Source organism: Erythranthe guttata, chromosome 1 (genome assembly GCF_056151865.1).
Source record: "Erythranthe guttata isolate IM_541 chromosome 1, IM_541, whole genome shotgun sequence".
Taxonomy (NCBI): domain Eukaryota; kingdom Viridiplantae; phylum Streptophyta; class Magnoliopsida; order Lamiales; family Phrymaceae; genus Erythranthe; species Erythranthe guttata.
In genome coordinates, this window is record NC_142533.1 from 7,610,014 (window position 1) to 7,682,102 (window position 72,089).

The following is a 72,089-nucleotide window of genomic DNA, read 5'->3' on the forward strand; positions in this document are numbered from 1 at the left end:
AGTATGGGGTCAAAACTGCAATTTTGGCGAAAATATGGGTCAAAAGTGAAAATATCAAAATTCTGAAGAAACAAGGCTCGGACCCCCGTCCCAGTTTTAGTGCAAATTATGGGACCCCCGTCCCATACCCCGAAGTTGCGCAGTAAAGGGATTTTAATTGCACAAGGAAATTGCCTTCTTCCCTAAGTTCTTCACCCTATATAAGACCAATCCAAGCACACAATTAGGGATCTTTTGGACGCAATTTGGAGAGCAACAAAGCAATAACGAAGACGAAGAATTCGAAGACTCTAAGCATAGATTTATCGTTTATGACTTATTTTATTTGTGTTTTTCCTTTAATCATGAGTAGCTAATTTTCCTATTTCTAGGATTTTATTGGAACCCTATGTGGGATTTATGAACCCTTTTCTATGATTTTATGCAAGTTTTAATTCCGGATTATTTCTTCTTCTTGTTTTATTAAGTTCATGAAACTGGCCACTTTATGCGCTTTTATGTTATTGTTAATCGCATGAATCGGAAGATCGGGTTAATAATTAGAACTGTGGTAGAAGAGCCTTTGTGGTATTAACATAGGAATATAGTTAATCTCTTAGGTAGCCATTATTGAGATTTGTGCTTAATGCTGTGTTCTAGAATTAATTGCATAGGAATATAGTAATTGAATCTAGAGTATTAGAATCGTAATACACGCGGAAGCGGGTTATGATTATTTTAGCATCTCAGGTTAATAATCCGGGTTAATTGCTTGCATAATTGAAGGAATTGGGGGAATAATAATCACATATGGGGAAGAATAAAATCCTAGGCTTGTCTACTTTGATTAATCTTCGTATTTTTAATTGCTTTTTTGTTTTTGTGTTTTTAATTGCTTTAGCTTAATTTAGTTTATTAATCCTTTTTCGACTGTGTAGGGTGGGCTTGATAATAATTGGTAGATTTTAGCGTCTAGGATTAGATAATTAAATATTCCCTGTGGGTTCGATATCCGGACTTTTAGTCCACTATATTACTTGTACGATACGTGCACTTGCGTGTAGGTTTTCGACCAACAAGCGTGTGTCGGAGGGGCGTGAATGCGTATTGGTGCATAGTGCGATCAAGTTGTCGCGATGTAAGTTAATTAAGTCGTCGGTTTTGTCCCGCGACGATGTAGTAGCGATTATCTCTTCGTGGGAGTTGTCTCGCTGCGGGGTAATAATGTTGATCGAGTTATCTCCTCGTGGGAGTTGTCTCACGATAATGTAGTAGCACGGAGCTAGTATTCTCCTCATGGGAGTTGTTATTTTTCGACATTGTCAATGTTTTGACGCGTTGCTTATATGTGTTTACATATAGCCTTGTGCGTGATGTACTTGAGGAGGGGATCAGACTCTCAAGATTTTTTTATGGGGGTCGTGCCCCTTGTTAGACCTCGTGGGTCTTAAGTATGTTTGGACCGTGGCCACGTTTTAATGAATGACCCATCGAAAACAAGTAGATGAATTTGAGTAATCAAGCTGGCCAGGCTATATAGATTCTCATAATATCTCTAAGTGTTTCTAGGGTTGTAATCGTGCTAACTTGAGCTTGCGCTTATGTAATGCATTGCGAGCGAGTTGTCTCTTCGAGAGAGTTGTCTTGCAGCGAAGTTGTAGGAGCATTGGATGACGCGCGATTGTTGTTTCGCAGCGAGTCTTATTATCGAGCGAGGTGGTTGCACGTGGGAGTTGCCTTGCAACGGATTTGTAGTATCGAGCGAGTTGGCTCCTCGTGGGAGTTGTCTCGATGTGGGTGGTGGTACCGAGCGAGTTCGCTCCTCGTGGGAGTTGCCTCGCAACGGGTTATATGACTGAGCAAGTTATCTCCTCGTGGGAGTTGTCTTGCTGCCGGTTGTAGTACCGATGGAGTTGGCTTCTCGTGGGAGTTGCATCGCAACGAGTTTGTAGGATCGAACGAGTTTGCTTCTCGTGAGAGTTGTGTTGCAAGCCCCCCACTCTCGAGATGATGTGGGAGCCAAGTCGGAAAGGATACCGGATCGTGTCGAGAGTAGATCGGTGCTGTGGTGTACCATTAATTGTTGACGTGGTGTAGAGAAATAATAAACTTATTTATCCGGGAGAGAGCGTGCGCGATTTGGTAAAGCGCACTGGAGAGCTCGCGCAATTTGGTGGAGCGCGTTGAAATTCTCGTGCGATTTGGTGAAGCGAGTCAAAATCTACGCGCAATTCGGTAGAGGGTAGTCAAAGTTTTGCGTGCGATTAAATAGGTGGAGGTGAGCCGCGCGCGCGCGAATAGGTGGGGTACGAAAATTCGCGCGCGCGATTTGATGGTATAGGGGGGGCGCGCGTACAGTGATGTTAGGTGACGAATGATGCCATGATGTGATGGTTAGCAGCTAGTCTCACGTGCTGCTTTTTCTTTAATTACCTTTTTCTTTTTTTTTTTTTTTTTTTTTTTTTTTGACGCAGCGCGCGCGCCAGCCCATGGGCGCGTGGCAGTCACGCGCGCGTGCTGTGCACGCGCTCATCCAGTTTTTTTTTTTTTTTTTTTTTTTTTCTGACACGCGTCAGCTGAGGCGCGCGGCGCCCCACGCGCGCGTGTCTTGCACGCGCTGGCAGCTTTTTCCTTTTTTTTTTTTTTTTTTTTTTTTTTCTTCTTCTTTCTTCTTCTCTTTTTTCATTCTCTTCTTTTTTCTTCTATTTTTTCATCGTCATCTTTTTTCTTTTTCTTTTTTATTTGGTTGATATTCACCCCCTTGGGGATGTTTTATTTTTTGAATAGGGATATTACCCTCGTTCCATGAGATGGGATGTGTACCCCCTTGGGGATGTTCTATTTTTTGTGTAGGGAGATTATCCTCGTTCCTTGAGATGGGATGTGCACCCCCTTGGGGATGTTCTATTTTTTGAGTATGGAGATTAAACTCGTCTCTTGAGATGTGATGTGAACCCACTTAGGGTTGAAAGGTAAGGGTGATGTCCAACCTTATGATGGGGATAACTGCCCACTGTAGGATGAGGCGCTCGAGACCTAAGGTTTGAGGTGGATGCGCACGGTTGTGCTATTGGTTCGCGCGTGCCCGTCAGACCCTTTTTTTCTGTTTTTTAAGTAGGGACGTGAAACACTTGATGGGATGTGAAACCCCTTGGGGTTGAAAGGTAAGTGGATGTACCACCCTTGAGATGAGATGCCCAACTTTAGGATGGGATAGCCCCCTATTTAGGACGAGGCGATCACGAACCACTGGGGTGGCGTTCCCAACCTTGGCAATATATGGTGCCACTGATTCAGTGGCAGCACAAGTTGAATCTTCTGTGATCATGCGCTGAAGGTCTTCTTCGGTTATCTGAACCGTTCGAGATGTAAGTAGAAATTGATCATGTTGAGGACCCAGTGGGGCCTCCCGAGGAGGAGCGTTGGCTCCTGCTATGACGAATGAAATGTTTTGGGGGCGATGTGAACCCCCAGGGAGTCGATAACCCTTGTCGAACGAAATATTTTGGGGGCAGATGTAAGCCCCCAAGGAGTCGATAACCCTTGGCGAACGAAATATTTTGGCGATGTAAGCCCCCAGGGAGTCGATAACCCTTGGCGAACGAAATATTTTGGGGGCAGATGTAAGCCCCCAGGGAGTCGATAACCCTTGGCGAGCGAAATATTTTGGGGGCAGATGTAAGGCCCCAGGGGGTCGTTGGCGGTGGTGCCATAGGTGGCTCCACATGTGGAGCAGGTGCTGGTATCGCGTTGGGAGCATCTGCTCCCATCGTGGCGATATATTGGGTCACGGCCTCTGTGGCATCGCGAGTTGAAGCTTCTGCTATCATGCGTTGAAGCACATCCTCGGTTATTTGAACCATTCGAGGAGCAGGGAGTGGTGGATCGGCGAGTGGTGGGTCCCGATGGGGGATCACCTAAACCTCGCGAGGCGGATCCATGGGATGTGGAGGAGGTGGCAAGCTAGATCCTCCACGAGGTGGGAGGTCGTTAGCTGTGTCATTTTCTCTCCGAGCAGACGCCTCAGGAGGATCTTGTTGGCTACGTGATCTGGTTTGCATCGTTCCCACAGACGGCGCCAAAATGATGATGCTAAAATATAGCTCACCTAGGGTGGTGTAGAAAATGAACTGGGAGAGCAAAGCAGATCAGTAGCTTGACAACTTGATGATCCTGAGGTACCTGCGATCATAGAACACATGAACTAAGCCGGGGGTTGATCCGGCGGAAACCCCTCCGACGCTCAAGTCAGACGTGCTGATCATAGAAATAGTCCTGAGAATACAATTAAAAGTATTGCTCAGATAATAGGACGTATCTTAAGGAATGAGTTCAAACCTTTATTTATAGCTTAGTTGAGATTGTCGGGCCCAAGCCTTACTTGAAAGTGATTGGGCCTCGGTGATAGTGGTCTTCGACATTGGGCTCGTGGCCCATTAGATAAAGAAATTATAGGCCCATTGGGTTGGCCCAATTAGGCATATCATATTTATATATCAGATAAATTTCTCCTATTATCGCGTATTCTCACAACGCCCAAAATATATTAGATCAATATTTGAAATGTTTTAAAATATAGCTACTTTAATAGAGGCGTTTATGAAAACTAGACAGGTGCACGTGCGTTGCACGTGTCTAGTTAATTCTTTATTTCTTATATTGAATTTTGTATATTTATCCTAATATGCTATTAAAATTTTAAAATATCTTAAGTAAATAGTGTAAATTCAACACGACATTTTTAGTTTAAAAAATCCAGATTTTAGATTTCATGCTATGACTATTAACCACCTGAAAAATGAAATGAATCAAAGTTTCCATTTCAAATCTCATGCCATAGCCTGAGAAAATATTTTAGAACATGCTATCTTGCAATTCAAAACTTTTTAAAATTCTTGTGGGACATATATTATAATTATATTTAATATAGTACATATCAGAGGCGGAATTAGGATCAAAATGTAGGGGGGGCTAATTAAAACTTTAGGGTTCGGGGCACCGCCCCGAAAAATATTTTAGGTGCACAAAACATTGCAAAAAATAAGTTTATATAACTAATTTTTAATTAAAATATCTAATATATATATATATATATATATATATATATATATATATATATATATATATATATATATATATATATATATATATATATATATATATTAATCATCACAAAAAATTCTAAATTAATTCAAATTATTCTAATAATATACTGCACCTAATATTTCGGAGATTCATGGCACAATCTCATCTTTTTTTTAAGGCATTGGATAAACAAAATTCAAAAATAAGTAATATTCATAAATTTTATTTAAAATAATACAAGTTTTAACCATCTTATTTTATATTTTATTTTAAATATGATATATTTATTTATAATTTATATAAGATTTTGGAGAAAAAACAAAGAAAATTAATGGGTCAAGATAATATTTACAAAAACTTTGGGGGGCCAGGGCCAAAATTAATATTCAAAAAATTTAGTACCAAATATCCTAAAAAAAAATCTTGGGGGGTCAACGGCCCCCCCATGCCCCCATCAAAGTTCCGCCAGTGGTACATATCAAAGATGTTAAGAAATGATCAATTTTCTAAACACCCCCGCGCAGTAATATCTTTTCAAATCAAGACAATCATATTTTCGAATTTTGCTAAAGTCCATCAGGTAGCTTAGTTAGAGGAATTAGACAGAAAATAGTTATTTTAGACTATAAATACATTATCATCCTCAAACTCACCTGTCCTCAAAACCACATTCACTAAAAAATTGCATTTCTTCCACTCTTCCGCCTCTCCTTACTGGCCCTGGCAGCCGACCACTTATATTCCGCCACAACATCATTGGAAAAATGTTATTTTCACATAAGGTGTCTATTTTCATTACAAATTTTCCAACTAAAATGTCCCTTTTTCAGCCTAAAATATCTATTTTCAGTCTAAACTCAACAACTAAGTTGTCTATTTTCAGTCTAAGTTGTCCGACTAAGCTGCCTCGAAGGACTTTTAGAAAATTCAAAATATTCGGGCGGATTGTTAGCTATACAAAATATTTGAGGGATTTTTAGTCAATTTTCTCATGAAGAAAACATTAACTTTAAATCCCAGAATCTAATTTACACAAATAAAATATTTCTATTTACATGAATGATCCAACGATTATGTACATTAAACTACTAAGAAAAATATTATTGTCGATCAAACCATTGAATGTTAGTTTATTGTTAAAATATAAATATATATAGCCTACTTATTTTCATGAAAAAATATATTTTTTAAGGGTCAATATCGTCTATAAAGTTTTAATTATTATGGACTAATAATTAATTTCAAGTGCATATTGTCTCAACAAAGTTATAGTCATACTATACCACTAAATATTCTGTTATTATCAACAATTTATTACTTTGTAAAGTAAATATATTTGATAAATTGTCCCTCTCTACAGTTATTGCATAAAATAACTTTAATTTTCTTTTTAATTGAGTACGTACTTTAATAATTCAAAATATACAAAAATGAATGTATACATAACTTTAAATATAAAAGTACAAATAATTTGAACATTCTTAATATAGTGAATAATGTATGGACCTCAATGCACACAAGTTAATTGATTTCATATATGTATCTAGCTAGATAAAAAGTACTTAAATTTGCTAAAGTAGCTAAAGATTCGATGGATCTCTAGACAGTGCCAACTGCCAACTATGGAAATAGTAACAATTAATTGTTCTAGCAGGTACTCTAGCAGGTACTGACACCAACGTTTCTCTGAGGCTTGTGTACTGAAATATGTAACGTAAATAAGTTCATACGGAATAACATCTCAAAATATGGATTTAGTCATGATATGTCTAGTGCTCGAGTTTCTCGAGAGTCGATGACTGAAAAAATTCAATATTTTAAAGGCGAATACATGATTTTTTTTACAGGAAATCAGTAAATCAATGCCATTAAAACTTCTCTGTTATAATACTGAAGTATAGGATGACATAAAGATGACGATCACGAATCACGATCACGCACCTAAATTACCTTAGCACCTCTGCAAAGATTCCTACTTTGACTGTAAGGTTTTTTAGGTTTTCGTCATTTTAGATCATTAAATTCTAATTTCAGCATATCAAAACATAAGAATGATCTGTAGTCATGTTTGGTACTATTAAATAATGAGTAAATTTTACATGCAAAAGGTAAAAAAACAAATAGCATACTGCATACCTGGATTTTTGGTGAGCACACTTCACTGAAGAATGTATATATCATAAATATTTTTTTTGCTTATCGAATCCATTTATGTAGCACTGATGCAGCAAATGTCTATGTAGCAACTGAGCATTTTTTTTTATTTTCTTTTATTAGTATACAATCTGATTGTAGAAACGCGAATGTTAGCGTACAACTGAGTGTTTGTAGCCCGTACAAAATGGAGAGCCATCTTTTTTTGCCCTGGCCAGAATAAGAAAGGTTTATACTGATGCATAATATATTTGATAAAAGATGGTATTGAAACGTTGCATTGAAATGAATAGGGAAGAATTGTATCGGTTACAAATAAACATTAGTGTTTAGAAATTATTATCATTAGTTTTTTTAATAATTATTACTATACTATTTAATAATAATAATAATAATAATAATAATAATAATAATAATAATAATAATAATAATAATAATAATAATAATAATAATAATAATAATAATAATAATAATAATAATAATAATAATCTTCTATATATAATATAAAAAGAGGATCTATGCCCTCAATGATTGACATGTGGCAAATGATGATGTCATTTGTCAAAATTGCTTAGTTGGAGTTCAATTGATTAGGTGGATTCTTCAATTGATTAGGTGGCATTTTTATTTATGGATGCTTTTAAGTTTTTTCCTATTTTACATTTACACAATCATTTAATAATTGGGGCTCTTTGACATAACCCCCTCATTACTTTTTTTAATGGGGATAGGCCCAAAATATTTTAGACCATTTGAGAAAAGTCCATATTCCAATTTCAGCCATTATGTTTCCAGCTTTAGCCCGGTGGGTCGCTCCGCGCTTTTTTTTTTTTTTTTTTTTTTTTTTTTTTCCGATTTTTTAATCGACTATGAAGCATAGTCGATTAGTCTTAAATCGACTATGCTTCATAGTCGATTAAGGAAATTCTTTATTTTTAATTTTTTTTTTGTTTTTTAATTTTTTTTTATATCAGGTTTTAAAATTGACTATGATGAAGCATAGTCGATTAAGAATCTGCTACTAAACATAACAAATTACAACTGCAAAAAATGCAAAATCAACTATATTTTACAAAAAAACAAAAAATATACAAACATTATAATTGATTTATATACTTGGAATCAATAAACAAAACAATCGATTAACACTTAATCGACTACCATAGCGTAGTCGATTAACTTAATCGACTATAAAAAAACGTAGTCGACTAACTTAATCGACTAAACATAGTCGATTAACCTCCACGGACATTCTCTGCACTCATCATCTTCCGTCTAATCTATCCAAAAAATCATAAATCAGCTCCTCATCCTCACCACGCCGCCGCGGCACCACACCATCACCACTTTCGTATGACAAAATCTTCACTTTTACCGTCACAATGGGAAAGTGTAAGAGCATCTACCTTTCATGTGGTTGTGTGTCTCTAGAATAATTAAAGTGGTCATAATAATAACTTGACTTATTAAAATATTAGAATAAACACTTGCTGTTAGTTTGTTCTTTGTTCCCAGGCCTTGGTACAACGAAACTACTTGGCCTGTGGATACTGCTTCCCACAATACATCCCAAATATTCCTGCCCAAGCAAATCAATTTCAAATTATATATATATAAACACATATTCCCCAAAATTCACACAAAAAAAACTGAAAATTGAACACACACAGACAAAATTAGGAGAAATAACCTGTATTTTGTGTGGTGGAGGAATGTCCAGCCAGTTCAGCCTCCCCTAATCTCTTCCGCCAATTCTCTTTGCCGGATCACCGGCGCCTACTCTAGCACTGTCGCCATATTCATCTTCCCTTCCCCATTGGAGCAGCTTCTGTAACCACCGCGTCTTCTCGCCTAACTTCTACGGCTGATGACGAGTCGCTTCCCCCTCTGCTTTTTGTACGATGCCACGATTTTTTTGATCTACAGAAAGAGGCAGGACGATAAGAAATAATGACTAGGGTTAGGGGAAGTTATAATCAAATAAGGGCAATATTGGTATTATGCTGCTATTAATATGTCAAATTATTTACTAAAGGGGTTTTCTCTAATTATTTTTGGGAGGGGGTGTTTTCTTAACTCATTTTCCTTGATGAGGGGGTTCTTGCTAATTATCCCTTAATAATTACCACATGTATATATATTATTTCCAAAGTTAATATTTTATAAATTCGAAATAAATAAATCTTATTTATATTTTCAGTATTTCAAAATATATTTATTCAAATAAATTCATGAAACTCAATTGTTTTACGAATATTCAAATAATTTTCATAAAAAAAATATTTTTTTAAGTACTAAAATATTAAAATAAAGGAATATGTTGTTGGTTTTTTTTTTTTTTTTTTTTTAATTTTCAATATTTTAGAATATTCGAATATCCATTCCATTAAAAATAATAATGAAAAAATGTTTTAGTTTTTAATTGAAGTATTTAATAAATATACACTATTTCTTTATATAATTTTTATTATACCATATTTCAAATTAAAAATAATTTTATTATTTAATAAATATGCAATGCACGGTGGATTAATTCTAAATGCATTAGTTGGTTGTATATTTGAAAAACACAATTTAATATATAATAATATGATCCGAATTATAGAACGAATTATGTATTATATTTATTAATAAGGAAACATAAATAGGATCACAAGTCCATAAATAGATCTTATTCATAGTACATCAACAATATACTCGATAGATACAGATACACATACATACAACTATAACCCTGCACGAACGAAGCGGATGTAAACCCCCACATTCGGCTGGGTTATTTATTTAAACTTTAACTAATAAAATATTAAATCACTAATATAAAGGAATCTTTCCTTCATATCATCTTTGATTGATTTGATTTATACTTTAATTCAAAATTGAATGGTAAAAAAAAAAATCGTATCTTCATATTTAATGTTTTTATATTGCAAGATTTTTTTTCCACAAGTTTTTTTTTTTGGGTTGTTTCCTTTATTTGTTTGATTTGATTTCATTTACTAATATATAAATCTTTTGAATTTTTAAATTTTCCATAGAATTAAGTTCATTTTCAATACTATATAAACCCCTCAATGTTCATTTCATTTTTTTTACCACCATTCGATTATAAAGTCACAATGTTCGTTTTATACAGTTTCATATTACATTTTTTTTTTATCATTTCTTATAAATTATTATAAGTATATATGCATAGTTTTATATTCATAATTATTTTTATATATACATATTAGTACTATTTGTATTTCTTTCTCTTGGGTTTTAATTTTAATATACTTTTTTTTATTATTTTCATGCAGTTTATTAAATAAAGTCGTGCATACTTTATGAAGATCAAAAAAAATGTTTGCGCTCAGTCCAAACAATGTGTTCTTTGCAACACGTATTTTGATCCTAATTTCGATCCATGTATGTGCGTCTCATGTAGGGAATCAATCAAAGTCGTTCCACGCTCTGGATCTTGCATTGTATGTGGGATGACTGAAATGGAAGATTTCAAATCTTTCTTTTGTTATGGGTTATGCGATGAAACTTTTATACATGAACGATGTATTCCTACAAATCAGTGTTGGACCAATGAATCTACATGGAGGTGTGATTCATGTGATTGGTTATTTAATATGTGTATGTACCAACCATTTGCAATTCAAGAGAATCTCAATATTGATGATGTTGAAGCGGTGGATAATTGCTCGATATGTTATTTTACAAAAATATTTACACGTTATGATATTCAAAAACTGGTACGTTATTTATTATATATATTTTTCTTATTCAAAAGATGCGTTTTAATGTGATTATACTTTTATTAACAATTTTCATTTTAATTATGTTGTAGTACCTGCGCAAAACTTTCACCGAAACTTCTGGATTGGTTGCCAAGAAATATATCCATGTTGAATACGAAGAGGGTTCGTTGAATAAAATTAGTTACTATGAAGCAAAAAATAAATCACGCGCGGTATACCTCACAATTGGTTGGAATTCGTTTTGTACATCGAATCATCTTATTATTGGCAATACTTATTCGTTATCGTTCGACCCCATAAGAAATATAATAAAAGTTACGAACATAGAATAGTTTTTTACATTTTGCAATTATGTTTGTTAGTTATTCTTAGGGGTGCAAGTTGGAACGGAATTTCCAATTTCCGCCGGTTCCGATCCGAAAAGTTCCGATTTTGGAATAACATTTTTCATTCCAACTTCCGAAATTCCGATTTCCGATTTTTTCCGATTTTTTTGGATTGGAATTAGAATTATATAAAATAAATTTGGAATTTCCGATTTCCGATCCGATTTAATTCCGAAAAATTCCGATTTTTTTTCCGAAAAATACACCTACAAAATAATAACTATTATAAAATACTCATTTTTCCAAAAAAATACACCTATAAGTTTTGTTTTATGATTTTGACATAATGAATTGTTGTTAGAAGTCTTATTGGATATTATGTTGTTTTTATTTTTATTTATTTTTTTGAATTGAAATTTAGTAGTTATTAATTTTAATTTTATTGACGTCGATGTTCTTATTTACGAAAAATTATGAACATTTAGAAAATTTCGGCGAAAGTTTTAAAATTTTAAAGGTTATTTGATTTCCGATTTTTTTCCGAAATTCCGAAATTTCCGGGCCTTTTGGAATTGGAATGAATTTTTAGATTCCGAAAATTTTGGAATTGGAATTGGAATTGATTTTGTACTTCCGATTTTTTTTGGAAATTTTCCGAAAAAGCTAACTCCGATCCGATCCATCCGACTTTCACCCCTAGTTATTCTAATATTTTTATTTTCTATGTATTCATATCTTTATGGAGTATCCTAAATATAAATATTTTGATTTTGGTGCGATAATATATATTTTTATTAATTTTTTGATACATCTATATATATTTGTTTTATGTTTATAGATTGTTCCAACTGTATTTTATCAATTATTTATTATAACTCAATGTGAATTATCGTATACAATATGCAATTAATATTCTCGAGAAACATTATTTATAATTAATAATATACATATATATTAATGTGCATCAACAAGACCTATCTATATACATATATGATTGTACGGATTAATTGCCAATCACCCGGATATATGACTGACGTCATTACTCCACCCATTAGTGAAGCAGTATATGTATATTAATAATAATAATAATAATAATAATAATAATAATAATAATAATAATAATAATAATAATAATAATAATAATAATAATAATAATAATAATAATAATAATAATAATAGTAATAATAATAATAATATTAATTATTATTACTATAATAATAATAATAATAATAATAATAATAATAATAATAATAATAATAATAATAATAATAATAATAATAATAATAATAATAGTAATAATAATAATAATAATAATACTAATAATAATAATAATAATAATAATAATAATAATAATAATAATAATAATAATAATAATAATAATAATAATAATAATAATAATAATAATAAACTATACGTGAAAAGAAATAACGCCATCTATTATTTTTTTTTAGACTGTGAGAAAGCGTGTAGATTGTAGAATGATTGGTTACTATTTTTTAGGGTTGTAACTCGACGTAATAACAGATAATGAGATAAATAGGGAGGGAATTAGGAAGAACTTAGAGCCAAAAAAATTAAAGGTATATATGGTATAACTATAAAAGAAAATTAAAAAATAAATAAAAACTATAAATAATCTTTATTATCTTAAATAAAAAATCATAAATACGAACTAAAAATTCTTCAGTAAAAAGATTCAGCGGATAAAACATGACTAATGAGTAATAAAATCTTTGCTTGTCATAGTAATTCTAATTGACCAACTTGACCTCGGTGACATGTCTGGTACGAATATACCGAAACGAATATTTTTTCCCAACAACCATCTCATGGTCCTTGAAAAATTGTCGCCACCCTGTAATCAATTCAAAGCGTACAGTTTCATGATTCTTTTCTCGGACTAGGTGACTCAATTAGTTGTCAATCAAAATTAATTATTTCCAAATTAACTTAATACATATTTATTAACTACCATGATTAACTATTTCCAAATCAATTCAAATCAAATCAAATCATTTCATTATATAATCAATGATTTCAAAATTTTAAATTGCCGCTCATTTTAAAATTCAAATTTAGAAATTTTAAAATATTTCCAAAATTACATAATAATTCATGCTATATAATCTCCTACAACAATGTGATTTTCAACACTCGATCCAACTACTTCATATTATCATATCCAATTATGTTTCCGTTTTAATATTTATATATTATTTGCAGCACTTGATCCAACTACGTCATATGATGATCTACTTCATATTATCATATGTAATTGACTTTTTGTGTTAATAATTATATGTAATTTTCAGCACTCGATCCTCCACCTTCTTTTGTTCCAATTTTTTTTTCCTCAACACGTAATCGATCCAAATACATATCATTAATATTCCTCACGTCTCTTTTAAAATTTTAATGTTTTTTTTTATTGAAATGGGATTTATAGTTGTAGGATCCGATATTTTATAAAATTAGATCCCCTTTCAAGCTTAATTTAAATAAAATATTAAAACATCAAGTAAAACTTTTTTTTAGTACGCATTTTCAACTTTTGGCACTACGTATTTTAATAGTTGGATATATATCCCTCAATTTTATGCAATTGGTTTTTATATATGAAATTAATTACTAAAATTTTGGATAGCTTTATGCCCTAATTTTAATTACTCCTTATAATCTTCATTCAAATTACTCCCATCAAACTAAATCAATAATGTTTTCAACTATACTTTTTATAGTTTCTTAGATTATTCCAAAATCTAAAGGGGTAGAAAATTTTATTATTGGTAATAATTGGTAGATGGTTTAATATTGTTTTTGTAATGATTTTTTGTTTAATAATTTCCATATAACTACTTTTTATTTACCCTTCATTTTCGGTCATAATTATGTTAGTATCATTATTTGAGTTGCATCAGTATTAGTAGTAACATTACCATTAGAAGTAGCAGTAGAATTAGTATTATAATCAACATTAGTATATTAAGATTAGAATTAGTATATTAGGATTAACATTAGCATTAGTATATTAGGATTAACATTAGTATATTAGGATTAACATTAGTATTAGTATTGGCATTAGCATTAGCATATAAGTATTAGTTCAGTATTATTATTAATATTAATATTTGTATTAGCATTAGGATTAAGATTATGATTAACATTAGCATTAGCATTACCGTTAGCATATTACAATTAATATTAGTATGAATATCAGTATGCATATTACTATGAATATTAGCATTATGATTAAGGTGCATATTAGTATTAGCATTATGATTAGAATTATTATTGAAAATTAGCATTAACATTAGCATTAGCATTAGCATTGCCCTTAGCATTAGCATATTAGGAATAATATTAAAATTAGTGTTAGCATTAGCATATTTGCATTTCTATAATGATTAGAATTATGATTCGTATTATTATCATAATTAGGATTATAATTAGAATTAATATTAGAATCAAGATTTGCATTACCATTAGGATTAGGATTAGGATTAGGATTATGATTGAAATTATGATTGAAATCAATATTAGGATTACAATTAGGGTTAGTATTAGTATTAGGGTTAGTATTAGTATTATTGCTAGGATTATGATTAATGTTAGTATACTATGATTAGGATTATCATTAGAATTACTAATAGTTATAGTATTATTATCAAATTAGTCTTAATATTATTATATTACTATTAGTATTAGTAATGGTAATGGTAATGGTAATTGTAAATGTAGTGGTAATGGTAATGATTGATATTGGTATCAATATTGATATTGGTCCTATAATATTGATATTGATCATGGCATTGATGTTATTATTGGTAATGGTAATGGTAGTGGTAATGATAATGGTAATGGTAATGGTAATGCTAATGATATTAGTATTGGTGATGGCCGGTAATGGCAATGGTAACAGTAATGATAACGATAATTGTCATGATAATGGTAATGGTAATGGTAATGGTAATGGTAATGGTAATGGTAATGGTAATGGTAATGGTAATGGTAATGATAATGGTATTGATAATGGTATTGATAATGGTATTGATAATGGTATTGATAATGGTATTGTTATTGATATTAGTATCGGTAATGTTATTGGAATTGGTAATTTTATTGATATTGGTATTGGTATTGATATTGATATTGGTATATATTGGTATTGATAATTGTACTGATATTGGTATTGGCATATATTGGTATTGATAATTGTACTGATATTGGTATTAGTATTGGTATTGGTATTGGTATTGATATTGGTATTGGTATTGGTATTGGTACTGGTATTGGTATTGGTATTGGTATTGGTATTGGTATTGGTATTGGTACGTATTTGTATTGGTATATTAGTAATGGTAATAGTATATTAGTAATAGTATTAATATTAGTATATTAGTATCAGTATTAATTATTATTAGTATGTTAGTGTATTAGTATTAGTACATTAGTATTAGTATTAGTATCTTAATATTAATATTAGTATTAGTATTAGTATAAGTGTTACTTAGTATTATGATTAAGATTAAAATAGTATTAGCATATTAAAATTCATATTAGTATTCAGATAAGCATTATAATTAGAATTAGTATTAATATCAGCATTATGATTAGAATTATAATTAGAATTATAATTAGAATTAGGATTTGCATTACCATTAGCATTAGCATATAAAGATTGATATTAAGATTACCGTTAGCATTAGTATATTTGCATTTCTATAAGGATTGGAATTATGATTCGTATTATTATTAGGATTAAGATTATGATTAGAATTAATATTAAGATTAAGATTAGCATTACCATTAGGATAACAATTTGGATTAGAACAATGATTGAGATTAGTATTAGAATTAAGATTAGAGTTAATACCAGGATTAGAATTAGCAATAACATTAGGATTACTAACACTAATAGTAATATAGTATTATTATTATATTAGTATTAGTATTATCATTAGTAATGGTAATTGTAATGATTGGTATTGATAATGATAATGGCAATGATAATGGTATTGGTATTGGTGACGATAACTGCAATGGTAATGGTCATGGTAATGGTATTGATATTGGTGATGGTAATGGTAGCGGTAATGGTATTGGTATTTGTATTCATATTGGTACTGGTACTCGTATTCATTACTTACACAATACAAAATATATTTTTTATTTTCTTTTACTTTTCTACTAATGTATTGCATATCATTGTTCTTTATATTCATGTTCATTTTTTACCTGGTCTTATACAAATGCAGATATAAAGCACTATGGACGAGCGAATTGATGTTACAAATGTATGTTTATGTGTTTTTTGTTTATCGAATATTTTTTGTTCTCATGTTATATATATTTTTGTCTCATTCTCCCATTTTGTTTAATGGTATCATTGTTTGTTTGTTTATTTATTTAGTGCAGTGTTTACTGGTTGATTGACTGGTTGATTGACGAGTGGTAGTACCTACATTTGACACATGCTTTATGTATCTTCTTTTAATTTGTTTCAAATAATAATAATTTTATTCAACTAACAGTAAACAAATAATCACTAATTTCACTATGCGGAAATTACTAAATTTAAACTTTTAATTTATAATTATGTCAACATTACTTATGTATGAGTATTAGTCTTAGTATCAGTTTCAGTATCAGTGTCAGTATCAATATCAGTATCAATATTAGTATTAGTATTAGTATTAGTATTAATATTAGTATTAGTATTAGTATTAGTATTAGTAACAATATCAATATCAATATTAGTATCAGTATTAATAACAGTATCAATATCTCTATGAGTATGAATATGAATATGAGTATGAGTATGAGTATGAGTATGAGTATGAGTATTAATATGAGTATGTGTATGAATATGAGTATAAGTATAAGTATGGGTATAAATATCAGTATCAGTATCAGTATAAGTACCAGTATAATATCAGTATTAGTATCATTAATAGTATCATTATCAATATCAATATCAGTATCAATATCAGTATCAGTATTAATATTAATATTAGTATTAATATTAGTATTAATATTAGTATTAGTATTAGTATTAATATTAGTAATAGTATTAGTATTAGTATTAGTATTAATATTAGTATTAGTATTAGTATTAATATTAGTATTAGTATGAGCATCAATATTAGTATCATTATCAGCATCAGTATTAGTATTAGTATTAGTATTAATATCAGTATCAATATTAGTATCAGTAGTAGTATCAATATTAATATTAGTATTAATATTAGTATTAGTTTTAGTATTGTATTAGTATTAGTATTAGTATTAGTATTAGTATTAGTATTAGTATTAGTATTAGTATTAGTATTAGTATTAGTATTAGTATTAGTATTAGTATTAGTATTAGTAATAGTATTAATATAAATATTAGTATTAGTATTAGTATTAGTATTAATATTAGTATTAGTATTAGTATGATATTAGTATTAGTATTAGTATTAGTATCAATATTAGTATCAATATCAGTATTAGTATCAGTATCACTACCAGTATTAGTATCATTATCAATAACAACATCAGTATCAGTATTAGTATCATTATCAATAACAACATCAGTATCAGTATCAGTATCAGTATCAGTATCAGTATCAATATATGTATCAATATCTGAATGAGTATTATTATGAGTATTGGTATGACTATTGGTATGAATATTAATATTGATATTAGTTTTAATAATAGTTTTATTATGAATATTAGTATCAGTATCAATATCAATATCAGTATCAGTATCAGTATCAATATCAGTATCAATATGTGTATGTGTATTAATATTAATATCAATATTAATATCAGTATCAGTATCAATATCAATATTAGTATTATTATCATTATTAGTATTATTATTAGCATTCGAATTCATATTAGTCTTGACGTATTAGCATTAATATTAGCATTAACATTAGTATTAGTATTAGTATTAGTATTAGTATTAGTATTATTGTTCGTATTAGTATTGGCGTATTAGTTTAAACATTAAATATTCGTATTAGAATTGGCGTATTATTATTAATATTAGTGTTGATACTAATAATAGTATTAATCATCGTATTAATATTAGTATTATTAGTGTTGGTTTTAGTATTAATATTAGTATTGGTATTAGTATTATCACTGTTGGTTTTAGTATTAGAAGTAGGAGTTGTTAGTGTAATATTAGTGTTAATATTAGGGTCACATAGGCAATTGTACGCCGCAATGTCCAGAGTTAAAAGTAGATTTGAGATAAATATATTTATCATCTCAGAATCGGGCGATATAACTAAAGTTACGAGCAATGTTGTGTGCACAAAAGATTTTCAGCGAATATGAAGGTAAATCACAAACAAATGTATATTTTGATTCATTAAAACATTTTTTTTTTGGTATTATTTACAATTGTACCCTACATCCACGAGAATCTGTAAGAACGAATATTCACTATCTTAGTTTTACAAGCACAATATTAGAACTTAAACAATAATCTAAAGACTCTCTTTATCTTGACGTCGTTCTTGTGCAATACTCAAAACTAGTAACTCTGATTACTCTTGCCTACTCTCCGCTCGGTTGAACTTCCTTTAACGTCGAATCCCTTAAGTCGGAGGATCGATTTCCTCCGGAGACCGAAAAGCCGATCTTCTTTTTGTATAGAAGAAGCAAACTTGTTATAGCTCTTGATACTTCATCTTGAAGTCGATATATTTTCTATGAAAATAATTTTGCTCACGAAGTTAGAGGAATATAAAAACGAGAGCATAAACACTTTCTTGGAAAATTTCGCTCCATAAAGGCACAAACAAATATAATGCCAAAGTTGCTCTCTTTACACTCCTACGTAAATTAGTTTCCCGCTGAACAAAAATAATCGTATTAGAATTGGGAATCATTAGATACCTAGAATTTAGAAACATAGATGTATTCAAGATATGGAAAATCTCTTTTATTTTTCCTCATACATACTATCAATTAATGAAAATTAAAGAATTCAAAATAAACAAGAAAACTTCACATTTGTTTATGCATGATACATGTTGACTTGTTTCACAAGTCTTACTCTTTCCGTGTGGATTAGAATCAAAATATTATCTAACACTATCAAACAAACTTGTAACCATTTACATTTTGATAGTGAAATTCAGACATTCAATACGTAAAAATACAAGTATGTGAGAGATGATCTTAATAAAATATGCTTAAGGCGTCCGAGTTGACTTGCCTTCCTGAGTCGACGGGCCGCCCCTCTGCCTCAGACTATGTGATGTCACACATACATAAAGCTAGAAACTCCCACAGTTATGATATTTCCAATTTTTCGACTTCCTAACCCAAGATTACTTTAATGGATTCATCGCTCAACTCGTCGAATAATTTCCATCCCGACATTAACATTTTTCACATAGTGCCTCAATTTTTCGACAAGAGAATCTCAAGGAAAATATTTATGCAAAAACAGAGGACAAGGAAAATATCTACCACTGTTTCAGACGAGAAACTACAAGATATTATTGAGATTCTTGCAATTCCAATACCTGTTGGATATCCTAGCACATGTGATTAACTGAAGCAATTTATATCTGCGGAATATCCTTCAAAAAGTTATTCAAATTTCTTGAGCACAATTCCAAGAATTTAGAGTTTGCAAGAAAAAAATGAGAACTCTACAACTCAATGCCATTGTTTATAAATTTCTCCCAAGCACGCCGCCCATGGCCGAACTCGGGAGTAGGACGCTTAATCGTACTTTCAGCCCCAAGACCAAATAAACTCAATTAAGAATAAAAAACCAATTATCACCTAAAACTAGAACTCTACGAAAATCCATAGGATTTTGTTAAGAATTCATTATCTCACATCGGATTTCTATCTATTTCATCATCTATACATGTGTGATAACTCAAGTAAGGAGGGACGTGCTAATTTGCAATTAATTAAGCTATTTGGTTATTTGGTGATAGTTTTTTGACTTGAGCGTCAAGAACAATCGTCAGGTCACCTTCGTCGTATCACCCAATATTTTTCAATTGTATTATAGATTAACGAGTGGATAGATCTTTTCGACTATCTCAAACACGTGGCAACAACTCACAACATTCTCTACTCTGCTAGTCTCAAAGACTCTTGGGTTGTCTAATCGACACTTGAGCAATATCATATATTATAACTAGAATTAGCTTTAGCTTTAAATACTTAGTCATTAGTATTAAATCAGAAGTAGCTTTAAATTAAAGCATACATAAGTTTTTACATGTATTAATAAAAGAATAGTTATGCTATATAGTTTGACAGAAAAAGGAAAACATGGGGCGGAATTTACAAAATTATTTAGAATCTTAGGATGTATTGTACCAATTATGTAATTCCATGGTGCATTATGCAAAAACTGTACATTTTCAGGGGTTGCCTAAAGGTCAATTACAAGTGTGTACTTTCATAGTTAATTTTGCACAACAATGTGTAGTTGGGATATATTCATTTGATGTCTATTCTCGACTAACTAATACAAAATGTGTAGTTACACTAGTAAATTTCTAAACCTTACATTAAAATTGTATCTATTAATAAAATCAATATCATGTTTACTTAAATTATTTTAATAGTAATGTCAATTCATTTCCCCCTTTTTGTTTTTCTTTTTCTAAACTAAAGTATCAAAACCCTATATGTTTCAATAGACATATTTCACTAATACAATATTCTATGGAGTTCATTAATTAATTTGTATCAATGGGACCACCACTAACAAATAATTGTTTCTACTTTATATGTATTACTCCCTCTGTTCCACAATAACTGGCTTTTTTTTAAAATATTTTTGTTCCATATTAATATTATCTGTCACTTTAGATTTTCAATACTGCATGAAATGCATTTTTCCTGTTTTAACCTTATTAATTCAACTATAAGTATTAATTATCTGTTATCACATTATTAAATAATCAAGATCATTTTAGTCTTTCTAATATATTTTACCTAAAATCAAGACACATTTATTGAGTTTCTTAATCTTTGTGCAAAGCCAAAAATGACACTTAATAGGGAACGGAGGGAATATTTTCTAATAATATTATTTTGAATTGGATGTTACGAATAAACTATAGAGATAAGTACGTTTTGAAATTGACTGTATAATTTGTCGCTGACACCTTCCCCAACTACAAAATGTAGCAAAACGACCATGTCATCTACCATATGTTTTTATTGCCGACATAGCAAATTGACTTATTAGTTTTAGTAGTTTTTACCTTCTTGACAATTTTACCCTTCCATTGTCTTAAACTATTTGTTCTTGTCAGCAAATTCATTTTTTCTATCAACAAGTTTCAGGCATGTTAGCAAACAACTCGGGCACACTTGCCAGTCCTCAGAATCAACATCGGCATCCTCATCTAAGTGACACACATGCCGATGAAACTCGAACATTGTCTCAAATCAGATTTGGCCACAACCTTTGAAGAAGACGAGTGAGAGCACAAATAGGTTGGACAACTTCAACACTTTTCGGTCCAAATTTGTACACATAAGGAGCTGAGAATTGACTCTTTTTTTCTTCCATGAGTCAAAAGATGAAATCAACACCCTTATGTCAGACTGGGTTAAAAACGAAAAACTCTTGCGGACATACATGTAATTGGATAACGAAAAACAACAACTCGCGACTAGAGGTAATAATGCGAGCAAGAGGAAGTGAAGTCTATTTGGTGTCGGATTTTATTTGAAGTGTTGAACGGAATAAAGTTAGCACCATAAATAATTTGTCAGAACTCTTGAGGGCATAAATGTAATTGGATAAGTTTTTTAACATTTGACCAAAATTAGAGGGATTCTTCTGGTACGTTTTGCAGTTTAGGGGGTGTTTGCAACAAACTCCGCAATTTGATTAATGTATTATTTGATTAAATTCCATGTTGCTTGAAATCAGTAGTCTCTTACTTATATGTATTATTTGATTAAATTCCATCATCTAAATCAAATTCTCAATAGGACCCATCACTTTCAAATTAATTAGTTGATATGCCAATAATAAAATGAGGACAAAAGCTTTTGTAGCCATTGAAAAGTTTTGCACAATTGAATGATGTAGTTACTCAAGTAATTAATTTCCTTTGAATAATTGGTGTGTAGTTAGTTATTCTCAAATAATTACATTCTACCCTTCTTGGAGATACTCAAGTACTTTCCTCCAAAAATAAAATAAAATAAAAAGAAAAAGACAAATTTTGAAAGCATCAATTAAATTCTAAAAGAAAAAGATGGTGACCTCATACTTAGCTCATCATGCTATCAAGTCCTCCGTATGCATTAGTTGATATAAAACTTGGTAGGTAGGATCTTGGGTTTTAGAAGTTGTTAGGATTTAGGAATAAAGCATATTTAGAAGTAGTAACAAAATGGAGGGACAAAAAATAGAGGAAAAATAATTTCACACTGAAGAACAATTCCGGGAAGAAACCTCGAACATTAGAGATTTATCATATTATCAATAAAAAACGACTTAAATTGGACTGTGTTGGATATTTTGCGGAAATATGTGAACAAATTTGGCAAGAAAATAATTGTGGAGTGTGCATCTCCTCAATATTTTACTCTCGCTGAAACTTGTTTAATTACAAATGCAATCTCAATACAAATTTATACTAGTCTGGGCATAAGTAATACATGTACGACATTAAATAAGATTCATCGTGAATACTAGATAAACATGAATCTAACCATTCATGTATTTGCCTTTTCATTTATCCTATACATCATACATGCATTTGGATAATTCTAGAAAGTGCATTATATTTCAACGGAAGAACCAGTTGTGGTTTCAAAAAGAGACAATGTGACTATTTTTTCTTTTACCTAACGGGTAAAGGGAAAACGAATACCAGTTTCTCACCAAAACGAGATTGTGGTGTCGATGGAAACAGCGTCTCGGGAAGGGAATTGGATTTTAAGAAAGAGAAAAAAAGTAAAACTAACATGAAGCAAAATGGCAAATCAAGGTATCGAAAAACCTACTACTTTGCTTCACCAACTCCAAATGGGTGGGTGACCCAGATCCATTGCCATCCTTACTTATCGAATCAGTGTAAACCATCAACTAAAATTCTTGATTGAGCAATATACATCCGTCACCAACATTATAGCTAAGTTATATATACATTCGAGACATAAAAGCAAGTACACACTTAGGTTGTTTTTTTAACTGATGCACAAGTCTTGCTACCATTAAAATAATTTGAAAAAAAAAAAGAAGAAAAGACGAGGTTTCTGATGCCTACACAGTAATCGGTTGATGTTTGAAATCATCCCTAACCACAAACTTATTACGAAAAAAAAAACCCTAACAAATAAAAAAGTTATATATAAACTTACCGAAACCACTCTAAATGCCTACCACCCACCATCTTCTATTAACACGAGAGATCTCCACATCACGATAAACATGTTTTATTATTATTAATTCAATTAAACGGCATGAATTGGATTGTGACTAGAATTGATGCCCGAATTACCAGGAGCTGGATTAGCCTGAAAAGCCGACGGCCTTGTAGTGGATCCTTCGTTCAGCTTAAGCGACAGTGTCGATGGTCCGCTATCACCCAAAGATTCCCCTAAGCTTAGTTGTTTCGACATTCCGACTAATTCATCCACGTTAATCGGGGTTTTGGAATGGACAGCTGTCGGTTTCACCACTTCATGTGCTTCTTCTTTAGCGGGCTCCGTTTCATATCCGGGCCAGAACTGGACGGGGAATGGATAGAGTGGGGCCGCCACGTAGGCGGGGTACATGAGAGGGTATGGATATTGTGGGGCCACGGCCCCCTCTTGCATCTGCTGAGGTGGCAGAACCTCGCCATCGTTGGAATTTGCAGACTCCATAGATTCGCATTCCTCGTCCGGTACGTGTGTGCTGCTTTGTGCCTCAGTTTGTGGAATGTTCACGGGGAAGAAATCACTTGTCATCACTGTAGTATCGACTGACTGAAGTATGAAAAACAAAAATTATTATTATGATTAAATTAGATTCATAATCAAGAAATATCACATAGAGCCCGTTTGGCTAATCTTATTTTAAACAACTGATAAGTTGTTATCTGATGAATTGTTAGTTGTTTTAAAAGCTGATAAGTTATGTTTATTTTTAGAATTAATTTTTGAAGTGGTTGGATAATAAGCTTATAAGTTATGTTTATTGTTTCTAAAATCTTGAAAAAATAATGGTATAAGTAGTTTGTAAGAACAATCTTGTAAGCTACGCTTTCCAGCAGCTTATTTTTTGAATTTTTCAGATCTTTTTGAAAAAAATTACTAAACAATATGAAAGAGCTTATAAGCTCTGAAACATCTTATAAGTTGTTTTTGACAGCTTATAAACTTAGCGCAACACCCTCATAATAGTTAGAAAAAGGATAATGAATAAAAAATGCTTACTTCATCTGCGACAATATCGAATAAGCTCGAGCGTCTTTTTCTTCGAGAGACATTACTTTGCCTAATGAAGTATTTCTGGGCATGGCTAGCAACTTGAGTAGGTGTTCTAGACATTACGTAATTACGTGCAATTCCACGCCAGTCACCTTTACCAAGCTTCTGCAAACCAACCAGAAACAACCTATGTTCTTCTTCGGTCCATGGCACACCTGCGTAAATAAAAATAATACCATTTTAAATTCACATCAACACAAAAAAATTTGAAAATTAAAGTTTAAACATAATATAGTTGAAGTGATGAACAAGAACAGATTACCAGGATGTTGAATAGCTATGCTTAATTCAAACTAAAGAATCTATGAAATGGCAAACAGTCAAACGTACAAATCTACGGTAGTAAAAGTTTCATTGCTTCCAATTCATGTTTTCACTATGTATAACATTTCAAGCAGTCAGTCAGCTCATGGCATACTAAAAGTTAAAAACAAAATTTGCAGGATAGGTTGGGAAATTAAATCAAATAACAAACAATATAAACACATCGGAACATTTGCATGCACATCTAGACAACATCCTATTATACTTCCGAAAAAGAAACTCCTAAAACAATAATCACATGTACAACAAGAGAAATAGCCATGGTTCGTAGTGATTAAATCAAGTGACCGATGAGTTTTTCTTTTCATTTCGTATACTGTTTGAAAGTATAAAGACCAGTTTCATTCTTTTCAAGCATTTATATCAAGATTCCCAAATGTGACAATCAAAAAGTTCCGATTCCCAAATGTGACCATCAAAAAGTTTCAAAGGTGCAGTAAAAAACAACTTGTTCAGTTGTTCATCAAAATCAACTTTACATATTCAAATAAATATTCAAGAAACACATCAATAGCAGATACATACATGCTGCAAACAGATTGATGGGCATTTCGAGAAATATATGTGCAAGAAATTATACAACGGGTCGCATAATTATCGAAATTCCTCATATAAATTATATAAAACATAAAATTAAGGCAGATAAACGGACATTATCAACCACAAGCGAACAAATTTTCCTATGGGAGTGATACATATGATACATAGATTAAAATAGATTAAAATGACTCTTATCCAAAATCTCAAACAATTCATATTAGAATTCACAGGCGAATTCTCATTCAGTTCATCAATCATAAATCAATTTTGTTTTTTTTTTTTTCTAAAAATCCTGATCCGAATTAGATCCAAACACCAAATTTTACAACACAAATTAGTCCTTAATAAACACAGCATACGCATTAAACACAATTAATTTAAATTAAAAGCAAAATACTAAATTAAAATAAAATAAAAAAGACCTTTCTTCCTCTCACGGCTGGAGGAGGAGCCGGCGACAAAGTCTTCAGAAGCATAACCATCAGCGGCGGCAGAGCCAGCAGAAGGATGGTCGGGGGTGCCACCAGGAGAGTCATGTGCGAGGCCATTTTGAGGGGTTGCGTTTCCACTACCACCACCGCCGCCGCCCATATAATGGGTCAAGTTACCCATACTAGCACTCTTCCGGATCGACCCATCAGTCAATCGGACCCCAAAAAGCTTCACACCTCGATTAGGGCACGTCCGAGAATTATGCCCGTTATTGCTGCAATGCGAGCACCTCCTCGTCATTGCCCCCGATTCAAATTGAAAATTCAACACACCCAAATTGGTCGGATTGCCACGAATCGGATCCTTTCTACAAGATCCGAGATGACATGGATTTTTTTTATATATTATATTGGGGTTCGCTTTGTTGTGTTGTGTTTCTCGTGTTGTTTTTTTTGCCTAAAACGAAGCTGCTGTGTGTTTGGGTAGATAGATATATACAGATATAGATACAGAGAGAGAGAGAGAGAGAGAGAGAGAGAGAGAATAGGGAGATAGGAGAGAGAGAGGAGAGAGACACGGAGATGAAAGGAAAAGAAGATGTGGGCGAATTTGTGTGTAGTGTAATATAATATATGGGTGAGGTTTGTTGAGTGAAGAAACAAAGAAATAAATGTAGGTTTTCCGTAGCTAAGGCCGAGGAGATAATATAATTACCAAATCTTCAATTCAATGTGGACTCTCCTCCCCTACACGGTCTAGTTTTTGCTTTATCCAATTAATTACATTTAGGGTAAATTACGCTGCTCTTCTGAAATAAGGTTAAATTACGAAAATACCCCTCTTGTTTGGTTAATTATAACCACCTCTCGACTTTGATTATTCTTATATGTTCATCCCTGCGGTGTCAAATTTAGTAGAATCTTCTACATTATGTAGAATGTTCTCCAATTTGTACCTGTTTTACCTCATTCAGCTCCACATTCTGAAACAAAATGATCCTAAACTGTGTCTCTTGGCTTGTAAATATCTGATTGTGGTGCACTTAAAACTGCATTTTTCCACAAAACGAGTACAAACTAGAGAATACAGAATTTAGAAGATTCAATTAAATTTGACACGATAAGGGTGGACGTGTAATTATCCAAACACGGGGTATTTTTGTAATTTCATATTACCTCATAATTAACATCACAAAACACCTAATCCTCGTTGATACCATGTATATCTATAGATTTAGGTATAATGATTGATGATATTATTTCAATCATTTAATGCTTATTGCTCATTTGTTTAAATGGTTATTAAAATCGGAGTCATTGAAATCGGATCGAATTTTTGGATCTTCACAAATTAGCTACTAAATTAAGAACCTTTTTTTATTTGTTTAAATAACTAAAAATGGTATCATATTAAAATCAAATCGGAACGTTGGATCCTTACGAAACAACTATTAAATCGCGAGTTTTATGTTTTAATTTCAATGTGACTGAATTGATGTACAAAATTTATACGCCACTATGTATTTCTTTTTTACCGAATTAATCTAATACCCTATAAATTTCAAAATGTTTTTCTTTTTAGGATGAATTTCGAAAAATTTAAACTGAATGGTAATGGTAGAATATTGTACCTTAAAAAAAACAAATTGTATATAGCGATGGTACTTAATATCAATATATTTTTTTTATTGTCCTAATGTACCGAAATATTATTAATAGACAAATATAGTTATGTTTTCATGAAGTTCATTGTATTATTTAGTATGTAAAACATATATTAGGTGTGATCACTACTAATGATGTAATTCGTGCAAATAGTTATTATAAATTTAATTTAGAATTAATTTATATTAGGTGAGTTAATTTTTTAATATTAATTAAGAATATTTATCTCTTGAATGATAATATTTTACATGTAAAAAGTATATTTATGCCTTCAACTGAAAAAAAAAAACATAAAATTCAATTTCATTCAAATAGAATTATTTAAGTGAAAGTTGTCTTAATATATATTAGAACGATTCCTAAAAATATCGAGATCCACACAGAAAAATGTTCCGTCAAAGATCGTGTTGTGTGAATGGAAGAATCCCACCAAAATGAATATTTTAATGGGTATAAACATTTTAAGAAGATTAAAGCAATTCCAGTGGTACACATTCAAATAGAGTATCAAACATCCAATTGATACATAATATACTACTTTGATATTTTCAGAAAAAAAATTTATGTCCCAACGTTCCATAGATATCAAATACATTATTACTGCCCATATGGGTATAGATCAACTAGTTTCAAAGCGGTAAGTTGATACAAAGTTCTAGGATGAGGGCGAGAGATTTCACTTTTTGATAAAAATACATTATTACTTAAATTAAAAACAGATTAAAATAAAATTGAATTAATAAAATTAATAGATATATGCAATCTCTGTTATGTAGGAATTTTTTGAGATTTTAATTTTTGTCCGATTGAAATTACGGTTCCTACAAATATTAAGAAACATTTGATTCTTTTTTTCTAGATGATTATTTTTTTCTAGAGTGCATTTTTGCATCTCAATGACGTGAAATATTGAAAAAACTACTCCTTTTATACCCTTATTGGAGAGGGATTTTGTATACTGAAGTATCAAAATGATAGTTTTATTATTTGATACTTGTTGGGGCTAAATACCTAACACGCAAGTGCACGTATCGCAAACAAGTAGTAAAAGTAGACTCGTGAGAGTCGGATGTCGATCCCACAGGGAATACTCAAATTATCTAATCCTAAGTACCAAATTCTAACAATTATGATTTTTATCCAGCCTACGCAAGGTTGTCAAATTTAATAAACTAAATAATTAAACTAATTATGAAAGCAAATAAACACGAGAAAATATCAATAAACCCCCTATGCAAGAATTGCTCACCCAAAATCCCTCAATTATGAAATATATGATTCATGATTATTAACCCGAGACACTAATTTACTCATAACCTGCTGTCGCGTGTATTATGAGTCTATTATTCATAAACGGTTCAATATATGTCTATGCAAACAAATTATGAATAAAGCATTAACTAACAAGTCTCGTAAATGGCTACCTAAGGTGATATCTGTATGTCTACGACACCACATGCAATTGACACACTCATCCGGTGAAAACTACTCGAAGGTTCTTATACTTACCGTCTAATTATCAAAATAGCTCTGTCGAGTCAATCCCAATAATCACAGATAAAGCACATAAATTGATCAAGTTCATGCACTAACAATCATAACAAGTATAAGAAATAATCATAAAATCATAATTGCATAATCTCAAGAAAACGAGTTCACCATCCCCACATAGGGTTCCAACAAAATCCTAGATTAAAAACTTAGCTACTCATGTTCTCTACTAAAAACATAATAGAAATATAAAAAGACATAGATTAATTAGACAAAAGAAGAATTGTGATGAAGATTTGTCAATTCTCCGTCTTCGATTTTTCGTTCTCTCGCTCCAAGGTTGTGTCAAAAGTCCTTTAATTCGTGCTTGGTTTGCCCTTAAATAGATGTCCCAACTTGGTAGATGATTCTAGGTTTTCTTGTGTGATTAAAAGTCCAAAATTGTCTCCAGCGTGTTTTGGCGCGGCCGCGCGAAAATCAGTCAAAATCTCACACAGCCGCACGAGAATCGCCGAAACCTTCTGCCCAACTTCTGCAGTTGGCACGGCCGTGCCAAAAATAGGCTAAATTTGGCACGGCCGCGCGGGCATTTTTCAGCCAATTTTCAGCATATTTTATTTTCTTCCGTTTTTGCCCGTTTTTGACCTTTTTTGGATTGTTTCGTCCTTGGAACTTCCAAATCGTCAAGTTGTACCTAAAATACAATAAACCACTCATTAAGCATCATTAAATTAATAAAAGTATACAAAAATTCTCGTAAGAAAGTATACATTGAGTGTAAAATATACACTCAACAATACTCCATTTAGTCCCACCTTCATTGGAAATGATCTAAACATTACCATTGTAACACATAAACATTACAAAGTATTTAAATAAAACTTTAAAATAAGAGTCATTATATCAAAGGGTAATTTGCCATAGGCCCCTCTATATTATAAATTATAATTTAAGTCTATAAATCCAAGTCAAAATCCGCATATTTTAATAAATTAATTATATTCATTGTAGCTAAAATACCTTTAATTAAATCCCCAAAAAAATTCTTTATCAAAATAAATTTCCCCAAACATCTCTCTTCCAAACTTAACTAAAAAACAAAATTAATTCGTAAAAAAAAGAATACTTTATTACACAAACTCATACTCTAAAAAAACCACCGTCGCATCGCCACCGCCGTTGACTCTCTGAACTGCAAATAGCAAAATAAAATTAGAATTTGAATATATAATTGCAAACAACAAACTACCTATGATTTCGGCAAATACAAACAGTAAACTGAATAAAAAAAATATCTAAAATTTATATTATTGAATTGCAAACAACAAACTACCTGGATTTCGTCATGCAAACAACAAACTAAAGAAAAAAATTAATAGAATTTGCATTATTGAATTGCAAACAACAAACTAGCAAAACAAAAAATTGAAGAAAAAAATCAACATCATTAAAAACATCAACAACAAAATTGTATATGGAACACTTTGCAAACAAACAAAAATAGCAAAAAAATGTTTGCAAAATGTAACTTAAAACATACATTGCAAATTGTAAACCACGGCGATCAAATCTCAACACCAAAAACAATCATTCAAACAACAAACGAAGTGAACCCAACCTAAAAAGGAAAATTGATAACAACAAATGATGGGAAGGTTCTACATACGGAACACGCAATGCGAATTTTGGCTAGGATTTTGAATTTCTAAAATTCGTTTTTTTTTTCTTCTTTGGGAGGGGCTTGGAGGGTGATATTTGTTCTCCGCTCTTAACTCTTTCACCAAGAAATCACATCTCATAAAATAAAAAGCTCTCATAATTATTCATCTCCATAATATTTCTTCAACAAAAAAAAATGGAATTCAAAAGAAAAGAAAAAAAAATTAAAAAGAAAACGAGACATGGGAGAGAGAGAGAGAGAGAGAGAGAGAGAGAGAGAGAGAGAGAGAGAGAGAGAGAGAGAGAGAGAGAAAGAGACGAGATACACATGGAGGAAGGGGGAGAGAACTAGAGAAATGGGAGATTAAATATATGGAGAAAAATACATGAGATTGGAGAGAGATGAAAATTGATATGTGAGATTTGTGTTCGTATTAAATGGGGTGTTTATGTTTATATACTAATTATTTTATTTTATTTTTATTATTTTTTTGGGTCAAAGGATCTATGCCTATATTCATCTAACTATTAGGATCTTCACCTATATAAGTCGAGGTGTCTAGCAAATTCCCCCTTATATAAATGCCCCTATAAAAGAGTTTATTAGTGAGAACTCCCGCACACATTTGGATGTATAGTTAAACCTCTATAGATTATTACAGTTCAGACAATCAAAATCCTATTAATTTAGCAGAATATTAACTTATCGATAAATTAATAAGTATTAATTTATACATTAATTAATAACTTATCAATTTATATATGAAATTATTGTTATTATTATTTTCTTTAAATAATTTTTATTTTATTTTTTTACATATATATTAGTTATTGTACCATTAGTTCACTGTATTTTAGATTCAATGTATACCATTTATGCAATTATTTTAGTGTGCAATGTATTTCATTTATTCAATGTAGTTGATAATTCAATGTCAACGCACATCTTATCCCAATTTATGAATATACATTAATGAAACTCTATTTAAACACAAAAGTTTATGGGAATAAATATTGCATCACAGAAATATACATTAATGAAACTCTATTTAAACACAAAAGTTTGTGGGAATAAATATTGCATCACAGAAATACGCCGGATGTGCTTACCGTAGCTAGAAAAGTGACGAACGGAATCAAAGGTGATGTGAACTTCAACAAGAAACAAGCAGCAATTAAATTGTATTTCATTAAACCTTCATAGATTTATCGTGAATATTTGTACTATGCATTATTTTAAGATTTATTTGTATACATTATTAATTTATGTATTAGATGGGCATATTAAAAAAAAAAAAAATTTGAGTAAATTCAAGTCATTAATGTTCTACTCTATTAGGATGGGTGTATGACCCCAATTTACATTTTAGTGAAAACCCCCTCTTTCATATTTTAATTTAGTATAAACCCAAATATGAAGTGGTGTAATTTAGTATAAACCCAAATATGAAGTAGTGTAAAAAACCCCTCACCTTTTAGCTTATTTTGATGAAATAACTTGAGTGTCCTATTAAGTTGAATTTGGGTAAGAAAAATAAGGGTGAAATATCAAATATCTTTTGTACCTAAAGTGTTTTAAAAACAATATTTTGGTTAATAGTTTTTGTTCTACTCGGAATAATTGTTTTATTGGTTGCAAATCTAGATTTTCTTTTAAAATATCTAATAATAAGCAATTTTAAGCTATAAACTGAGGATCACTTGGTACTACTTCTCTAATTCAAAGCACTTATGCAACGAACTGAAAAAGGTATTTGGCGTTTTCACTTTTATTTTTTTTAATCCAAATTTTACTTATTAGGAAATTTAGGAATTTTATTTTTAACAAAGATATTTCATTAAAATAAACTAAATATGAAATTTCATCTACAAATACATCAATTGCCATAAATACTTAAAGTTGACCCTTTCTCTCCCCGTTATTTGCAAACACTCACAATGTTTTGAAATAAATAATTATTTCAAACTCTGCTCATAATCACCAACTACTCTTACAAATACTAAGGTGGTGTTTGGAAATTTTTCTGAAAGATGATTCCAAGGTTTTTTTGGTCAAAATCATTTTTTAAAGGTTTGCCTACTATCTTCATCTTCTGCTTCTACTTTTCTTAAAATAAGTTGTTTTAAGCTAGATCAACTTCTATTACAATAAGTTGCTAATGCTTATATTTGATTTCTCATGAAATTTGCATACCCCCAAACTTTTAAACATACACAATTAACATTAACTTAACTCATAATAGCAACTTCTAACTTTTTAAAAGTTTTTGCAATGAGCATCCTAGTATTTGTTAGTTGAAAATTAAACCCAATATTTTTATTTCATAAACAAATTAATGTTTGATGAATTTACTTGATAGCTGTATTGTTTTTCTTCTTTCTAAAGTTTATGTTTTTACATCGTAATTTGAAGGCTTAATTTCACTTTGCCCCCTTCAAATATAGCATTTCGCACTTTTCACTTTTGTAAAAAATTAATAGCATTTTACATCCTTGAAACACAATAAATCACTCACAATACACCATGCCTTGAATATTTAAAACATAATAAGGTAAATCTCATTTTTTTCTTGGTTTTCATATCTACGGTGAAAATAAAAAAATAAATGGTTAGTTTTCTTCTACTTCCAAGCTAATTTCAAATGTGAAAAGTGGGAAAAATAAGATCTCACTGAATTACTGCAAAAATTATATTTTCTTACAAAAAAAGAATAATAATCTGCTCTCACTAAACTATTCGATTGATGGATCTTTTATTGTAATTGGTGAAAATTTGGTAGAAATATGGGAAGAAATATAATTTTCAAATAAGTTGATAACAAAATAACTGAAGGTTTTTTTGTTCTTTTTATTTATTTTGTAAAATGTATTTTTGTGATAAAGATTATAATTTTTAATATATTGATGAGATTTTTTTTGTTGCACTTCGTAGTTTCGAAATGATCGATAAATATAAAAATATTGATTTGACATTTGTCTCCTAAAAAAATACACTTAGAATATTAAATTACCTTCATTAGTTTTAAAAATTCATTCGGGATGCATTATGCTTGATTTATAGTGTTCTGAGGATCCAAGGTGCGATTAATTTTTTTTTGAAATTATAAAGTGCCAACATGATATATTTCAAGGGCGCGAAATGAGATTAAGCCGTAATTTTAATTCAGTTTTCTCTATTTGTTTATTATACAATATGAATGATTGATAGATTGAATTAAATTTCTATGTACACGTTTAATGATAATGTTTAATTACGAATGTACTTTTTCAATGTATACTTATGAATCATTAAAATATAAAATTCGAGTAAACCTAGTCGTTTAGAAAAAACCTAGTTGAACTAGTTCAAATGTCCAACTATAACCTAATTCACTCTTCATCTTCATTCTACATTAAATTTCAAAAACCACAAGTAAAGATGACGGTGGAGCGAGTATCTTCGAAAAAAAATAATATCAGAACAATTACAATTTAAAATAGCTCAAATCAAAACTATACCAAACTTATTTAAAAAATTTATCGGAATATCAAGACCATTATCATCAATATCCGAATATCCACTACACTGGCGGAACTAGGGGTGGGCAGGCACGGGCCCATGACCCCCAAGATTTTGCTTATGTACTAATTATTAATATATTATTTTAATTATATGTTGTTATTTATTACTCACCTTAAGAAATAATATTTTTATTATAATTTTCTTTCAAATTTGATTTTGGATTCTACATTTCTAATCAATATTTGATTTTTTATTATATTTTTAAATAATATCACACATTCACGTAATTCATCTACAAATATAATATCCTTAGAAAAAATCGACTACAATACGTACCCTCGAGTAAGTTGCGCCCCTACAAATTTTTAGTACACCATATAAAATTTCGGCCCCCCCAATTATATATACCTGGTTCCGCCACTGATCCACTAGTATCCATTTATAATTTAAATTATGGTAATAGGAAATAATTTGGGGCCAATAATTTCAAGTACCTCTCAGAAGAGGAGAAAAAAAAACTTGTAAGTCAATTATATAAAATGAAATAAGACACTTTACAAATATTGATGTTCTAAGGCAATAAAATGGTGATTAAAATAACAATATTAATTACATGATATTGAAAATATATTTTGAAGTATGAAATTTACGATACATAATTGACTGGAATGATACGAAATTTTTTATATACTTGAGTGTTTTATTAAATAGTAAAGTTATATTATCCCTAAGTTATTTGCTTTAGTTAACACTTTTCAAAAAAAAAATTTATTCATATTGTGCTGAATTAAAAATAATATATGTTTTAAATATAATTATATATTAAATGGTGAAATATCCGTAACCTAAAAACAAACCAGACTTATACTAAAACGATTTGCGTTTCTTTTATCAAAATTATTAAACACTACTCCCTTCTTCCCTCAATAGTTGTCACTTTTGTTAGTTGCACACATATTAAGAAACTCAATAAATATGCATAGATAATAACAAAAGGTATAGTAAATCACTAAAATGCCCATGCCATTAATTGATTTTTAAATAATTATATTTTAATTAATTATGAGTGAGAAAGAGCAAAATTGAAAAAATACAATTAATTATTCATTGGAATGATAAAATGGCAAATAATTTGAAATATGAAAAAATGGGAAAAGTGATAAATATTAAAAGAAGGAGGGAGTATTAATTACGACGGACTTTAAACAGAACAGATACTCATAAATAGCTAGTGGAGCAGATTTTTATTCATCCCTAGCCACAAGTCAAAAAACAAAAAAGTTAGTACTAGTAAATTTCTCTCAAGTCAACATAAATTGAGTTTGAGAAAAAAAAAAAAAAAAAAAAAAAAAAGGGCACACGCACAAATTGAGTAGCTCAATAAAATTGGCAATTCTTGAGAAGGTTGCAATTGTTTGACTTTTCGTTTTGTTTTTCTTGTTCCATTTGATAAGTATGCCTTGTTATTTGTGAACACAATAATAGAGGGTTTTGAAATTTGACCACCACGAATCCTACTAGTGAAGGGATATTCCCACGTGACAAATTCTTTTAAGATTTGACAATAATATATATTTGGATAAATTGCATTTCTACCCTTAGAAATTTGAAAGATTTGCACTTTCCTCTCTAAAAATAAAAAAAGAGACGTCCCCTTTGCAGAATATATTAATGTTGCACATTGCCACAAAGTCAAACTTCTGATGCATTTTTTGTCGGAATTGACAAAACTCTGCATTCAAAGGGTATTGACATCATTTCAATGTATATATGTATTTTGTCATGTCCAAACTCAAATCCTCATTCATATATCGCTAATTACACATTAGAATTGAAATAATAGGATTTTTCTCTCCAAAATTACAATTCTTCTCTCCCAATGCAAAAGAGCTTTAACAGAGGCAAGATCTTTGTGCGTTTCCTGATGCATTTGTATTCTAACAATTGCATACACATTGTTCGGAGTGAAACTACACATTACCCGTGTCTTAATTTGTGTTTCTACTGTCATGATTTTTGAATTCTTGTGTCGGGAACACCAGAATAACTTTCTACTAAAAAATAAAATGAAAGTTTCTCACAATTTTCGGACTACAATATGCACATTTCGCCTTGAGAGAAAAATCCCTACTTTTGTGCTATGAAATTGTTTGGTAACGAGAGTGGAGTTTTTTACGGCTGTTGTGCAAAACAAAATGATATTAGGGCTTAGATTTGGTGAAAAATGTGTTAATGACAGCAATACCCTTTGAGTTGATAGAATTTTGTCAATTCTGGTAAGAAATACACCGGAAGTTTGACTTTGGGATAAAGTTCAACATAAACATATTTTGTAAGGTGGATATTTAATTTTTGAATTTCTAGAAAGGAAAATGCAAATTCTTAAATTTATAGGGGGCGAAGTGCAATCTATCCTATATATTTACCCAACATATTTGGATCTAGCCTTTGATAAATCAATAATTATTTCTTTTGCAAGACCTATATTGGACCTAGATTTAGAAATAAAAAATGAGATCTTTGAATTTGTTCCCAAAAAAGAAATATGCTATATATAAATATGCTCAGGAAATAATAACCATCTCTGAGGTAAAGTTAAATTACAAAAAACCTTCTCATATTTGGGTAATTATAATATATACTCAACTATGAATTTTGTTACACGTCCACCCTTAAGGTGTCAGATTTAACATAATCTTCTAGATTCCGTAGAATGTTCTCTAGTTTGTACTCATTTTGTGTAAAAATACAGTTTCTGATGCGCCGCAATATGATATATACATGCCAAAAAACACATCTTATGATCATCTTGCTTCAAAATGTGGAGGTCGAATGTGATAAAACGGGTACAAACTTGAGAATATTCCATATAATCTAGAAGATTCCGCTAAATTTGACACCATAAAGGTGGACGTGTAAGAAAATTCATAGTTGAGGGAGTGGTTATAATTACCTAAACATAAGGGTTTTTTTTTTTTAAATTTAACCTTACCTCAGAGGTGACCTAATTTACCAAAGATTAATAAAAGGTGAGAAATAAATTTTGTTCTACATCATGCCAAAATGTCTAAGTTAAATATTTCGATCTAATGTGCACATAGAAACCTAGGGGCAGTAAACGAGTCGAGCCGATTTGTAAGCTTGGTGAACCGGCTTGAAAATATCTCGAACTCAAATTCGAGGTTTTCGAGCTCAAGTTCGAGCTCGCGATATCGAGCTGTATGACGAGTCGAGCTCAAGCGTTTTCTTGGTTGTCGCCGCCAACTCACGAGTTGGCTCGCGAGCTTTTTTTTTTGTTTCTTTTTTATATATACTATTTTTTATTTAAATGATAGATAATATAAAATATTATAATAATAGCATAAAAAGAACATATAAAAATTAAATGGGTAAATTACACCCACACCCTTGTGGTATGCTTAAATAATTTTAAGGTCTTTATGGTATCAATAATTACACTCACCCCCTGAAACGTAGTTCGAAACTCTAACGGGATAATGCATTGGATACATTATTCCGATAGTGTTCTAATGGACTATTACTTGTAGCCAGTGGTGGAGATAACATAGAGTTATGGGGAGTTATGGGGTGACATGGCTCCCCCAATATTTCTTAAATCACCCATAACTCTTTGTTGTCTCCACCACTTCTTGAAACCAATAGTCCGTTAGAACTCTATCGTAATAATGTATCCAATGCATTATCCCATTAGAGTTTATAACTACGTTTCAAGGGGGTGAGTGTAATTATCGATACCACATGGACCTTAAAGTTATTTTAGCATACCTCAGGGGTGTGGGTGTAATTTACCCAAATAAAAAATATATAATTACATTTTGTTATATATTTTGCAATTTTTTTTAATTAAATATAAATAATTTTTATTAATTAACAAAAAAAGCCAAAATAAGATTTGGCTCGAGTCGTCAAAATCGGCCCAAGCTTGAGCCAAAAGAAAATACTCGAAGAGCTCGAGCTCAATAAAATAGACTCGAGCTCAAACATGCTAAAATAATCGAACTCGACTCGTTCACACCCATAGACCACGATTACATCCAATTTTTATTCATGTACAAACTATGGTGGAGTTGTTTCTCCACATTCCTAAAAACGAGTCCGATGAAATTTAATTACCTAAATTATGAAAGAATAATAATTAGTATTATGCAATCTAGTTTAACTAATGTTATAAAATCACAATATTAATACATCTGCGATTCGACAGATTATAAAAGGGGGCAATTTGCTATAGGTCCTTCTATAAGAGATTATATGTGTTAAAATCCATATAATAAACTCTAATTTCCAGCAAATTTTTTATTTATAATTTGTCACAAGTACCCCTATCAATATCTCTATCAATATACGGTAAAATAAATCTTCAAAATCAAATCCCCTATTTTTCTCCCTATTATACTGCAAATCCGAAAATTAGAATTGCAAAAATCTGGAAATCTATTTCTTCCCTGTTTCTTCAAAGCGAAGATCTCTCCACAAATTTTGAATCCTTCCATAGGTTTGGGTGTTCGATCGTTTGCAATTTTACCAGGTCGTTTGCAGTTTTACCAGGTCGTTTGCATTTTGTCTTCGTTCGATTTGTTGTTTCCCTATTTGCCTTCGTTTCGTTTCGTTTGCTGTTTACAAATTGCTTGTTGTTTGGAAACAACGGCTGGTGTTTAGGGTTTGTTGTTTGAGCAAGGGCCTTCGGGTTGTTTTGAAATCTTCAAATTTCGTTTGCTGTTTGTGATGTGGTGATTACTTGCTCGTTCTCGTTTGCTATTTTGGAGACACCGCTTGCTATTTTGGGATTTTTTCGTTCCAGCTTTGTTTAGTGTTTGCGATTTTCACTCCTCCCGCAAATAATGGTTTAGACACGTACGAGTCTCGGTAAGCAACAAAAGTAAAAGTCTGGGTATGTAATTACCTTTTTTGCATTTCTCTCATTTGTTTTTAGATGCTTTAATGATGATTTAATAATAGATGTTATAGATTTTTTTTTTATCTCAGGAATGTTTTTTGCTGATACATGAGTATCAATCTCGTTTATTATCCACACATTCCAAAGGTTTCGATTTACATATTTTGTACATTTATTAACCGTACTTTTTATATTGTTGTTTGTATTTTTTAATTTTTTTTTGCAGTTGTTTGTTGACAGTTATCGTTATTTGTATTGCATCGTATGAAATTTGCATTACATTGTGCATTATTGAACATTTATATTTACGTTTATTAGTTATTCTTATGACAGTCTCCGTTTTGTTGTTCTCGAGGTCTGCTATTTATTGTTATTCATTTGGTTTGCAATTTGCAGTTTGCTGTTTGTTTATAGTTGAACCAACATATTCTTGTTAGCAGTTTTTGTTTGCAATTACAAGTCTCTTGTTTGCAATTTCGTGTTTGATATTCATTGTTTGTAATTTCTTGTTACTTTTGAAGTTATTGTTTACAATTGCATTTCTTGTTTGTAATTTGCTATTTCATGTTTATTTTTGCAATCGAAAATCTTATTGATATTTTTTTTGTGCCTGCTCAAACAATTACGTCAAAAAAAGGGACGAAAAATTACAGGACTCCTCAATGTCTTCCCGAAAGGCAAAAACAAGAGCAAATCAGACTGCAAACGAAGCCCTGAAAAAACGACGACTTTCGTAGAGAACATTGTAGGATCATTAGTTCCGTATTATTATTGTGTAAAGGCATTTGTAGAATAACATTTTAAATAGAACTTAGTTTGTTTTCATATTCTCTTTGTTATGCTATTTATTTTTTTGTTGCAAATTGCAGTTTTTTTATCCTTTCTTTTGTATTTTTCGCTTGATTGTTGCAATTTGCTGTTATAACTTCAAAAGATATAAACTTGGTGGATAAAAAATAATGTCGAAAAATTATGAAAATAAATGTATGAAATCCTACCAAAAAATGTAACAAGTAAATACAACGACTTTGTGACGTTAAATATGCGTTCAAATTATTTTGTTTGATGAAGCACAATTAATTAGAAAATGCAAATAGATATGGAGAAAGAGAAAGAGTGGAGAGTGATTTACGTGAGATTGGGGGGGGGGGGGGGGGGGGGGGTGTGTGATAAGAAAATGAGTGATATGTGGGATTTGTTTCCTTATTTGCCATAATTAATTATTTTCATATAAATATTAATTAAGGGTGTTTATGTCTATATACAATTAATTTAAATTATTTTTTTGGATTAAAGGACCTATACCTATATTCATCTAACAACTTGGATCTCTACCTATATAAGTGTGGATTAAGGGGTGTCTAGCCAATTTCCCCGATTATAAAGTGGTGATTAATGTTTATTTGATTTGTTGTGAATCTAATGGTTGGTGAGATTTCAAACTTCAGAAAAGGACAAATTCCACGTGGAGCATTGTGAAAGGTTCAAAGAATATTCTGCAGTATAAATCGTTATTTATTAATTATTATTCATTATAAGTTTTTGTACTTGCAAATGGTATTATTTAAACCTTATCTCCACATCTTATCCACATCTGAAGCTCTGTATATATATCCACTTGGTCAAGTCAAATTAAGTAAAAATCTTTCACCACTTTTACTTTTATACATGGATATTTTTTTTTCTTTCAAATATTCCCTGTGCGATATTTAGATTAACTCTTGTGACAAAATCTCTCATTATCATCTCCAGGCCCCCCATCATCTGATTCGATCCATTTTTTATTAAAGAATGTTAACTCTTATAAATATATGTTGTTTATTAGTTTTTTTTTCTTCTAATTATTTGTTTTAAATTACTTGAGAAAGCAAATATAATTCTAAAGTTTAATTAACGTAATACAAGCATATATCATCATTGAAAACTCCTTAAATTCAAAAAATTATTCATTATAAGTAGGTATTTATATTTTTTAGGCGGGACAAATAGACTCAAATATATAAATAAAAATAAAAATAAAATCATTTTTTTTAGGGGCGGCTGCCTTTCCTTGGGGTGCCTTATTTACGCCCCCGTAGATCCATACATAACAAACAAACAATAAAAATTCAAGCATGGATTACAGCCACGGATGAAGAACTCAAAGCCTTCGAACACAATAACGTAACACCGGGACTATAGTTCATCCTCCACAACATAAACACGCAGTACGTTGTAAATGTGTGTATTAAGAAAACAAGATGGCACGGTAGAATGGTATAAGGCAAAATAGGTAACCGGAGGCTTTACGCAATAGGACATTTATAATGGACTTCATTGATACTTTCTTCTCAATTGCCAAAATGGGCTTCATTTACAATCAAGATTTTATTGGCTATGGCTGCAGTCCAACACAAAACTTCACCAATTAAATGTTAATAATGCATTTATGAATGGTGACCTTAATAAATAGGTGTTTATGGATCTTCCCCAACTCTACAATGACAATTATTCTTTGTCAAATACTCCTACCAGTTTGAAGTTGGCATGTAAATTGAACAAGCCACTTTATGGTTTAAGACATACAACAAGAAATAAAAAGTCTGCAAAGGCTGTTAGGTCAACTGATTTTTTCCAATCTAAATCAGATTACTCCCTTTTCACTAAAGGTTGAGATTCTACATTTATTGCATTAATTGTTTATCTCGAGGACATAATATTTGCGGGCCTTTCTCAGCAGACATAACCAAAGTTAAAGATCAACTACAAGGAATTTGAGTTATACAAGAGAGATGCGAATTCCTTTCGATAATTAATTTTCACCGTAAATTCTTATCGTCTCTACCCAACGCATTGGGGCTCATTTGACTTAATATATTAATCTCTCCCATTTTGAATCAAAGTAGATATTATATCACCAATCAAATGTGCACATTAATTATCTAGGGATTAAGGGGTTGAGTAATTTTTTTTTTGAAGAAAACGTGGAGCTTTTATTTAGGCAGAAGCCGGACCATGCGGAAGGAAAAAACCTTCTCTACAAACCGAACCAAGTTTAGTGGCAATGTCATGTGCCAATTGGTTCCCACTTCGCTTCATAAATTGAAAATTACAACGAACAAAACTCTTAGCAATCGATAAAACTTCTTCTAGGAAAGCACCAAACGACGACAAAAGAGGATCGCCGGAGTTTAACGCTTGAATAACCTGTAGACAATCGCCCTCCAATATGATCGAGGTCCACCCTTGAGTTTTGGGAGTGTTGATGGCTTCAAGGGCCGCATGCGCCTCACAATCAACCGCTATGTCGAACCGCCCACCAACGACACCCTCTTCTCTATCGCGCGCAATCATTGAAACTGAGTAAAAACTTTCTCCTGGAGGAACCGCCGCATCAAAGTTGATCTTAATAAAACCGTCCGGAGGAGGATGCCATTGAGTCTGAAAATTTTCGCCTATAGCCGGTAATCTTGGGATTCGGGCCTGTTGAAATTCGTAGAGATACAAATTGCACCAGGTAACTAGCTCTTTCGTTTTAAGACAATCTTCGCCATGGATCTCCTTGTTTTGTATCTCCCACGCCTTCCACCATATGATCACGGCCAATAGAAATAGCTCATCGCTCAGCTTATTGCGCAAATGTTCCAACCATTTCCACATTGAGATGCCTGGATCGAATGTCAAAAGGAGAAATGGGTGTGCTCGCCAGATAGCACCCATTCCGCTGCAAATTTGGAACACGTGCATTGTTGACTCCCTGGCAGCGCCGCACCTAAAGCAAATTGGGGCTGGTGCTATTTTCCATCTAAATAATTCCGCATTCATGGGTAAAATTCCTGAACACGCCCACCACAAAAAGTGGCGAATCTTCGGTGGAATGGGCAGTCACCATATATGTTTCCAGTAATGTTTCGTCTTGCCGTTACTCGATACACTAACATCTCCACGATTCCCACCAACCGTCAGATCTTGTGCTATGATATTGTGATAGCACGACCGGACGGTAAATAAACAAGTATGAGTCTAAATCCACCTATCGCGTACCGAACTGCTATCAATTGGGGTTCTCAAAACTCTCTCCTTATCCACTGGCCAGAAAACCTCCTCAACTAATCCCATCTTCCATAATTGTGAGTCCGAGTCGATAAGATCCGCTACAGTATTAGGATAGCTCGCCGAGAACGGTCTCTTTGTCAAAACTTTAAAGTTACCATCATCACCGAGCCACGGGTCCCCCCATATGGCCGTATCTTTACCATCTCCGATTCTTCGTCGGAGCCCAGAGATGAGGTGAGGGCGTGATTTGAGGAGACTTCTCCACGTGGCAGATGGTCGTGTGCCAGTTGTAGCCCGAAAGATATCGCTATTCGGAAAATAGCGGGCCTTGATAATCTTTGCAAGAAGTGTGTCCGGCTGGGTAAGAATCCGCCAAAGTTGTTTTGCTAAGAGAGCATAGTTGAAGCTCCTCAAATCCCGAAAGCCCATTCCCCCACTTGATTTAGGCTAACAAAGTTTCTTCCAAGTAACCCATGCCATCTTACGCTGCGATCCACCGCCCCACCAAAACCTTTGAATAACTGATTCTAATTCATTGAGTAAGCCGATCGGAAGTGCAAAGCAACTCATCATGTACGAGGGTATGGCTTGTAGCACAACCTTAATCATCACTTCTTTGCCCGCTTGAGACAACTGTTTCGCCCCCCATCCTTTAATCATGGCCCATAGACGATCCCTAAGAAAGCGGAAAATTTCTTTTTTGGATCTGCCCAGAGATGCTGGCAACCCCAAATACTTCTCTTGACTATCAACCACCTGAAATCCCAGCAAGTCGTGAATGGTCTCCTTAGTCGTCGGGGAGGTACATGGACTGAAACACATGGTAGTCTTCCCAAAATTTATCTCCTGGCCCGAGACTCGTGCATACTGATCAAGAGAGGTGCGTGACAAAGAAGAGGCTAAAAGAGCAAATTTATTAGAAAATTCAAACATAGTCTAGTTAAAGCTTGTGTGGAGTCACGGTCAGAATGGCAATGAGAGTGTTTTGGAAGGCCTCCAAGCCCACGTAAATTTAAAGAGCTTAAACATTTGTGGATTTCCAGGAAGAAATCTGCCATCATGGTGTTCAATGATGTCGGAGCTTAATAATTTGATGGAGATAGGGCTTCGGAATTGCAAAGAATGCGAACAAATTCCAATGCTAGGGCACTTGCGACATTTGAAGAATCTTTATCTACATGGTATGGAGAATGTGAAATCCATAGGTTCGTCATTCTACGGAATAGACAAGTGTAGCAGATCAGGTAATACAATTACTATATTTCCGGCACTTGAAAGGCTCGAGTTGGTTTGTATGTGGAAGCTGACAGAGTGGTTAGAAGCAGAGTTGATGTCAAATGCAACGGACAATCGACGACTATCTCAACTTGTGGTGGTATTTCCTCGCCTCGAGTACCTAAAGATTATAATGAGCATGCAATTGGAGAGTGCTCCAAGTCATTTTCCATGCCTAAAAGAATTGGAGATTTCTCAAGTCAACAGTAAATTACCTTTGGTGAGCATATGTGGGATCAAATTAATCTCGCTTACAAAACTCCGAATTAATTCAATTGACGGATTGGTGTGTCTCCCAGATTGGTTATTACGTAAAAATCAAAATCTCTCGGAGTTGAAGATAATTTATTGTCCCAACTTAACACATCTAGTGCCCTGCTTCCAGAGTGGCTACGCTTCTCTACTAAAAAAGTTGGAGATATGATATTGTCCGAATTTTAGAGAGTTACCATATCCACACGAATCACATGATGAACAACAATTATTACTATTAGGATTGAGTTGCCTTCATGAATTGAGTATTCGTACATGCCCCGGGTTGACCGATTTGCCGAGTGAAATGATGGAGTCATGTGCGGAGTCACTCGAGAAGTTGGAATTGCTTGAATTGAGCAACTTCAGGATGAATGTGGGAATGGTGACGGGCTGTTTGCAGAAAATGCATCGTCTCTCGGAGTTAAGGATTGCTGATATTCCAACCACCAATTCCTCGAAGATTGGGTTGTCGTCTAATGACTGCAGCTTGCGGGGTACTTTAAGCACGAGTACAAGTTACGGTGAGTCCTCACATTCCTCGGTTTTCGATGCCATCTTGAAAGGTTCAGCAAAATCTCTTTGTACATTATACTTGTACGGGACGAAGCAGAGTTGGGATCTACCAGAGCAGCTTCAACATCTCACTGCTCCTTTAGAGATATACTTACATGATTTCGAAGAGATTGAAGAATTGCCTGATTGGGTAATTGGGAACAACAACAACAACAACAACAACAACTTGTCTTAATAACTGCAACAAGTTGCGGCGTCTACCGTCTAAGGAAGCCATGCTACGTCTCACCAACTTAATGCTTTTACTAATTTACCACTCTCCGATGTTAAATCTAACAAGGCGACCAGACGGAGATTCTGAGTGGCCCAAGATTTCCCATATTCCCCGCGTAATTTTGGATGGAGTAGTAGTTCCAACTAACGTCGTCTAAATTTGTCGCATAAATTGAATAGGTCGCTCAAGTCAAAAGTACATATACAGATGTTGTATCTGCAAAAATTTCAGAAGCCCAAATAATTAATTTAGATTTTCGGTACAACTTTCTTAATCAATTCGAGAAGAACATCATCTTTGTTTGATCCTTGCAGGCGACTAATTAACATGGAAGAAGTAGCTGTATCCGCTGAGAATCCCCTCTCGTGCATTTCCTCTAAGAATGGGATTGCCTTGTAAACCTCTTTCTTCTTTAGCAAACCCTGGACAATGTAGTTGTACGTCACGCTATTCGGTGCACAACCACTTCTCTCCATTTTCACAATCAAATCTTTTGCCTCGTCTACACACCCTTTTCGGCAAAGTGAACCGAGAATAACGGTATATATTTTAATATTAGGTTTCAATCCTTTGGAAGGAAGTTCGTTTAAAATCATTTTTGCGTCGTCAAGTTTCCCATCTTTGCACAAACCATTAATCAGGATACCGTATGTGCTTATATCAGGATTTAAACCTTTATTTTCCATCACCCGTAGAAACGAAAGTGCTTCGGCAATCTGATGAGTCCTGCACAAGACATCCATTAAAATATTGTAAGTGAATAAACCGGGATGTACTTGCCGAGCTTCCATATCGTTGAAAAGTTTCCATCCATCTGCAAATCTGCCTTCACTAAATAATCCATGTATCATGGTATTATAAGTAACCGTTGTGTGTTCTAAGCCTTTCGAAGAAACTTCGAGAAAAAGACGCAAAGCTTCATCCACTTTTCCGTTCTTGCAATATCCGTTGATTAAAGAGTTATAGCTGATAATGCATGGCTTAAGGCCGCTGCTCGTTATGGAATCAAATACTTCTTTCGCTTTATCCATTTTCCTTTGCAAACAATACCCATCTATCAGTGCATTGTACGTGACAATATTAGGACAAATATTTTGTTGCTTCATAATTTCCAAGATATCTTCAGCTTCTTTAACATTTCCTTCCTTGCAAAATGCGTCCACCAATATACTAAAAGTAACAACAGTTAAAGAAATCTTGCGATTGACCATTTCATTTAGTAAGTTTTTGACTTCTCTCCATCTACCAAAATCGCACAAGCCCTGAATCATCGAGTTATATGTGACAACGTCAAGTGAAATGCCCTTTTCAATCATTCTAGACTTCAGCTCGAGTGCATTATCCACCATTCCGGTCTTGCATAAGCCATTAATTACCGCGTTATAAGCCTTAACATCGGGTTTATAGATAGTATTTTCCAACAACAAAAGCAAATCACGGGCAGTATGAACACGTCCAGCTTTGCAGAGCCCATCAATCGCAGTAAGAATCGTAACATCGTCTGGCTCACAAAGATTCAAAGTCAAAATCTTCTTGAACAATTTCTCTGCCTCGGCCACATTACCATCTAAAAAGAATCCTTTTAGGAGAGTGTTGAATGTCGTAACATCTGGCTCGTAACCGTGTTTAAGGAAGACGCCGAAGATAGCAAAACCAACGCCTATGCGTTTCAAAAGGCAACAGCAATTAATCAAGATGTTCATGGTGTACTCGTTCATAGGGGCAGCTGATTGACGCATTTCGTTGAACAGTTTAAGGGCAACCGAATATTGCTTCATCTTGAAAATAACTTGCAGTAGTTTGGTGAATTCAATAACGGGAGGCTGTGGCTGCATTCTAATCATTTGACGAAACAAGAAAAAAACATCATCTAATTCATTTATACGACTCAAATCTATTCTGGGTTTAGGTGAAAAGGATCGATCTTTGTGACCCACACTATGAAAATTTGAACAGAAGAAAGAAAAGGGATAAGCAAAAATAGCGAAATGGTGGGTAGATTTAGCAAATAATGCTCTACGAATCAGTATTTCAGTTCCTCTCATCTTTTTCAGCAATTTTATGAAGATAATTTCAATGAAGAATGAACTGGTACCTATAGAAGAAGGCTCGGAGACTACCGATTTTTTATTTATTTATTTATTTTTTGTTTTTTGTTTTTTTTTTTCTTTTTAATGTTATTTTAAGGGCAAATTGCATTTGATCCCAATAATTTTCTAATTTCCGCACTTTCCCCGTCAAAGTTAAAAAAACAAAGGGCAAATTGCATATCACCACCTGCAAATTTCTAATTTTCGCACTTTACCCCCTCAAAAATTTTAAAACTGAATGTCCCCCTTCAAAATGTTATTCTTGTTGCACATTGCCCCGATAGCAAAATCTTGATGGATTATTCATCGGAATTGAGTATTTTTGTTGCACATTTCCCCTTAACAACACTATTTTTTTTGCATGTTGTCCATTAAAAATGTTATTTTTGTTGCACAATGCCCTCCAAAAATTGGGTTTTGGGCAAAGCGCGACCAAAATAATATTCGAAGGGGGAGTATACTTTTTTTTTTATTTTTTTTTATTTTTAATTTTTAGCGGGGAAAGTGCCAAAATGATAAATTTATAGGGGGTGCAGTGCATTTTGTCCAAAAACAAAATCTTTCAGAGCCATATTGTCTCTGTCAGGGCCTACAAAAGCAAATTATATTACTCTTTTAGTTTACCGATAATGGCCTATGACGTTTTTTTAGCACAATCTCTAAATTGTGCGATTTTTAGGGAGTAGTTTTGCTAATAAAATTGTCCAGACTGTCCGGTATGATTTTTCCCGTCATACATCTTGTTCATTGCTCTTGGAAGATCCCCACCAGAGAAATAAATACCATCGCTCCTCGCTTCGAATTAACATATACCGTCAGTACACGAGTCGTCCTTCAAATGGGATGTAAATGCATCAAAAGATACTTCCACATTACACCACGAAAGATGACAAAAGTATAAAGTATTTCCAGTAATATTCTCGCAAAATTTCCAATTAAAATCATAATTTGGATCAAAGTAGTAAGTTCCTAAATCATTATCTTAGATGTGCAATGCGATTTTATTGTGGGCAATGGCATTTTATTGACCACGTGAACCTCGTATTGCTCAGAAATAAGGCAAAACCATATTTGTTGATTAAAAAAAGGGTAAATAGCATTTGACCTCCTATGGTTACAAGCTTCTGCAGAGGACCCCTCACTCTCGTAATATCAGCACATAACCCTCTTATGGTTGATAGGGGTAGCTTCCGTTAGTTTTTTCGTTAAAAAAAACTGCGCGTGTCAAACGTGAAAGTACTATATTTTGCAGATAACTCTCTTGTGCTTACACTTTCACTTTATTTTTGCAGATAACCCCTTTGAAGTTTGACACAAGCTAACAGACGCTACATCTATCAACCACAAGGGGGTTATGTGTTGATATTATGAGTACAAGTGGGTCATCTGGAAAAACTTATAACCACAGGGGGTAAGTGCTATTTACCCTTAAAAAATATTAGCTAATATAATGAGATATGGGATGAGATTTTTCATGGTAATACAAGTCATGAAATATTGTTTTCATAAAGTGAAATTGGACAAAAATAAATTCAAGAGTAAGACGACATATGAACGTGAAAAGGTAGTTCCGTACATAGTAAATTAAAATCTACACACCATAAAGCAAGTACACTTGTTCATATATGATTTCAAGAAACTAAAAGTAAAATATTTCTACAAGGGATAAAAAGGGAAAAACAACTCAGTTAATGATAAAGATGAATCACATTCGTATGAATTAGTCTGTCTTGTCACTACATTTTGTTTTCCGATCAGTTTTTTCTCCTAAGACCGAATTTGAGGTGTTAGAAACATTCTAAAATATCAGTATGTTTCTGGCACCTCAAATTCAGTCGGAATCAAAGCTAAATAATATTCATAAATGAATGTAGCTCCTCTTTTATATAACCTAGGTCGATTTTCCTAATTTCCCCTTCTGAGAAATGAGTGTAGCTTATGTAATTATAAGTTCTTCTTAGTCTTGGACTTTTCATAGCTTTCATCGTCAAAACCCTACACAATTTAAAACAAAAAATATTAGTAACAAAAGCCGACCATTGAAAAACTAAACAATTGTTATTAGTCGAGCACAATAGTTTCATAACATTACCGATCTAAATGATAGTATCTTGAGCATCGGTGCACAATCTTGAGCATCGGTGCACAGTCAAGCAGGCGAGCAAGTAGTCCCCACCTGTTAAAATCCATGTATTTAATCGTCAAAGAAACCATTTGCCAAACCTAGGCAGTGGGTGAGGGTAATTTTGTTGTATCTGCACAAACAATGAGACTGTCAAATTAATACTATATTCCATCTTAAAAAAAATAAAAATAAAAAAACTCGAAACATCTTAAACTTTGCTAATAACGAAACTATTTTTTCCGATAAAAAAATATAATGAAACTATTGATGCAATAAAAAAAAAATTAACTCTATCAGAAAATTGGTTTTACCCTTATGTTGCTGCCGAGAATATTGTTCGATATGCTTCTCCTCCATCTGTTTGTAAAAAATCAAATAAAAAGAAATTAAAGAAATGTCGTAAACTCCGACCATAATATATTTTACATTTGCACAAAAAATAATGAACTTATATCCATATATATATCGACAAATGATATATCTAATTGGGCCGACCTCATGGGTCCCCAGTTTATCTAATAATTGGGCCCACTATACGAAAGCCCAATTGGGCCCGCTACACGAAAGCTCAAACACCTTCAAAATAAGGTATGAGCCCAACAAAGTAAGCCCAACCCAATCGACGACATATAAATAGAGGTTTTACTCATTTGTTAAGGTACGTTCTATTATTCACAAGTATTCTAGAGTGCATATTCTCTCTACCATCTCCACTATCCGTACATCTGACTTGAGCGTCGGAGGGGTTTTCGCCGGATCAACCCCACGCTTAGTTCACGTGTGTTCATTTTGCAGGGGCCTCAGGATCATCAAATTGTCAAGCTACTGATCCGCTTTGCTCTCCTAGCTCGTTCCGCACTACCCAGGTGATCTAACTTTAGCATCATCAACAAATTAAAAAAAAAAAAAAACTCAATCCAATTTTTGCATGCAGGCAGAATAATCAAGAAAAATAAGAAGAAAAGAAAAACCATACATCGGACGTGAAGGGCAGACCTCGGCGGCGGCGGTGGTTCAGGAGGTGGCCTGTGCATGGCAAACTCGGAGCGAGAATCTATATCTTTACTATTAGGCTTTTCTTATCGTTTAGCACATTTTTTGGGCTCCCCACAAAGCTTTTTCTTCCAGTGAATGATAATAAATGCATTCAATAAATTCCCATGATATACACGATACGTGGGATAATTGTAGTTTTGGGCCTATATTATACTTTTTTTTTGTTCTTAAACTTTTTCTCGCACAAAATTGATCCTAATAAACCAATTTTTTTACAATTTTCGTCCACCATTAGAATATGCTGTTAGTTTGGACGGAAAAGTCACGTGTGAGGCACTTGATAATGCACTTCTACTCCTTTTTACTTAAATTGTTAATTTAACCACAATATCACTTTATTCTTACAACTTCGTCCAAATAAAATTAAATTCGATGAATGTACTAAAAATGTGAAATGACAAACTTACCATAGGAGGGTCTAGCAATTAGTACATTTTATTTATTCACAAATATTATTTATTTCTTTATTTTAATTTTTTTAATAGAAAACACTATAACTAATTTGACTATACCAAATTTTATTAAAGAGTTTTTTTAAATTATATAAATATAATTTATTTCATTATTTTGTAATTATTAAAGATAAAGAATATGTAAAAAAATAATTAAACATGTATTGTACTTTCAGAAATAATGTTTGTAATTAGTCATTTATACAATAAAATCTATTTTGCCTAATCTTATAAATATTATGGTTTTTTATTATTCTTGAATAAATTTTTAATAGTATTCAATCTTAAATAAAAATAAAAAAAAATAAATAAAAATAAAAAATCATTTCAATTGTAAAAAGTTACACATATGTACAATTGATGGCTCGACGGCGGGTTGAAAATGGCAGACGGGGCGGGGCGGGGCTGGGGCATTCAGAACATTTTTTTGGGGATTTGATTTTTTCTAGACGAATTTATAATAATAAAGTAAAACTAGGGCCAAATAAATAATAGAGGTAAGACAGGGGTTTAAGTGCATGATCACGTGCAAACTAACAACAATTTCAAAAATGTGTATAATATAAGGGCCAAAACTGGAATTATCTCCCACGAAACGTTTATAATCTTCTCAGGTTGATGAGCAAGGACGGAACAACTCCGAATCTATGTCATTTTAGCAAGAAATTAGTTATAGTGTGGATGGGAGACAAGTGAAAATTAGCGCCAATATAAATCCTATAATAGTATGTACATAGGGCTGGCAATCGGGACATGTGGGCCGAACTTGGATCGGCTCAAGCTCACATACCATCGAGCCTTGTTACTATATGCTTAAACTCACATACCATCGGGCCTCATTAGTATAGGCTCAAGCTCGGTATCATCGGCTCTTTTCTCCTAAGACCGAATTTGAGGAGTTAGGAACATTCTAAAATATAAGAATGTTTCTCGCACCTCAAATTCAGTCTTTGATGATAGGAAAACAAAATATAGTAACCAAGCAAAACTAAAGCATAACCACGTCTAATTTCCTATTTTCCCTCACGGGAATTTTTTTGTGGCCAATAGATGCTCCAGCTTAATATCATATCTTCAAATACAAGCAGTGTCTCAACCATCTCTGTCTACAAAAAGAAGAAACATATCTTTTTAGTTAACGAAATAAATAATTCAAACTAAATGCATAGTACTTTTTTAAAAAAATTGTATTAATTATTAGGGTAAATTACGGCAACCCCTAGGTATGACCAAATTACGAAAAAACCCTATTGATTGGGTAATTACGGCCACACCCTCCTTTTAAATATTTTTATATAAAATTTATGTTATTCGGTTATTTTTACCGAACCAAATTGTATATTAAGTTCGGTAAACGGTATGAAATGTTGGCGTACCGAAATTGCAGTTCGGTTTTACCTATTTAATATCCCCAAATTTACCCACCATAAGGGCTAGGTGTAAGAAGAAAACAAACGTCGAGAAATTTTGGTAATTACGGATAGGTGGGGATGTTTTTCATAATTCAGGCTCAGTTCAGGGGCTTTCAGTAATTTTCCCAATAAAGAAATATAAACACCACAAACTAAGATGATAAGGCTCAACGTAACTTCAATAAAATATATAAATTAAAGTTTTATAGTTACTATCAATTAGTTACAAAATAGGGCAAATTGCACATCACCCCCTAAAAATTCTAATTTTCGCACTTTACCCCCTCAAAATTTTAAAAAATGAATGCCCCCTTCAAAATGTTTTGTTGTTGCACATTACCTCGATAGCAAAATTTCGATGGATTATTCATCGGCATTTGATATTTTTGTTGCACATTGCCCCTTTATATGTTATTTTTATTGCACGTTACCCCTTAAAAACACTATCTTTTTGCACATTGCTCTTTTAAAATGTTATTTTTTTGGACAATGCCCAACAAAAATTGGTCTTCTGGACAAAGTGCAATCAAAATTATATTTTGAAGGGAGATTATCCAGTTTTTGAATTTTTAGGTGGGAAAGTGCGAAAATGGGAAATTTGTAGGGGTGAAGTGCATTTTGTCCTACAAAATATACTTTGAAGGATTACAATGCCCGTGCACAAAGGCAAAACTCACAAGTTAGACCAGACCGACCAGCTAGCAAAGGCTTATCAAAAACCTTATGACAAGGTAGCATGTTGTTAAACACCTTGCACCTACATCTGTTTGGTCATGGGTTCGAGACACCAGGAGGGGAATTGGGGAACCAATAACTATTCTTCTTAAAAAAAAAAAAAAAAAAAAAAAAAAAGAAAAAAAAAAACTAGCAAAACCTTATCAAACTTCAGAAGTCCAAATATATAATTTATAATTTTGGCACAACTTTCTTAATCATATCCAAAAGAAAATCATATTTCTCTGATCCTTGCAGGTGATTAATTAACATGAATGAAGTAGCTGCATCGGCCGAGAATCCCCTTTTGTTCATTTCCTCTAAGAACGGCATTGCCTTGTCAAGTTCTTTCTTCTTGAACAAGCAATGGATAATGACGTTGTATGTCACGCTATTCGGTGCACAACCGCTTCTCTCCAGTTTTATAAGCAAATCTTTTGCCTCGTCGACAAATCCTTCCTGACAAAGTGAATCGATAACAACGGTATAAGCTTGACAATTTGGTTGCAAACCTTTGGACGGAAGTTCGTTTAAAAGCTTTTTTGCCTCTTTAAGTTTCCCATCTTTGCACAAACCATTAATCAAGATACCGTATGTGACTATATTAGGACTTAATCCTTTGTCTTCCATCACCCGTAGAAACGAAAATGCTTTGGCAATCTGATGAGTTTTGCACAAACTATCCAACAAAATATTGCAAGTATGTAAATCTGGACGTACGTGCCGAGCTTCCATATCGTTGAATAGTTTCCATCCATCGGCAATTCTGCATTCACTAAATAATCCATGTATCATGGTGTTATAAGTAACTGTCGTGTGCTCTAAGTCTTTCGAAGAAACTTCGAGGAAAAGACGCCAAGCTTCATCCACTTTACCCTTCTTGCAGTATCCGTTGATTAAAGTGCCGTAGCTCATAATACATGGCTTAAGGCCGTTGCATGTTATAGAATCAAATACCTCTTTCGCCTTTTCCATTTTCCCTTGCAAACAGTACCCATCTATCAACGCATTGTATGTGAAAATATCAGGACTAATATTTTGTCGTTTCATAATTTTCAAAACATCCTCAGCCTCTTTAACATTTCCTTCCTTGCAAAATGAGTCCACTAATATATTGAAAGTAACAACAGTTAAACAAATCTTGTGGTTGACCATTTCATTCAATAAGTCTTTGACCTCTTTCCATCTACCGAAATCGCACAAGCCCTGAATCATCGAGTTATATGTGACAACGTCAGGTGAAATGCCCTTATCAATCATTCTAGACTTCAGCTCGAGAGCATTATCCACCATTCCAGTCTTGCATAAGCCATTAATCACCGCGCTATAAGCCATAACATTGGGTTTATAGATAGTCTTTTCCAATAACAAAAGCAAATCATGGGCAGCAAGAACGTGTCCATTTTTGCAGAGCCCGTTTATCACAGTGACAATTGTAAAATCATCAGGCTCACAAAGTCTCAAAGTCAAAAGCTGCTTAAACAATTTCTCCGCCTCGGCCACCTTACCATCTAAAAAGAGCCCTTTTAGAAGAGTGGTGAATGTCACAACATCTGCCTCGTAACCGTGTTTAAAGAAGACGCCGAAGATAGCAAAACCAATGTCTACACGTTTCAAAAGGCAACAACAATTAATCAAGATGGTCATTGTGTACTCATTTACAGGGGCACCCAGTTCACGCATTTCATCGAACAGTTTGAGGGCAACCGAGTATTGTTTCAAATTGACAATAACTTTTAATTGTTTGGTGAATTCAAAAATGGGGGGCTGCGGCCGCATTCTCACCATTTTGCGAAACAAGAAAATTGCTTCATCTACTTCGCTTTCACAGCTCAAATCTCTTTTGAAATTAGGTGAAAAAAGTCTATCTTTGTGGCGCACGCTATGAAAATTTAAAGAAAATAAAGAGAACGGATCAGCTAAAATACCGTAATAAGTAGAAGATTTAGCAGCAATTGCTCTACGAATAGGAGGCGCTATTGCAGAAATCCTCATCTTCTTAAAGCGATTTTTGTGAAGAAAATTCTATTGCAGTGCAAAATGAAGTAGCAGATGAAATGAAAAAGGTGGGGTCTGTTGTTTTATGGAGTTAATTGCAAATACCACCCCGTGTAATCTATAATTGTCAAATATCCTCCTCTAAAAAAACTCTCTTATGCCCCCTGTGTTAACATTTTCGAAGCACACTGCACCTTTTTTAATTTTAGGCTTTGACTAAATGTAAAAAGACTGAAATGCCCTAGGGTTTTTTCAGCAATTAGTACATGATAATTGATTCTAACTACACCAAATTTTATATCATAATTATCTAATTTTATATAAAATAAAATTATTTGTAATTACAAAAAGTAAAAATTATATAAACAAGAATTTGTTGTAGAATAATAATTATATAGTATATATACGCATAAAGAATTTAAACAAAAGGAATTTTGCAATAAGAAACTACTGTAAAGAAGTGTAAGAAAGTTTTGCTGAGAAAAACATACTTCATTCATCAACTGATCGACTATTTTATAGGGAAAATATTACAAGCTGTGTCATTATCTATAAAATAATCAAGTCACAAGGGGATGACACGTAGTTAGTATAGACTTGGTCTCCAAGTTCTTAAACTTAGTCTACAAGTAATATTATAATACTCCCCCTTAGACTAAGTACATTGCTATTGTATTTACTGTAAAACTGTGCGTATAATCTACCTCGTTAAAAACCTTTGCTGGAAAACCCAATGGGACAAAACCAGTCATAAGGAAAAAAGAGTGCAACGCACCATTACTCCCCCTGAATTGAGCGATATAGCTTATGAGATGGGCCATTAATCTTGCTTCATATTGGCTCTTCGAATTTCAATATTGTATACCAATTTCTCAAATGTAGAAGTCGGTAAGAACTTTGTAAATAAATCAGCAAGATTGTCACACGAGCGAATGTGTTGGACATCAATTTCTCCATTCTTCTGAACCTCGTGTGTATGAAAGAACTTTGGTGATATGTGTTTGGTCCTATCACCCTTTATATATCCGCCTCTTGTTTGTGCTATACAAGCATCATTATCTTCATAAATGATAGTGGACGTATTTGAACTGGATTTAGTTGGCAGGAATTTCGTATATGTGATATGACTGATCTTAACCAAATACATTCTCTGCCAGCCTCATAAAGTGCTATTATTTCAGAATGATTTGAGGAGGTGGCTACCAACGTCTGTTTGGTAGATCGCCAAGATATACCTGCACCATTGTAACAAAACAAATATCCAGTTTGTGAGCGAGCTTTGTGGGGATCAGATCTATATCCCGCGTCGGCATAACCAACTAACCCTTTTTTAGTTGCATTTTTCGAATAAAATAATCCCAAATCTGCAGTACCACGGAGATATCGAAAAATATGTTTAACACCATTCCAGTGTCTCCGTGTAGGCTCAGAACTGTATCGCGCAAGCACATTTACTGCAAAAGTGATTGAGTGCATTGTGCTAGATACATTAATGCTCCGATAGCATTAAGATACGGCACTTCTGGGCCAAGTATCTCTTCATTAAATTATTTAGGTCGGAACGGATCCTTTTTAGGATCTAAATTGCGCACAACCATAGGGGTGCTCAATGAATTAGAATTTTCCATATTAAACCTTTTGAGCACTCGTTTAGTATCTGCGGATTGATGTATAAGTATGCCGTTGTTTTTATGCTCAAGCTCAATACCAAGACAAAGTTTGGTTTTTCCAAGGTCCTTGACCTCAAACTCTTTCTTTAAATATTCAGCAGCATTGGCCAACTCTTCAGGAGTGCCAATGAGGTTCATGTCATCTACATAAACCGCAATAATAGCAAATCCGGTTTCTGATCGTTTAATAAAAACGCATGGGCAAAAATGATCATTTTTATAACCTTCCCTGATAAGGTATTCACTTAATCTATGATACCACATGCGACCGGATTGCTTTAGACCATACAATGATCTTTGTAATTTGATTGAGTGCAACTCACGAGGAGCGCTAGAGTTTGGCATTTTAAATCCATCGGGAATTTTCATATAAATATCATAATCTAGTGAACCGTATAGATAGGCTGTTACAACGTCCATTAGACACATATCTAGTCCCTCTTGGACGACCATATTTATAAGGAAACGAAAAGTGATCGTATCCATCACTGGTGAATACGTCTCATCATAATCAATCCCAGGCCGCTAGGAACAACCTTGAGCTACAAGGCGGGCTTTATATCGTACAATTTCATTGTTCTGGTTTCTCTTACGGAAAAATACCCATTTATACCCAACGGGCTTTACATTATCCGGAGTTTGAACAATTTGCCCGACTACTTTTTCGTTTTTCTACGGAAGCCAATTCAGATTTTATTGCTTCCTCCCATTTAGGCCAATCATTTCTTTGGCGACATTCCATTATGGATCGCGGTTCACTATCATAATCATCGTACATAATTTCTTGTGCAATCGAGAATGCAAAAATATTATCGATGATTATCTCATTTTTATCCCATATTTCATTGCAATAACTTATGGGATTCTCGGTATTCCCGGGATTTGATATTGCTTTTTCGATATCAGGCTCAACAGATTCATCTGGAGCATTCTCACCAGGAACCACTTGGTTCGAGGGTTCATCGATTTTCCCCTTTCTTTTTCTAGGAACAATGTCCTTTGATCCAATAGGTCTACCCCGTTTTTGTCGTGGGGGATCAGTATTCATTTTCGCATGTTCTTCAGGAACATCGATCCTAGCTGGAACATTCACAGCTGGAATATAAGACTTCGTAACTTTACTCGCATCATTAAATGCATCAGGAAGTCTATTGGCAATATTTTGTAAATGAATGATTCTATGGATCTCATTTTCACATTCAGAGGTACGTGGGTCTAGATGAGATAAATGTTGCTCACACCATGTGAGATTCTCGATTGATTTTTGTTTATCATTATCACGGATATTCTGAATATCCTTACCAATCGTTATAAATAATGTCTCATCAAAATGACAATCCGCAAATCTAGCGGTAAATAAATCACCCGTCATTGGTTCCAAGAACCTAATAATTGACGGTGAATCAAACCCAACGTATATGCCAAGTCGGCGTTGGGGACCCATTTTAATTCTCTGATGAGGAGGAATTGGCACTTGCACAGCGCAACCAAATGTGCGAAGGTGAGAAATATCGGGCTCAAAGCCTAATGCCAATTGCATTGGGGAATGCATATGATAAGCAGTGGGGCGTAATTTAATCAGTGCTGATGCATGCAATACTGCATGGCCCCATGCTGCACTAGTGAGTTTAGATCTCATCAGCAAAGTACGAGCAATTATTTGGACGCGTTTAATCAGAGATTCCGCCAGTCCATTTTGAGTGTGAACGTATGCTACTGGGTGCTTGACATTTATTCCCAGTGCTGCACAATACTCATCAAAACTTTTTGATGTAAATTCTCCGGCATTATCCATCCTTATATTTTTGATGGGATAATCAGAGAAATGTGCTCGGAGTTTAATAATTTGTTCAAGCAAACGCGCAAATGCAACATTTCGCGTAGATAATAAGCATATGTGGGACCATCTAGAAGATGCGTCTATTAAAACCATAAAATATATAAATGGCCCAGTTGCATGGTGTATTGGTCCACAAATATCACCATGAATGCGTTGTAAAATGATGGTGATTCATAACCGATCTTTTCAATGGAAGGTTTTATAATGAGCTTTCCCTGTGAACATGATTCGCATAAATATTCATTGGACATTAAGATCTTTGTATCTTTTAATGGATGTCCCTTAGTATGTTGTACAATCCTACGCATCATAGTCATTCTTGGATGACCCAGTCGATCATGCCATTACCCGTGTATATCGGGATTAACAAATTTCCATGGCATAGTGGCGTAGGATTCAAAAGCTCGAATTTGGAAACAATATACTCCAGAAGCTGTCGCTTCGAGTTTTTCATGGACAATTCTTTTGTTTATGCTATACGATGTGACACATAGACACTCCACGGTATTTTCAACTAGTGTCTCTAAATGATATCCATTACGTCTCACATCTTTAAAACTCAGTAGATTCTTATTTGATCTACCACATATCAATGCATTTTCAATATGCAAAGTGGTACTATTAGGTAACACAATTGTTGCGTTCCCGGAGCCATCTATTATTTCCGCGGAACCTGCTATGGTTTTAACTTGTACGTTGCACAATGTCACACTCGAGAAATATATTTTACTATTGAATATTGAGTGTGTAGTTGCACTATCGAGTATGCAATTTTCTCTTTTGTCGATGTTCTCCATGTTTGCCTATAATTTTGTAGAGTGAAAGCTCGTGCTGATAACATGTTGTAGAATAATAATTATATAGGATATATACACATAAAGAATTTAAACAAAAGGAATTTTGCAATAAGAAACTACTGTAAAGAAGTGTAAGAAAGTTTTGCTGAGAAAAACATACTTCATTCATCAACTGATCGACTATTTTATAGGGAAAATATTACAAGCTGTGTTATTATCTATAAAATAATCAAATGACAAGGGGATGACACGTAGTTAATATAGACTTGGTCTCCAAGTTCTTAAACTTAGTCTACAAGTAATATTATAATAGAATTAAAATATAGGGCATATTACAAATAAGCCCATCAGTGGGTACTTATTCATAAAGAGATCCAGACAATAATTTCCTTTACCAATAAGTCCACACATGGTCCAGATTTTTGTAAAAGACTAAAATAACCCCTCTTACTTTAATATGCTCCAATTTCATCCTTAACTTAATTTAACTTCAATTTGACCCCAAATTTCACAAATTATTCAATTTTGACCCAAAACTTTTTTTTTGCACAAATTTTCTTTTTTTTCAAAAGCTTTTTTTTCCCGCCGGATTCCGGCGTTGACTTTTTTAATTTTTTTTTTCTTTTCTTTCTTCCGGATTTTTTTCCCGGATTCCGGCGTTGACTTTTTAATTTTTTTTTTTCTTTTCGTTTAAACAACAATATTGCTGTGAATAACAGTAATATTAACTATATTACTGTTAAACACAGTAAAATTAACTAAACTATAGTTTAACACAGTAATATTGCTATATTAATCTCTAGCACATTAATATTAACACAACAAAACTCATTATTATTGTGTAATAAAGTAATATTACTATGTTGTCCGTTCAACAAATGTAAACATAATAAAAAAAACCAAAAGAATTAATATTACTGTAAGTGACAGTAATATTACTATAGCAACAGTAATATTACTATAGCAACAGTAATATTACAATAGTAGACAGTAATATTATTACGCTACTCCGTGAATAACTCAAACAAACAAAAAATCCAAACAAAATAATAATATTGATGTGGTTGACAGGAATATTACTATAACAACAGTAATATTACCGTCAACCACAGTAATATTATTGTGTTTACAGTAATATTACAATAATAGACAATAATATTAATACGTTACTCCGTGAATAACTCAAACAAAACAAAAACCCCAAAAAAAATAATAATATTGATGTTGTTGACAGTAATATTATTGCGTTTACAGTTATTTTACTGTAAACGACAGTAATATAATTACGTTGACTTGTCAACAAATCAAACAAAATAAAAAAATAATAATAATAAATAAAAAATAATAATATTGCATTAATTTACTGTCAACGGCAACACAATTACATAACTGTAATGTCAACGGCAGTACAATTACGTTAATTAACTATCATTGACAGTATAATTACGTTAATTTACTGTAAGTGATAGCACAATTACGGTCAACATTTAGCGGCGGACGTGGAAAAACAAAACAAACCAAACAAAAAAAAACTTAAAAAAACACTAAAAAAAGTCAACGCCGGAGACCGCCGGAAACAGGCGAAAAAATCCGGAAGAAAAGAAAAGAAAAAAAAAAAGAAAAAAGCAAAAAAAAAAAAAAAAAAAGTCAACGCCAGAGACCGGCGTTGACCGCCGGTCAACGCTGGAAACCGGCGAAAAAATCCGGAAGAAAGAAAAAAAAAATTGAAAAGTCAACGCCGGAATCTGGCGGCAAAAAAAATTTTTTTGAAAATTTTTTTTTTTTGAAAAAAAAAAGTTTTGGGTCAAAATTGAGTAATTTGTGAAATTTGGGGTCAAATTGAGATTAAATTAAGTTAATGATGAAATTGGAGCATATTAAATTATACTCCAATAAAAAGTCAAAATTAAATTTTTGTGGTCAAAATTGGATTTTTGTGGACAAAATTGATAAATTGGGGTTACAATTAAGAATTGGGTATAAATGGTTGAGGGTAATATTGGGATATACATGAATGTTTCCTTTAGTTATAATAAATATTAAAGGGATGGGCTTATTGGTGAAAGAGATATGTCCCCTAAACCTAGAATAATAAACATGCTTGGTTGGGGGCTTTCGCATAAAAATCCCTAAAATACACTGTAATATTAAAAGTTTTTAAACGTGTTGTAATGTTTTATTTTACATTTTATATTAAAATAATGATATGAACAAAATTAATGAAAAGAAAAAAAAATAAAAAAATCACGCCTCCTTCCTGCACAAGATTATAAATCTTCAGTTCCCCTTTTAGATTTTTCAAGCTTCCGAGTTCACCAATTCCACAAGTTCCCCTTTTTATCGCTCACTCCAAAGTATATCCGTGTTCAAAGAGAAATTAATCTTCCCATCTCCGGAGGCAATTCGATTTGAGAAGGAAGGTGGAGAAGTCTCAAGTTCATCAAGTGTTTCATTGTGTTTGGCAACTTCTCCACGTGACATGCTCTTAATGTCTGCAAGTGATAGAGATCACCAATAGAGTCTGGCAAACATTTAATAAAGAGTAAAAAACAATTTGCCCCCTAACCTAATGGTTGTTTTGCACTTTGCCCCCTAAACAAAAAAAATTTGCACGTTTTTACCTGAACTCCTTAGTTCGTTGCAGGGTGCCTCCTAAACCGAATTTTCCAGCAATTTTGGACGGAAAGTTAAACACGTGCATTGCACATGAAATTTGCAGGGGTAAATTCATAAATTCACTTCCATTTTATATATATATATATATATATATATATATATATATATATATATATATATTAAATATAAATTAAAAAAAGAAAAAACAATGTGCAACATCTTCTTCCCCCACCCACCATCCGTGATTTACCTATCCATCTCCAAAGCTCGATCCTGATTCACCTCCTCCGACAAAGACGGCGAAGATCCTCTCTCCTCCCTCGCCGACATCGACCACCGGGCAAGCTCCCTAGTCCCTCCTTCTCTCCTCCGCCGCTTTTTCCTCCCCTTCCTCCGGCTCCGGCGAAGACACCGGCTTTACGACACCTATCTCTCCTCCGATCCCGACTACAGCTTGTCATAATCTCTTACCTCCGCCTAATTATCTCCTCCATCTACCTCCACTGCATCCACCATACGACCTCCGATATCCATTCACTCTCCTGTCAAATCATAATTGTCCTTCTCGATTCTTCCTTAAAGAGAGAAATTGAAATAGAACGGAGCAGGAAAAAAGGGGAGGAAGAAAAAAAAAAGGAAAAAATGCCTGTGGTGGGTGTTTTGCCCTTTTCCTTTATTATAAATGATTATTTTATATTTAATATATACATTTTAAGAACGGACAAATTTACCCCTGTAAATTGCACATGCAACGCATATGATTTAACATTCCGTTCAAAATTGCCGGAAAATGCAGTTCATGGGGTACCGTGCAACGAATTAACTAGTTCAGGTAAAAACGTGCTAATTTTTTTTGTTTGGGGGGCAAAGTGCAAAACGACCATTAGTTTAGGGGGTAAACTGCTTTTTACTCTTTAATAAATGTGTGAAAAATGTCCAAACATCTCAAATGTATTAACTCTCCAATGGAACTTGGCAACTCATCAAAAATTAAACGACCACCTGAATTCAAAATTAAAACGTGTAACGATTTGAACTTTGAGAACATGAGATCGCATATACTATCATTGAAAGATAATGAACAAAGACAACTTGCTTGTTCTTTTAAGATAGCATGTGATTGACCATCAATCGATTCCCAACCTATGTACCGAACTTGATCGCTTGAATTTAAAATAGAGGAGGCAAGATCATGCACAAGATCGTGCATGTTATAATATATAATATTGTCGTCACCGTTTCTCTCCACAACTTGTAGCAACAAGGAGTTCTCTAAAAGGTTATGAAAGAATTTGTTGCCCACAATCTCCATATCATCATTTCCTCCAAGAAATCCCTCTGCCATCCACAACTCAACCAAGCGTTCCCTTAGTAAGTCATATCCTTTAGGATATATCGAACAATATGCAAAACACTTTTTGAGTGCTGGTGACGACAAATGATCAAAACTCAGTTTTAAAATCTTGGAGATTGAATTTTCATCTCTTAAATCTAAGAGCCAGTTCTCTTCAATATGGAGCCACTCATCAAGCGACTTACCAAGCAACAATCCCCCAACCATTCTAGCCGTCAATGGCAAACCTTGGCATTTTTTTGCAATAGATACCTCAATGAGCTCAAATTCTGATGGGTATTATCTTTTGGGAAGGCTTTTACTTTGATTATGGATCAACACTCCTCTTCTGACAATTCTTTTAGTTTGTGAATAGGAAGTGTTGTCACCAGTGAAGCAATACTTTGATTTCTTGTAGTAACAACGATCCCATTTCCTGTCCCATAACTAATTTTTTTCAACGGATTAATAAAATCGTCCCATTTTCCCTTGCTGTCATTCCAAACATCGTCGAGGACAAGTAGAAATCTTCCAGCTCCCAAATATTTCTGAAGCTTTTCCAAAACAGCTTGTTTATTTCCAACTTCGATGTTTGTTCCTGATAAGCCTAATTGGGCTAACCCAATGGGGTTACAAATTATTTACCTACTGGGCCACAAGCTCAATATTGAAGACCACAATCATCGAGGTCCAATCACCTTCAAATAAGGTTTGGGCCCAACAATCTCATCTAAGCTATAAATAAAAGTTTGAACTCATTCCTTAAGGCACGCGCGCGTCTTGGCAAACGCGCGCCTCGGCTGCCGCGCCAGAATAAAAAAAAAAGTGAAATAAAGTGAGCAGCAGCACGTGGCTAACTGCCACCCATCACATCATACTCCTCCATGTGTCATGCATCAGCTACCATCACATTGCGCGCACGCCACCCTATACCACATCAAATCGCGCGCCTCCCCATACAATATTAATTCGCGCACGCCCTCTCTCCACTCATCTAATCGCCGCAACTTGCACTGTGCACCACCTAATCACCTACCGATTTCACCTCGCTTTACCAAATTGCGTTAGATTTTCAACGAGCTTCACTAAATCGCGTGCACTCTCTAACGGATAAATAAAAATTATCATTTTTCCGCGCGTCGCCAACGACTAACGGAACACAACAACACCGATCTACTCTCGATATCTGGTACCCTTTTCGACTTGGCTCCCACATCGACTCACGAGTGAGGGGCTTGCGAGACAACTCCCACGAGGAGATAACTCGCTCGGTCCTATAACCCGTTGCGAGGTTAATATCAACGGCTGGATTTGAGTTAAGTTATATATATATATATATATATATAACTTATATTCCCTTTAATTAGTGTATAGCCCATTTGGCTGCTTTGCTATGTGATCCACTTTATTGGGTTATTCGAATATCTACCTAACTTTATGCATGCCTTAACCGAATGCGCACATTCTTTTAAAATATTTATTGGGCATTGAAATGAGACTAAACATGTCTCCTTTGCTGTGAGATTATCTCCCACTGATCCTTGGGTATGTACAATCATTAACTTTATTTATCTCAAAGTACATATGAGATAATTAGCCTAGGATTGTAACATCATTAACGAGACTTTTAATTTCATTAATGGACTAGTTTAGTTTGCAATCAATATCCTTCAAATCTGTAAATATTAAGATTTTATGGTTTCATTTTATTGTTCCATTACCATTTGAGAAACATATTCCTTGTGTCCATAAACATCTTAATATAGTCGATATGAGTGAAATCTTTAATGACTAAACGTATCATATATCTTTCAATATTGCCCATTTGAATTACATTTGATTATTTATAACCAAATAATTTCACACCTTATGGCAATTCGATAAGATCATAATGTCTTGTCATTATAAATTGCAAATCATCTTTAATGGTTTATTATTTTACGGTTGTTGAGTTTGCTCTTAAGTAACAATTACCAGAACTTGATGGGGTAATTTTTCAACATTGTCTTATCAAAACTCCAAATCTACTTTTCAAACAATGACAAGTATAAAAACATGTAGATTGTCAAAAGCAGTATTAGGAATCAAATTGATTCCTCTTTAATGACAATGTCTCTAATCTAAATTTTTCCCCTCAAACTCAACATCCTTAAAATATTTTAAATTTTCCCTTCAAAAAATAATGTATTGCAGCACTTAATGTTTCTCCTAAATATACCTTAGTGAAGAAGAATGACTTATCATACTTCCTTTGAATGTCATTGAATGTTCTATTCTTGAATTTTGTACCACTTTAAATTGCTTATGCAAGATTTTACTGTAGGAGATTTTACTTAAATTATAGGTCAAATTTTGAATTATGAAATATACCAAGCTTAATGTTTTCAAATGAACAAGCTAACCGAATTTGTTCAAGAGAAAATTTAAATCCATCTAATGACGGTACCAAATGTCTATTTCATAATTCAAAAGAAAACCTAAGAGTCCTCGTAGCCTCAATCCCAAATGTCTTACATGACCTTTATAGATGTGTATATTTCAACATCAATTAAATGTTGGCTATGTGAATAACCCTTTATATGCACACTTACGGGAATAGTGTAAGGGTCTATTCACTTAATGTGTCTAGGTACAAAGTCAAAATATATTTTAGAACAAATTAAAGTTAGAAACAAACATAATTACGTTATTCAACGTCCCTGAAATGTAAACTGCAATTATAAATATTTATGTTAAGATGTACTAGTCAAATTAGCACTTAGTCTCTTCTCCCTTAATTATGTATTCTTCATATGTACGGTCAAAGTTTTATTCTTTATGTTTTACAACAAACCTTATATTGACTGTTCACGGAGAAAAATAAATTGAACCATATCCACTTTCAAGTCAGCGAAACCACACTAACTGAAGTGCTATAAAATTAGACAATTACTTAATGTGCTCATTTATGTTCCTTTTATATATATATATATATATATATATATATATATATATATATATATATATATATATATATATATATATATATATATATATATATATATATATATATATATATATATATTATTGAAACAATATATGTCAAAATCTAATTTGTTTCAACTTTGTCGTTTTAAAATAAAACGTACCCTTAATATCTTTAAGGAACCTTCAAGTGTTTGTGCCTAATTGAACCTTATGCCCCTAAAAAATATTTAAGATGGTGCACCTAATGATCTTAAACTTTAAAATTCGAACGTTCATATACTCTAGGCTCTTCTATCCAAATAAAAAATAAAAAAATCAAGATCTATGCACCATAGTAAATAATAATAATAGAAATATTTGTGCAATTAAGCACGAAGGTGTTATAGGCAGATAATGTAAGGAGATAAATTAATTAAATAGATTACGTAAATAAAATCAATATGCTCACATTATAATCCAAAGTTTGACTTTGAAATTTTAAATAACTATGGAATACATCTCAAGATGCCTAACACAACATTAATATCAAGTCGGAGGGACAATAATATTAATTGTAAGTGACACTCTTGTTGTAGTAATCAAACATTGATAATAAATCCTATCAAATAATAAGTTCATCGTAGGGATATAACTTTTATTCACAAGGAGCCAAATAATCATCACCTGTTTATTACCATAGTTGCATATGTGGTTCGGCCAAGTATTAACCTACCGTAGGGGTAGTGTTAAAATTCGCATGAATTCACATACACATAAACATCTTGACATTCTCAATATTAGCTAATAATCTACACAGAGAGATCACGTAGGGTGGCGTCATGCTTCAACTAGTTCTTTTAAATGTTACACAAACTTAATAACAAGTCATTAGATGTACCCAAAAATTACTAAAAAAAAATTAAAAGTCGTTGTTGAACGCTAATGCTCTAAAGGCCTCACTGTATTGTTTTCGAAGCAAACTCAGTAATATGGTTATTCATAAAATGAGTATGAATTGAAAACATCAAATCAATCTTTATTTTGAATTTGAGCTAAAGATAACGTGGTGCTCACAGTTCAACCTTATTTATATTGAGACCAAAATAAATTTTAACCAATAAATCTAACTTTATATGTATTTGGACTATATTAGCAACTCAGCTTAGACTTAAAACAAGGGTTTCGACTCATGCCGAATGAGTCAAACCTTATTTGGTTAATTAATAATAAGTATTCATATTTTGATTCGTTAATGTTTAAATTATAATTGGTCAGAAACTTATTGAATTAATAAATTAATTCATATCCTTAATTCGACCCATTAATTAAAACATTTAAGCTTAGTAAGGCATGAACTTTAAAATCTGAAAATTCCCCAAATTAGCATTAGAAATCCGAATTTGAAATTCAAAATGAGTTTCACTTTATTGACCTAAAGAAAAACTTTAAATGAATTTAAAAGAATTCACATATTAGTCCGGTCCCTCAAAATAATTGAAAATTTTAAAAAGGCCCCAAAACCTTAAATCAACTTTGTATTCCTTAAAAATTGCTCTTGCCCCAAATCCAAAAAATCTTACAACTTAAAAGACTGAATTGAAATTTCGAAAGAAAAGTCTTTGAGTGAAAACGGACATGAGATTCAGAAATACTTAATTTTATGGTGAAAATGTATTTTCTGAAAATATATCACAATTTTGAGAGAAACTTTAAAACTGGGGACTGAAATGCACTTTTCGTAAGTATTAGGGGGCCCTAATCAGAAGTTCATTAATTACAAATTGACACCAGCCCGAAATCAGGAATATCCAAAATATGGGATCAAATTGAAATTTACAGAAACCACGTGGTTTAATTTGTAATTTTCCAAAAGGTTCATTAAACCCAATTGGCTTCTTCTTTACAGAATCCACCGTGGGCCGTCGCATCACCCACAAAACACCACCAACGGAATAATTCGCACCAGCGGAATCCATTGATTTACCGTCGCGAATTGGAATTTCAGATTTTTGCCGTAAAACTTAATTCTTCAATCCAACGGATTGAAACCAAATAATTTTAACACTATAAATTAATCAACCCAAAAGGTGAACTTAATCATAAGCCACTGTTAAAAGATTCTTATTGAATCGTATTGAAAACCGAGATTCAGATTCACGACAAACTTATTTGATTTAAGTGTGAAAATTACTAAAATGTCACCGATCCAGTTTAAATAATTATTAAAAAAATTAAAATAAAATAAACAATAAAAAACAACAAATAAAATAATAAAAAATTCAAGACAGCGAGAAAACATAGTTCACGATGCCAGCCACGTTTTTTTTTTATTTTTTTTAATCCTAAATATCTTCGGTATGAGGGGGCGGGGTTTGAATACTACCGGCAATGGTATTAAAACGCCACGGTTCATTGCTTCGAACGAAGAAAAATCGTCGGTGCCAATAATTAATTTTATTCAGGATATTGGTAAAAATATTTTATCTCGCTTATTGGAAAGATAATACATCGACCCAGAACGGCGGGCGTAGAAAAAATAATCAAATAGCCTGCCGCAGATGTTTTGAATGTGAAGGAGGGTGCATATCATAAAAAAACAATTCATTATACTAAATGAATTAGGGGAAAACCGACATAAGGGGAATCCGAAACGGTTGGCGACGTCTACTAAGAAAGGGTTAAGAGGAAAGGAAAGGCCGACTTCGGCTTGGTCCTCATACCAATTCAACAGCTCGTCATCAAAGCAGCCTGGGAGTTGGGATGGCTCGGGGTGTACGTACCGATATCCCGGCGCGAACTCCACTGACTCCAAAACCCAACTACCGTCCACTATTGTGTAAGGATTTTTTGAGCCCGCAGTGGGCTGGGCGGCAGAAGGGGGTACAGGGTTTTGTAATATTCTATTGGGGTCCGCCGATGCGACATTTTCTATCTCGTCTACACCTTCAAACATGGCGTCGTCTAAAAGGAGGAGCGAGGTATCTGAATCACCTAATAGCAATTCTAGAGAACTACCTAAAGGGGTAGAATCGCTGGACATCCTACAAATGGGGTATCTTTGTTGATAAGGAAACAAAAAGAAATGTGAGAGAGTCACATGCAAGAATGGCCTCCGGCGAAGCTAGAGGATAATTCGGGAACAGACGTCCGCGTGCCGTCGGAAAAGATGGAAGCAAAAACGATGAAGATTGAACAGATCTGACAATTCGTTGGCAACAGAAGAAAGGCAATATGGGGAAGAAGAGGCAAACGAAAATTGAAAAAAAACCTATTTAGGATGTATATATAGACTGCATTTCTCACTCTACTCAAAAGAAGGAAATCTGGCCGTTCATTTCAAATTAAAGAACGGCCACAATTCCACAACCGTTTCACATTTTTACCCAGAACCTCGGGCATATCAACAGTCGGCATAAGGGTGCATACACGTGGACAAGTGTGACATCACCGCATTGAACTCCTATGCTCTCGATCCACGTGTTTACGCGAATTCCGAGAAAAGTGATGATTGCAAGGTTTCGGCAAAAGTAGACATCAGGCGAAAAGACAGGTACCGACATATCAGGGGCGGGCCATATAGTTCGTCCCCACTAAATTCTTTTAGTGGCGGCGAACTGGGGGAAGTATAGAGGAAGTGCAAGAGATTTCTTTTCTAGGCTTCAAGACTATATCTGGTTATGGATATCTCGTCAAACTAGGTATAGTGGGGGGAGTAGATGATCCGGACTGATTTGGGCCCAGAAGAAAGGCCCAAACCCAATTAAAGGAAGCCCAGAGGATCCGGACTAATTTGGGCCCAGAGGAAAGGCCCAAGCCCAGCAAAGGAGAAAAACCTCGGGGGCCCAAGTAGGAAAGTCCAATACCATAATAGACCGCGAGGGGTAACTAACGAGGTATAAAGCATACGAGATAGGCTGACGAAGTGATTCCACGTCTCACGGAGGAGACATTACGTCGGCATCTCGAGGGTCGTGCAGGGGACAATTCTGGGAAGAAAAGAATGGGTGACAGGCTTGAAGTGACTCAGTGATAGTGAAAAGAACAAATAAGAACTAGCCACGTGGCTGAATAGACAGGATGACGGTTTTGTGCCTAGGAAATGTAAACAAGCCTAATAAAGGCCCATGATGTAGTAGTATATATACTAGTTCAGGGGTAGAGAGAAAGGATGGGGTTTTAAGGAAGAATTCAATACACTGGACCCTCCATATGCATTATCTTATCTACATTATTTAATAATCTTTCCAATATACAAGGTATGGATATTCAAACCTATGGCAAGATCTAATAATCTATCGAATAAAGTAAAGGAAAAACATATATTATTGTATGTGGCTAATTTAGTCTCATCACCAACCATTTTTATTATTCTAGGTTCAAGGGTTATATTTTTTTGTCAATAAGCACATCCCTTTAATATGTATTATAAATAAAGGTAAAACTAATGTATATGACAAAATTACCCCCAACCTTTTAAACTCAATTCCTAATTGTAACCCCAATTTAACTTCAATTTAATCAATTTTTTACCACAAAAAATCAATTTTGACTTTTTTTTTTTAAATTCTTTTAAACTTCTTTTTTCTGATTTTTTTTTGCGGCGGTTTCTGGCGTTGATTTTTTTTTCTCTTTATGTCTGCTTTTCCACCGTCGGTATCCGCCGTTGACCGTCGTTCTCCAGCTTTGACTTTTGTTATTTTTTTCCCCTAAATTGTTTATCCATTTTTTTACGCCCGTCGCAGAACGTTGACCGTAATTGTACGGTCATTAACAGTAATTATATAGTCGCCGACAGTACATCAACGTAATTATACTGTCATTGAGAGTACATTTACGTAATTGTATTGTCGTTGACAGCAGTCAACCACAACAATATTATTATTTTTTTTGCTTTAAACTCAATTTCTAATTGTAACCCCCAACCCTTTAAACTCAATTCCTAATTGTAACCCCAATTTAACTTCAATTTAATCAATTTTGACCACAAAAAATCAATTTTGACCCTTTTTTTTAACTTTTATAAACCTCTTTTTTCTGAATTTTTTTTTTGCGGCGGTTTCCGGCGTTGACTTTTTTTTTTTCTCTTTCTGCCTGCTTTTCCGCCGTCGGTGTCCGCCGTTGACCGTCGTTCTTCGGCGTTGACTTTTGTTATTTTTTTCCCTAAAATTTTTATCCATTTTTTACGCCCGCCGGTGAACGTTAACCGTAATTGTACGGTCATTAACAGTAATTATACCGTCGCCGACAGTACATCAACGTAATTATGCTGTCGTTGAGAGTACATTTACGTAATTGTATTGTCGTTAACAGCAGTCAACCACAACAATATTATTATTTTTTTTTGCTTTTCTTATGTTATTTTGGTTGATTTGTTGACAAGTCAACGTAA

The 72,089-nt window shown here is 33.1% G+C and overlaps 6 protein-coding genes and 2 long non-coding RNA genes across 8 annotated transcripts; 1 reads left to right on the forward strand and 7 right to left on the reverse strand.

The window, feature by feature from the left end:
- Window positions 1-8,300: 8,300 nt before the first annotated feature.
- Window positions 8,301-9,299, reverse strand: LOC148772745 (uncharacterized). Its single transcript, XR_016032765.1, has 2 exons — window positions 8,909-9,299; window positions 8,301-8,797 (listed from the first exon to the last, which is right to left on the reverse strand). It is a non-coding gene; the product is annotated as an uncharacterized LOC148772745 (long non-coding RNA).
- Window positions 9,300-23,421: 14,122 nt separating this feature from the next.
- On the reverse strand, window positions 23,422-26,802 carry LOC105948669 (myb-like transcription factor family protein). The gene is made up of 3 exons (XM_012971896.2): window positions 26,056-26,802; window positions 24,716-24,924; window positions 23,422-24,265 (listed from the first exon to the last, which is right to left on the reverse strand). Exons 1-3 carry the CDS (start codon window positions 26,363-26,365, stop codon window positions 23,750-23,752), a joined length of 1,035 nt encoding a protein of 344 aa, XP_012827350.1. The 5' UTR covers window positions 26,366-26,802; the 3' UTR covers window positions 23,422-23,749.
- Window positions 26,803-29,343: 2,541 nt separating this feature from the next.
- On the reverse strand, window positions 29,344-31,285 carry LOC148772746 (uncharacterized). Its single transcript, XR_016032776.1, has 3 exons — window positions 30,839-31,285; window positions 30,367-30,412; window positions 29,344-29,914 (listed from the first exon to the last, which is right to left on the reverse strand). It is a non-coding gene; the product is annotated as an uncharacterized LOC148772746 (long non-coding RNA).
- A 10,958-nt stretch (window positions 31,286-42,243) lies between these two features.
- On the reverse strand, window positions 42,244-47,789 carry LOC105955058 (uncharacterized). Its single transcript, XM_088819361.1, has one exon. It carries the CDS (start codon window positions 47,694-47,696, stop codon window positions 45,900-45,902), a length of 1,797 nt encoding a protein of 598 aa, XP_088675487.1. The 5' UTR covers window positions 47,697-47,789; the 3' UTR covers window positions 42,244-45,899.
- LOC148772747 (uncharacterized) lies at window positions 42,276-42,998 on the reverse strand. The gene has a single exon (XM_088814898.1). The coding sequence runs from the start codon at window positions 42,996-42,998 to the stop codon at window positions 42,276-42,278; it is 723 nt and encodes a 240-aa protein (XP_088671024.1).
- Window positions 44,407-45,612, forward strand: LOC148772748 (uncharacterized). The gene is made up of 2 exons (XM_088814964.1): window positions 44,407-44,815; window positions 45,104-45,612. Exons 1-2 carry the CDS (start codon window positions 44,407-44,409, stop codon window positions 45,610-45,612), a joined length of 918 nt encoding a protein of 305 aa, XP_088671090.1.
- Window positions 47,790-53,670: 5,881 nt separating the features above from the next.
- Window positions 53,671-55,574, reverse strand: LOC105948655 (uncharacterized). The gene is made up of 2 exons (XM_012971882.2): window positions 55,429-55,574; window positions 53,671-55,104 (listed from the first exon to the last, which is right to left on the reverse strand). Exons 1-2 carry the CDS (start codon window positions 55,493-55,495, stop codon window positions 53,693-53,695), a joined length of 1,479 nt encoding a protein of 492 aa, XP_012827336.2. The 5' UTR covers window positions 55,496-55,574; the 3' UTR covers window positions 53,671-53,692.
- Window positions 55,575-57,045: 1,471 nt separating this feature from the next.
- LOC148772749 (uncharacterized) lies at window positions 57,046-58,963 on the reverse strand. The gene is made up of 2 exons (XM_088814998.1): window positions 57,829-58,963; window positions 57,046-57,344 (listed from the first exon to the last, which is right to left on the reverse strand). Exons 1-2 carry the CDS (start codon window positions 58,961-58,963, stop codon window positions 57,046-57,048), a joined length of 1,434 nt encoding a protein of 477 aa, XP_088671124.1.
- Window positions 58,964-72,089: the final 13,126 nt, after the last annotated feature.

What these genes read in the sequence shown, in the direction of transcription:
- LOC105948669 (XM_012971896.2), bottom strand. Translation starts at nt 26,365, where the DNA reads ATGACGAGGAGGTGCTCGCATTGCAGCAATAACGGGCATAATTCTCGG. An exon ending in CAGCCGTGAGAGGAAGAAAG is followed by an intron (nt 24,925 to 26,055) that starts GTCTTTTTTATT and finishes TTATTTACGCAG; the next exon opens with GTGTGCCATGGACCGAAGAA. An exon ending in TCGATATTGTCGCAGATGAA is followed by an intron (nt 24,266 to 24,715) that starts GTAAGCATTTTT and finishes TTCATACTTCAG; the next exon opens with TCAGTCGATACTACAGTGAT.
- LOC148772747 (XM_088814898.1), bottom strand. Translation starts at nt 42,998, where the DNA reads ATGGGTGCTATCTGGCGAGCACACCCATTTCTCCTTTTGACATTCGAT.
- LOC148772748 (XM_088814964.1), top strand. Translation starts at nt 44,407, where the DNA reads ATGTCGGAGCTTAATAATTTGATGGAGATAGGGCTTCGGAATTGCAAA. An exon ending in GGAGATTTCTCAAGTCAACA is followed by an intron (nt 44,816 to 45,103) that starts GTAAATTACCTT and finishes TATTACTATTAG; the next exon opens with GATTGAGTTGCCTTCATGAA.
- LOC105955058 (XM_088819361.1), bottom strand. Translation starts at nt 47,696, where the DNA reads ATGAGAGGAACTGAAATACTGATTCGTAGAGCATTATTTGCTAAATCT.
- LOC105948655 (XM_012971882.2), bottom strand. Translation starts at nt 55,495, where the DNA reads ATGAGGATTTCTGCAATAGCGCCTCCTATTCGTAGAGCAATTGCTGCT. An exon ending in TAAATCTTCTACTTATTACG is followed by an intron (nt 55,105 to 55,428) that starts GTATTTTAGCTG and finishes TGAAACGTGTAG; the next exon opens with ACATTGGTTTTGCTATCTTC.
- LOC148772749 (XM_088814998.1), bottom strand. Translation starts at nt 58,963, where the DNA reads ATGGATAATGCCGGAGAATTTACATCAAAAAGTTTTGATGAGTATTGT. An exon ending in TTCCGTAGAAAAACGAAAAA is followed by an intron (nt 57,345 to 57,828) that starts GTAGTCGGGCAA and finishes TTAAACGATCAG; the next exon opens with AAACCGGATTTGCTATTATT.